Raw genomic sequence first — 72,089 nt, forward strand, 5'->3', positions numbered from 1 at the left:
GGATGTGGAGCACGGGAAGATAAACTAAATCATGGGGAATAGGAAAGCTTCACCTGTCACTAAGATTGCAATTTATTCTTTATTGCTTTGTAGTGGGTTAAAGTTAGATTTGAATAATTGCTATTACTCGTCTGAAATGGCGAGAAATATTATTTCTTTTCATTGTTTGTACAAAAAAGGTTTCAAATTTTTGTTTGATAATGAAATTGGTGCAATAAATGCTTATTTTAAAGGTGTTTTTATTTTAAAGCATTGCCTTCTAATGGTGTATATGAAACTGCGATGGTTGTAGACAACTTAGGAAATAATGTATTATATATTGATTCTTCCACTAATTTGGATAAAGCATCATTAGGGCATTGTCGTCTTGGACATGCCAACAAGAAGCACATAGGCCAACTCCAAAAGGCTGGAGTCTTGGAATCATTTGACTTAAAGTCGGATGATAGTTGTGAATCTTGTTTGCTTGGAAAAATGACTAAATCACCCTTCACTGGTTCTTGTGAGATGGGTGAAGGTTTGTTGGACATCATACACACAAGAAGCACATAGGCCAACTCCAAAAGGCTGGAGTCTTGGAATCATTTGACTTAAAGTCAGATGATAGTTGTGAATCTTGTTTGCTTGAAAAAATGACTAAATCACCCTTCACTGGTTCTTGTGAGATGGGTGAAGGTTTGTTGGACATCATACACACAGATGTGTGTGGAGCCTTTAGAACCGCCACAAGGGATGCTAACCGCTTTTATGTAACTTTTACTGATGATTACAGTCGATATGGCTATGTCTACTTAATCAAGCATAAGTTAGAAACCTTTGAGAAATTCAAGGAGTTTAAGCAGGAAGTGGAGAATCAGCTGGGCAGGAAAATAAAGATGCTTTGATCCGATCGAGGTGGTGAGTATCTTAGTATCGAGTTCCTAGACTATCTTAAGGAATGTGGAATTGTTTCAGAATTGACACCTCCTAGGACACCATAGCTTAATGGTGTGGTTGAGAGGCACAATCAAACCTTGTTGGACATGGTTCATTCCATGATGAGTCAAGCTTCGTTACCTATCTCATTTTGGAGGTATGCCTTACAGACCGCCGCCCATATCCTTAATCTAGTCCCTACCAAGAAGGTTACCAATACACCTCACAAGATATGGACAGGGAAGGTTCCCTCGTTGGTACACATCAAGGTTTGGGGTTGTGAGGCTTTTGTGAGACACGAGACTCATGACAAGCTCGAACCCCGGAGTGAGAGGTGTATTTTCATCAGCTACACACAAAAATCTTTTGGTTGTCTCTTCTTCAGACCGAGTGACAATGTTGTCTTTGTTTCCAAGAGAGGAGTCTTTCGTCAGAGAGAATTCATAAGCCAAGGAAACAGTGGGAGGAAAATTGACCTTGAAGAGCTTCAAGAGTCAAGTGGTGAGGGAACCTCAAACACTAGCGATCAACCTGAGGAGGAAACTCTTGTTGAGCCAATTTACGAGTCTGTACCTCTGAGGAAATCCACAAGAGTTAGGAATACACCTGAGTTTTATGGTTTCCATATTACTACAGAAGGTGATACATTTATCACGGATAGCACACTAGTAAATTTGGATGAACCTAACACTTACAAGGAAGTTATAGTGGGCCCCAAGTCTGCAAAGTGGAAAGAGGCTATGGACAGTGAGATTCAATCCATGTATGATAATCAAGTTTGGAACTTGGTTGACAATGTATCGGGTCGTAAGACAGTCGGGTGCAAATGGATCTTCAAGAAGAAGACCGACATGGATGGGAAAGTACACACTTATAAGGCACGAATGGTTGCGAAGGGCTTTAGTCAAACTCCGGGAGTTGACTATGTTGAGACCTTCTCACCAGTAGCTAAGATTATGTAACACCCAAAGTCAGGAAGGCCAAGAAAGGAAAGGAAACCCTCAGTTTAAGGGACGACTCGGTGAGTTCAAGGGGGAACTCGGCGAGTCCGAGCGGGATCCGGGTCGAGGAGTAAGTGACCGACTCGGCGAGTCGGCCAAGGAGACTCGGCGAGTCTGGTCTGTATGAGGAAAACCCTAAATTCGGGACTTGGAGCCTATTTAAGTGCCTCATTCTCTTCCCTAGGGTTCCTTTACTGCCTCTCTAACCCAGAATACGAAACCTAAGTCTCCATTGTTGTGCATTCAAGCTTGCAAGCCATTTTTGGGTGATTTGAAGGAAGAAGAAAGAGGGGAATCATTGAAGCTTCAAGGATTGACCTTAGATCTGAAGTTTAGGGAACCTTTTTGAGGTATTGAAGGTATTAAGTCGTTTCCCTTCTTTAGATCTACTATAGTTGTGAGTTTTGGGGCTTTTTGGCCATGATTAGTTATCTAATTGAGTTAGAAGCCAGATCTGAAGTTGCTACTTCAGATCTAAGCATATTTTGGCCTTGTGAAGCATAAAGTATCTACCCTTGAGTTGATTTTGGAGCCTCTTTGCCTTAAACCCTAGTTTATGGTATATTTAGCCTAGATCTCCTTCTCCACACGTAAAGTTTGCAACTTTACGTGAGGAATAGGCTTGGGAAGGGTAGATCTACAGTTTGGAGTCCATGCATGACTCAAAAGTCCTCTGCATGTATGTAGATCTGAATGGACTCGGCGAGTCCTTTGAGTGGACTTGGCGAGTATCATGAAGATTAGGAGGAACTCGACAAGTGGGATGAACAACTCGTCGAGTTGAATGAAGATAGGCAGGAACTCAACGAGTTGGAAGAACAACTCGGCGAGTCTGTTGAAGGTTGTCTTGGACTCGGCGAGTCAGGTCGCGAAACCCCAAATCCTTCGAGCTGAGACTCGAATTAGTGAGTCAAGTGGAGACTCGGTGAGTCGGACAGGTCAGAACTCGGAAATCGGTAGACTCAGCGAGTCATGGACTGACTCGGCGAGTCGAGTCGCGAATGAAAGGACTCTGAACTTATGAACTCGGCGAGTAGGGTTGACCTGGGATGTTGACTTCCTCCTCCTCCTCCAATTATTCTCCCTAACCCACAAGATCGAAGAATTGAAAGGTTCAATGTCACTAAAGCCCTATTGGAAATGAAACATGAAGATGGTAAACCCGTGTGTGCCCATGTTCTTGGAATGAAATCACACATCGATAAGTTGATCATCCTGGGTGTGTCATTCCCTGATGAGTTGCCTATAGGCTGGGTTCTACAGTCAATCCCTGAATCATATAATGAGTTCAAAAGAAAGTATTATATGATGGATAATGACGCAAACCTCATTGACCTAACTTACATGCTCATTGCTACTGAATCAGAAATGATTTGGAAAAGCAATGGAGCATATTTGTTGGGAAAGTCAACCAACCATGCTTCCGAGGACGTTCTAGGAGAACCAACCTTCATTTGCTGCCAAGAGAAAGGGCGTTGGATACAAGTCTGCCCTAAGAGCCTGAAGAGTCCAGAAGATGGGAGAGTCAAAGAGTATGGTTGTGCTTCAGGTAAAATCCACTATCTAATTCCATTAAGTTCCTGTTCGTTGATTCTTAATACATGATGTGGTAAGATTGCATTTGAATATTTTGCAAGATCAGTGAAAAGAGAGGAAGCTTGATGAAAGAGCAAGATGAATCTAATCACGAAGAAATGGATCTCGATCGCATGGATTTGAAGATTAGATTTTGAGCTTAGAAAGTTATGATAGAATTGTTAGGAATATTTGACTACATAGTTTTACAGTTGATTTTTGCATTGTAAGGACAAATGTTTTCCGCTGCTTTTATGAATAAAATAAATTTTTTTATATGACTTATTTTTTTATTTATTTTTTTATTTCCTTGCAATGAAATCATTTTGAAAATTAATGTTTGCATATTTCTACAACGAATGGATAAGATTCTTAATAATGTTAATAGTGGAAATGTCAAGAATTTACCAAATAGGGAGAGTTTCTCATCGCCCAAGTTTCAATTGGACAGAAACTTGGAATCATGCAACTTGGTTGCACGATGAATGAGAAATTTCATATTTGGAAATTAGACTAATTCGTTGACAAAGTGTCAAGTGAAAGACTATTAGATCGAGTACACAAAAGTTGTGTGTTGATCAAGTCCACCACAAGGGTAACAAAGATATTCGTCATGATTTACTAAAGGATTAGTAAATATGATTATGCTTATAAGATTAATTGTAATTCTGAATTGATTGAAAAAGGTTTAAATCAATAGCAGAACGAATAAGAAGGATCAAGTAGGCAGAAAGATAAAAATTTCTCTATTCTAAGAAGAAGGGAGAGTACCTTTTATGCTTTATGATATGACTTAATGATTAAGAACCATATCTCAATTGATCCTCTAAATAAATCTTAGTACAAGTGTATGTATAAGAAGAGGAATCAAGAATTGAAGAAATGGTTAAATCAAGAAGTCAATCATACTTCATTCCAAAACAAGTCTTAGAGTTAAGATTGTGACATTAAGTGACACGTCTTAGGAAGGTTTATAACATTCATCGAATGTAGAATTTGACAAAAGGCTTTCCTATTCTCACACATTTGAAATTGGAAAGTTGTGATGTCTTGGATAAGACAAAGACCAACTAGGACCAATTTTATGAAATGTTTTGTCTTGATAAAGGCTACACTAACTCTTGAATATTTGTTTGTCAAGAAATGTTTATTGACAAGAGAATTTTATATGTCAAGGAGTCAGTGGGAGTCTTAATGGTCTTGAAAGGTTTCAAGAAAAAATCAAGAATAAACCTTATCGATCATCACTAGCACACGAGTAGAGGTTTACAACCTATTGTGTTGACATTACCTTGTTTATGTGTCGTTCCAATTGAGTTAATTATACATGTGAGCCCTATGAGTTCTCATTTGAATGCATAAAAGGCAAGGACCTTGATCAATTGAAAGTACATTGATAGGAAAGGGTGAGCTGCTTAACTACTTGGAAGACATGGTGGGCAGCTGTGTTACCATAAGGCAAGAAATCAAGATTAAGAAAGTTCGGTCCATATGAGTATGAATTTGTTGTAAACTTTGGTTTTGACAAATTCACATGGATAGGAACACATACACCATTAAAATCTAAGTGTCATAAGATTCCCTCCTTCATGAAAATGACTGTGAGGAAATGCTTTCACTAAGAAAGATTTTAAGAAGATAGTAATTGTGAAAATTGTATTCTCGAATTCGATTATAGTTATGGTATCCCTTTCCATGATTCGAATTATGAGATTTGGCAATTAGTCTGAATTGTTTAAGACACACATATGAGTTATCTAAGGCAAAGGTGTATAAGTTTAAGAAGCATTGATAAAAGATTATCAAAGCATTGGGTATTAGAAATATGAACTTAAAGAAATTCAATAGGCATTGTTTTTTTGAAAGTTAAATTGTTTCTGAATACATGTCAAAGCTAGTAGAAGCATAAGTGTTATGTTTATAATAATCATCGTGATAGTGGGAGCATAAATGTTATGATTGCATGATTATTAAGGCAAGTATTGCAAGTTAGCAATATTAATTATAGAAAACAAGAGTTATACGTTGCAAAGTCACAATGGTTGTTTTGCTATAATTAAGGGAGAGAATATTATGCTTCATTTCAAATCTGAAGGCTTAGGTTATGGAATGTTAATAAATTTAGTCAATGAAACATAGTGCGTTCTTAAAATTCGATTATGATTATGGCATTCCTCTTCATATTTCGAATTGAGACAACGTAGCACATAAAATATTATGGCAGAAGTTTGATAAAGTATCGAATCTTTATGTAAGACATTATGCATCGTGTCGCATACGCTTCGGGTATAGGATCGATGGCAAATGCTATAATATTTAACCATTCTAAAATTTTCCAAATGTCTAGTGCATTTAGAGGGAAAAGGACAAGAATCGGTTTTGACTAAGATAATTAGACAACTATCAAAGGACAATCCAAAGTTCGCCGAGGATTGGTCGCTTGTGAGTAGTTGGAAGCATGATATTGGATGGACCGTATCGACATTAGTATGAATAGATAAGATTCTATTGAGAATGAGTTGTCATATGGTAAGTATGGAAAGGTTTCCATATTGGGAATTGGATATTGAGAATCAATGTCTAGATTAGAAATTTTATGAAAAATGATGTTCAAAGGAATGTACTTTGAGTGAGAGACACCACATCTATGGAATTGTCTTGTAATAATCTCCGATAGAGGACTTTGTAATTTCATTAGCAATAGTCATTGTGACTTTAGTGCAGTGACATTACAAAAGAATCATTGCATAAAATGTTAGAATCTAACATATTCTATAAGTGGCAAGAATTTAATATTCTTTCACTTATGAAAATGGATTAGGAGTTGTGAAATGAGTATGATTGGAAATGTGTTCATTTGATCTATTTCACAAAGTAAGAACCATAGGTAAACATTCTGTGCATGCTAAGAGCATGGGACAAGTGTTGTAATTCAAGTAAGAAGTTGATTACCCGAAACAACAAATAATGAGTAATTGATATGGTGATAAATAAAAGGTGTTTTATTTATACTCAAAGGTTTGAGGCCATATGGGATTAGTATTATTCTTGTGTTTCACTTTGCATGTTTTGACTTCCTGAATAATTTAATTGGTTGAGAACAGTCAAGTTATTCAAACGGGCCACAGTCGTTCATATGTTGGAAGTAGATATGAATGAAGACTGTCGTGAATTGGTGTGTGGATTGTCTAAAGAGCATTAGACATAAGCAAATGTTTGCTGCAATGTTCATGGGTGCTTATGAATATGATTTGAGCATTGGATTAAACCCACGCTCACTTGGATCACTTCATGGATTGTTATCATAAGTGATTAGTGACACGATAACATCTTATATTCTTGAAACCGAGATGTGTGAGTTGTATCTTGCGAGTCGGTTACACATTGATAATATGTAAACGCACCAGTAACATGGTGTTACAAAACATATTGTTGTGTGTAATTTGGTAAGTGAGTGCAAGTGAGCATTGAGTCAAATTTTATCCATTCCTTTTATACAAAGTAGGAGAAAAGTGATATATGTGGGCCCCTCGATGATTTAGTGATGGCACCTAAGTGCTTGGCCAAGCCGAGACTAATTTGATGTGTTCAAATTGTAGTCTATTGTCAGTCGTCATAAATCTGAATTCGGGAAATAGCACATAGACAGAGAGAATGATTTAGATCCATGTCTCAGTCTATACGATATCTAGAACGGAGGAATATATGATCCCTTATCTTAAGGACACGCGTATCTGATATGATCAGAGTTGACAGCGGCTTTGGAAAGCTACGATTATAGATCAGGATCTGAAGTCATACGCAGAATAGTTATTAGACTTATCCAAGTAGGAGACTGTCGGATTAGTGTCTAAGTCCATAACTATTTTGGTATGTACTTGACTCGATGGTGCATGGTCCTTTTGGGTTTCCTTCACCAAAGCAACTTGATAGGATGAATAATGGAGAGAAAGGATTAAATATGATTTATTAATATATTATGAGAATAATATATTAAAGGAGAAATCATATTGTTTAATTAATATTAGTCAAGAATTAATAAGAATTAAGTTTGTGACTAAAAGACATTAATTGAACTTAAGGGACTAGAACTGTCAATTGTATGATAGTTGAATATTGAGCTAATGGACTCCATATTAAAGGGGTGGACGAATTCTATGGGGAAACCCATTAGAAATCGTCCAAAGGCCTTTAAGGAGGGAGCCCATGGGTTGCTTAAGGCTTAAGCATCCAAATTAGGGTTTCCTTGTTAGATAACCCTAATAGCCTCACTATTTAAAGGACCCTATAGCCCCAAAAACTTGGTGAACAAATTGACTAGGTTTCCCACACGTTTTGGGCAGCCTCCTTCTCTTCTCCTCTTCATCCTCTTGCTCTTGGTGTTTGTGAACCATTAGAGGAGTGACATTTGTGACTCTAAGCTTTCTAAAGTCAATACAAGGAGGATTTGGGATTGTTATTGCTACATAACAATCAAGGTAATAACTTAAACCTATTCTTATATTAATATGATTACTTTTATGCTAGATCTAGGGTTTATAGTCTTGGATGAATTGCATGTACAATAGAGAAACCTAGATCCAAGCATTAGGGTTTGTATGAGCACACAGGATGTTCTTATGGCTAAAACCCTTCAAGAACTCACTAAGATTCGTGCTTACGGTTTTTAGTTTTGGTTTCAGGTATTTCCAGTAGCAGAGGGAAGAGCTCGGGGTGATCGCATGGCACACACCATAGACCAGACAGCCTGGGAATGTTTTACTCTGATAACGGATATGTATTTTGGAAATTAATACTCTGATTATGTTTGGAATTGATGATTTTACTATAAGTGATGTTTTATTAAAAAAAAAAATTAGTCTTGAATTTTGGGACGTTACAAGTTGGTATCAGAGCAACTTGTAACGTCCAAAAATTCAAGACTAAAAATTTCTTTTAATAAAGATTAGGAGGAATAGATCGAGCGGTTATAGGTGGTCGAAGTTTCTTCAAAATTCGCAGGGAGCGACTAGGAGTTGTGTTGGGAATAGCTACTGGTGGGAGCCGGTAATCCAGTTATTGATAGGATGGTAGGGACCAGGGTGGTCTCAGTTCATCCGGAAGACAGATGAGGAATAGCAGAAATTTCAGTCAGTAGCAATGCGGGTATGCAGTGTATGGTGGAATTCAGTTAGTTGATCGTGGGGTGCTCGACACCAAAGTATAGTAGAAAGAATTGCCCAGTGGATACTGGTGATAATGACCTGTTATGGAGGTAGCGGGAGTAATGGATTTGATGAAGATAGGATCTTCAAAGAGACAGAGGAAATAGTTGTTTATGGAACATCGCCTTGGGAAGGCAAGGAAATCGTGCAAGGAAAGAAGGGGTGAACCCCTATAGGTTCAATGCAGTACTCGGTGAGTACCAGAAGGATTGTCGGTTGAGTAAGTTGTGTTTCCAAGATGTTCAGGGTCAGGGTTGACCCGAGATTATTATCCACAAGGGTTAATGTTAGTCGAAATGACCGAGCGAAAGACCAAAGAAGGTAGGCAGCTGGTGTTGGAAAAATTAGTTGGGTATTGAAAGCAGATCATAGGCGGTGGGCCGTAGCAAACTTCGAGGATGAAGTTTAGTTTAAGTGAGGGAGAGTTGTAACACCCAAATTCAGGAAGGCCAAAAAAGGAAAGGAAACCCTAAGTTTAAGGGACGACTCGGCGAGTTCAAGGAGGAACTCGGCGAGTCCGAGCGGGATCCGGGTCGAGGAGTAAGTGACCGACTCGGCGAGTCGGCCAAGGAGACTCGGCGAGTCTGGTCTGTATGAGGAAAACCCTAAATTCGGGAGTTTGAGCCTATTTAAGCGCCTCATTCTCTTCCCTAGGGTTCTTTTACTGCCTCTCTAACCCAGAATACGAACCCTAAGTCTCCATTGTTGTGCATTCAAGCTTCCAAGCCATTTTTGGGTGATTTGAAGGAAGAAGAAAGAGGGGAATCATTGAAGCTTCAAGGATTGACCTTAATCTGAAGTTTGGGGAACCTTTCTGTAACACCTGATTCCTGGTATGTGGAAGTTTGTATAAGTGTTTGCATTTTTATCCTTGTGCTCGGCGAGTTGTAGGCCCGACTCGCCGAGTAGAGTCGGGACCCGGGACACGTTTTAAGTTGGCGACTCGGCGAGTCCGTATTCTGGACTCGGCGAGTCACCGCTGTTGGATGAAACCCTAAGTTTCAGGGGTTTGCACCATATTTAAACCCTCATTCCGCCCCAATCTCGCCCCCATTCACCCTTAGAGCCCTATATCTTGTTCAATCTTTGTTTGCTTGTGAGTTTGAAGCTTTTGGTGTGTCCTCTTGAAGTTTTGGAGTGGGAAGAAGAGTAGATCAAGAAGAAGAAGAGGGGGTCAGGCATCTTTGAGCTATCTCAGTGTGTTTCCTAAGGTATAACTCGTTTCCCCCTTGTTTTCATGGTTATTGTCCCTTATAGCTCCATTAAAATCCTCCTTGAACCATTTCCAAGCTTGTGTATGTTTGAGGGTTCGTAATAAGCTGATTGACCTTTAGATCTAGGCATGATTGAGCTCCAGGAGCTTAGATCTACTGCCTTTTTGGAACCATATTGCATGAAAGCCCTAGATATACCCTTTTGGCGCATTTTGGACCCTAAAACCCTCATGGTTGCCTATTTACACGTAAAGTTGGAAACTTTACGTGTTAATCAAGCCCCAGGATCATGGATCTATGTAAGGCATGAGCTAGATTCAAGCAGAATCGATCATATAGTAATTGCATGGTAACGACTCGGCGAGTCGAGACGCGAGTCCCCGGGTTTTCCCCCTTTTTCGTTATGGCAAGTAGTGTAGTGAGTCCGGGGTGGACTCGGTGAGTTGGAAGCCGAACTCATCCATGAAGGAACTCGGCGAGTCAATGCCCTGACTCGGCGAGTTCAAGACAATCTTCTTAGATCAAGAACAAACTCGACGAGTTGTTCATACAACTCGGCGAGTCACAGCATAAAGTGTTCATCGGATGAAGATGAACTCGGCGAGTTGTTCATACAACTCGGCGAGTAGGATGAAGGACTTAGACATCAGTTTAGAAGGAGAACTCATCGATTCAACACCTAACTCGACGAGTAGAGGCGGGATACAGGTCAATGGATTGGATAGAGACTCGGCGAGTTAGAGAGCCAACTCAGCGAGTCGGGTCAACTGAAAGTTGACTCTGACCTTAGCTTATGACTTGGTCAGGGGTAAAATGTTCATTTTACCCCAAGGGACAATTAGCAGTGATTGATTGAGTATTTTGTGGGAATTATAGCCGGAGGATTTTCGGAGCAACAGCAGCAGACAGTTATTTCCCACACAGATCAGCAGCTACATCGAGGTGAGTTAGTCCCCAATGTCGGCCCACCAGTAGGAGTTGTATGTAGATGATTGTCTCTGTGATATTCATCTAGGGATTTCTACTACATGTGTTGTGTTTATGTGCTAGTGACAGTATGGGGAGATAGTCCCCAAGATATCCAGTCGATAGGGCCGAAGGGGTAGTCATACCCAGCCATGTTAGATAGACTCTGATATTGTGATACATGTTATGTGGTAGTAGTAGAGGGGAGAAATAGCTCCCCAGTATCCGGTCGAGAGGACCGAAGGGGAGGCCAGCACCTAGATATGCTAGGCAGTATCCGGTCGAGAGGACCGAAGGGGAGGCCAGCACCCAGATATGCTAGGCAGTATCCGGTCGAGAGGACCGAAGGGGAGGCCAGCACCCAGATATGCTAGGCAATGTCCGGTCGAGAGGACCGAAGGGGTAGGTCGGGCACCCAGATATGCCTGACAATTTATGTATGTTATGTGATTATATGGTATGTGGTACAGTGGGGGAACTCACTAAGCTTCGTGCTTACAGTTTTCAGTTTTGGTTTCAGGTATCTCTTCAGCTAAGGGAAAGGAGTCGGCGCGGTAGCAGCATGTCACACACACTCTTGTTTTCCGCACCATGGATTTTCTGGGATGTACTCTGAAATATACTATGTTATTACAGATTTTCAAACATGGAGTATTATTATGAATGTTTTGTAATGCTGTTTTTACGTAGTAACCTAATTTAAAAATAAAATTTTTTTGCCGGTATTTTTAGGACGTTACACTTTCTGAGGTATTGAAGGTATTAAGTCGTTTCCCTTCTTTAGATCTACTATAGTTGTGAGTTTTGAGGCTTTTTGGCCATGATTAGTTATCCAATTGAGTTAGAAGCCAGATTTGAAGTTGCTACTTCGGATCTAAGCATATTTTGGCCTTGTGAAGCATAAAGTATCTGCCCTTGAGTTGATTTTGGAGCCTCTTTGCCTTAAACCCTAGTTTATGGTGTATTTAGCCAAGATCTCCTTCTCCACACGTAAAGTTTGCAACTTTACGTGAGGAATAGGCTTGGGAAGGGTAGATCTACAGTTTGGAGTCCATGCATGACTCAAAAGTCCTCTGCATGTATGTAGATCTAAATGGACTTGGCGAGTCCTTTGAGTGGACTCGGCGAGTAGCATGAAGATTAGGAGGAACTCGACGAGTGGGATGAACAACTCGTCGAGTTGAATGAAGATAGGCAGGAACTCGATGAGTTGGAAGAACAACTCGGCGAGTCTGTTGAAGGTTGTCTTGGACTCGGCAAGTCTGTTCTTGGACTCGGCGAGTCAGGTCGCGAAACCCCAAATCCTTCGAGCTAAGACTCGAATCAGTGAGTCGAGTGGAGACTCGGTGAGTCGGACAGGTCAGAACTCGGAAATCGGTAGACTTGGCGAGTCATGGACTGACTCGGCGAGTCGAGTCGCGAATGAAAGGACTCTGAACTTATGAACTCAGCGAGTCAGTAGGTTGACTCGGCAAGTAGGGTTGACGTGGGAGGTTGACTTTGACCGGGACTTTGACTTTGACCAGAGTCGACTTGGTTGTCTTTCGGGGGTCAGCTAGACTAAGTGTTGCATTGATATTGGTAGCTCGGGGAGCTAGTGGAGCAGCAGTTAAGAGAGTGTCGGACAGCAGCTAGTGGGATCATCAGCGAGTTTAGCCAGTGCACGTGAGTTTCCCTTTTGTGTGAATGGGTCTACGGCCACAATGCCGGCCCATGTAGTTATGATTAAGAAGACCCGGGGGTTAGCCCTAGGCAGAGTATGCTAGTATGATATTCCAGGACGAGGTCCAATGATAGCGGGCGGGTGCCCAAGGAATGGTTTATGTGATAGTTTATACTTGTTGTCTGTGTGATACTTGTATGTGCCTGGTAGGGAGGTGAGTGTGGGCGAGGTCCCGTATCTCACCAATAGCGGAGTGTGGATGGTGTTCCACATCTCATTAGCAGCAGATTAGGGGCGAGGCCCAAGTTAGGGAAGGAGTGAGTGTGGGCTGGGCTCGTATCTCACTACCAGTAGGAGCATGGACGGGGTTCCATGACTCATCAGTAGCAGGATAAGGGCGAGGCCCAGGATAGGCGAGGCCTTTGGACAGGATCCGTTAGTATGTGTTTAGCTTATGTGTTGTGATATGTTTATGTGCTATTATATGTTCGCGGGCGTGGCCCTATGACAGGCGAGGCCTAAGTGAAACAGATTTGTATCCGAGCGGGGCTCGAAGCTAGGCGGGGTCGTTGTAGCGGGCGAGGCCCGAGGTAGGGGCGAGGCCAAGAATAGCGGGCGTGGCCTAGTATGTGCAGTATGTGGTTATGCATGGTATTTGGTAGGGTGGGGAACTCACTAAGCTTCGTGCTTACGGTTTTCAGTTTTGGTTTCAGGTACTTCCGGTAGCGGAGGGAAGAGCTCGGGGTGATCGCATGGCACACACCATAGACCAGACAGCCCGGGAATGTTTTACTCTGATAACGGATATGTATTTTGGAAATTAATACTCTGATTATGTTTGGAATTGATGATTTTACTTTAAGTGATGTTTTATTAAAAGAAATTTTTAGTCTTGAATTTTGGGACGTTACAGATTAAGTCTGTTAGGGTCATGCTAGCCATAGTTGCATTTCATGATTATGAAATATGGCAAATGGATGTCAAAACCGCTATCCTTAATGGAACGTTGGTTGAGTGTGTTTACATGAATCAACCAGAGGGTTTTGTCAATGCAGAGTACCCTAATAGAGTGTGTAATCTTGAGAAATCCATTTATGGATTTAAACAAGCATCTCGTAGATGGAATCTTTGTTTCGAAGAGAAAGTCAAAGAGTTTGGCTTTTCGAGAAGCGAGGATGAGTCATGTGTATATGTCAGAGCTAGTGGGAGTATAGTTAGCTTTTTGGTAATGTATATGGATGACATACTGCTCATAGAAAATGACATCCCAACCTTGCAGGAGGTGAAATCCTGGCTTGGGAAGTGTGTCGCTATAAAGGACCTTGGTGAAGCTACCTATATCCTAGGGATAAGGATATTGAGAGACAGGAGCAAGAGACTAATTGGACTTAGTCAAAGTACCTACTTGGACAAGGTGTTGAAGAGTTTCAACATGTAGAATTCCAAGAAAGGTGATTTACTAATCCAGAGCAATGCCAAACTGAGTAAAACTCAGAGTCCGAGTATAGAGGCTGCGATAGATGAGATGAGTCGATTACCATATGCTTCCGCAGTTGGCTCGATCATGTATGCAATGACTTGCACTCACCTTGATGTGGCCTTTGCTTTGAGCATGGTCAGTAGATATCAGGGGAACCCTGGTAAGGCTCACTGGAGTGCGGTAAAAAATATTCTCAAGTACCTGCGGAGGACTAAGGGCTGGTCCTTACCCTCGGTGGGAGTGATGACTTAAGAGTGGTGGGCTATAGTGACGCCAACTTTCAGACCGACAGGGATAATTTCCGCTCTCAGTCGGGCTGGGTATTTACCTTGAATGGAGGAGCAGTTACTTGGAAGAGCTCCAAGCAGGAGACCGTAGCTGATTCAACATGCGAATTAGAGTACATAGCAGCAAGCGAAGTGGTGAAGGAGGCGATATGGCTAAAGAACTTTATTGGAGACCTTGGAGTTGTACCAGCTATAAAGGAGCCTACGGTGATTTTCTGTGATAGCAATAATGCGGTTGCCTTAGCCAAGGAACCAAGGGATCATGGCAGATCCAGGCACATTGACAGAAAATATCACTTTATAAGACACAAGATAGAAGAAGGACTCCTCGTAGAAAAGAGGGTATCGTCATAAGAGAACCCAGTAGATCCCCTCACGAAGGGACTAAATAGGGTTAAGCATTTGCAGCATGTGAGGCGCATTGGGCTGAAGGACGATATTAGTTTTAATGATTAGATAGTTATTTTTGAAACTTGTAATAGATAAAATGTAATTGACATTTGATGATTAAATAAAAGCTGTTTATTTATGAGTAAAGTTACTATCTTGTGTCAATTATTTACTATTGTTTCAATTTTGCATGTTTTGACTTCCAGAATAACAAGATTATTTGAACTGTCCACAGTTGATCATACTTTGGATGTAGGTATTGAATCAAGACTGTCATGAATTTGGCTTGTAGATTGTCTAAAATGGTTAGACATTGTTATGACATTCATGAGTGCTCATTAGTTCTGAGTATTGGATTAAACCCATGCTTACTTGTATCACTTCATGGAATTTATCTTGAGTGACCGTGAGATGATAATATCATGAAAGTCTTCAAACCAAGAGATATGAGTTGTTGACTATGAGTTGGTTGTGCATTGATAGTACGAAAACGCATCAGTAACTTGATGTAATAAAACATGTTGTTGTGTATGAATTGGCGAATGGTTAGACAAGCATATGAGTCAAAGTTTATCTATTCCTTTTAGTCCTTTTAGGATTAAAAGTGATATGTTGGGCCCCTCGATGATTTTGTTTTGACTTATGTGTCGGGCCCGTTCAGAACTCAATTAATGTGTTCGATTAAGTACTATGTCAAACAAATCGGAAATCGGGAAACAAACTGTTGGACAATAAGTATGACGTTGTTCCATGTATTTGTCCGGCTGATATCTTGAGAACAGAGGATTATATGATCACTTGTCTAAAATGGCGCGCTCTAGTTCAACAAGTTTTAAGAGCTATGATTGCTGTTCGGCTCCTGAAGTCGTACTTGCAACTATAGTTATTAGACTTATCCAAGTGGGAGACTGTTGGATAAGGTGTCTAAGTACATAATTATAATTGGTATGTACTTGACCCGATTTAGCATGGTCCATTTGGGTTGCACTTCATCGGAACAATTTGGATTTTTGAGAAGAGGATATGTATGATTTGTTAATATATTATAAGTTATAATATATTAATATGAAATCAGATTATTTAATTAGTATTGATCAAGAATTAATTTGGAATTAATTTTGTGGTCAAAAGAAACTATTTAAATATATAGGGATTAACTGTGTAAATCATTTATTCTTATAATGTGGGCTAATGATCCATGATTCCTTATGTTGGGCTTAGCTCATGTGGTGACCCATGGATACTCCATGGAGGTGAAAACCCATGAATCATGAGGAATGTGGAAAGTCATGCATATTAGGGTTTACATGGTGTAACCCTAATGTAACCTCACTATATAAGAAGCCCTTTGATTCAAGAAATTGGAACCTAGAGTACATACAAGAGTGTGGCCGATTTTTATGAGCTAGAGAGTCCTCTTCCAAGTTTCCAAGTGTTAGTGGTGATTTGTGATTCCACTTGAGGCATTCACATTATTGGTGTTAGACTCTTAAAGTTCCAAGAAACAAACTACAAGAAAAGGTATGTTATCTAACTTGTTTTATTACCCAAGTATCAAAGTTTTGTATGCTAGTTAGGGTAATACTTTGGAAATTGAAAGTTTGCATGTATAATAGAGAAAACATAGATCCAAGGTATTTAGGGTTGCATGTACACCTTAGGAGTGTTAGAATGCTCAAAACCCTTCAAAAACATATTAACTTCTTAAGCCCAAGACCACTCGTCGATTTGTGTGGAAAGGGAGATGCTTAAAAAAACAATTAGATCTTTTTTGGCCTCTTCCTCCCTTTGAAATATGATTTTCCTTCTCTAATTCCAAGTATAAGATAACTTCAGCCACCATGAAATTTTTATGGGTTTCCAAAACATACAAAGTTGTATGTCTAAGTTAGATTAGAACCATACATCCTTCATTCATATTTATGTAAAAAACCTTGTATCATCACCGTTCCCTAATTTTGATTATTTTGTATTCTAAATCCATATCGATATCACATAAATCAGTGTAGGAATCATTTTTTTAACAAGAATAATGGGATATTATTGAAAAAAAGATAGCGAAAAGCTAGGATTACAACACCTTTAGGCATTCTACTTAAGGGCTATTACACCAATTTGTGTGGTCAATGATAAACCCTCCCTTATCTCGACTTTTAATCAAACTAAAAGTAGAAATTTTGATATCGCTAACCAAATCTTTGATGTTCCTTAATTTGCTATTGAAGACACAATTGTTTCTACAATTTCACATAGCACACACAAGCGCAGCAAAACCACCTTTATACCCATTTGATCCTTTTCTAGTAAAACAGAACCAACTCCAACATGGAATATATAATTATCGGATGAGAACAACATGATTCCGAACATCATACCACGACATGTTAAGGATCAATTTCACCTCTTTGGCTGGAGAACATTCAATAAAGAGGTGTGATTCTGTGGCACAAAGGGCAATTTGATGAATCCAAGTTGATCCTGATTTACTCGAGTTTGATACGTGTGGGTAGCCTACCAAGTCTCATTCACCAAATAGTAATATTGACATTCGATGGAGCAATTTGATTTCTAAATAGTGTCAACATAGGTTTTGACCTAGATACAGTAGTGGATACGGGATCAAAGTAAAGGGGTATCCCATTTTTTTAGGGCAGCCTAAATTTTTGTGCGAGGTACAAGGGTTTCCTCGGTTCGGTTTCGGTTTTAAACTCAAACCTTAATCGAATCCTTAGCTAACCTCAAGTCTTGTTATATAAGAGTGAAGTTGAAGTATCCAAGTTGATCCCGATTTGCTCGAGTTTGATGTGCATGGATAGCCTACCAAGTCTCATTTACCAAATAATAATATTAACCTTCCATGGAGCAACTCGATTTCCAAATAGTGTCAACTTGGGTTTTGATCTAGATAAAGTAGCGGATATAAGATCAAAGTAAACGGGTATCCTATTTTTTTAGGGCAACCTATTTTTTTTCGGGGTACTTGGGTTTCCTCGGTTCGGTTTCGGTTTTAAACCCAAACTTTAATCGAATCCTTAGCTAACCTCAAGTCTTGTTATATAAACATGAAGTTGAAGTATATTTTGATATTGAATCGATGTGCGACTGTAACGACCCGTCTCTGGTATGTTGCTTCCATGGCATTTAATTAGAAGTTTTCAAGAGGGACTCGGCGAGTCTATAGCCCGACTCGCCGAGTAGGGACGAGATTTTGTGCACGTGTTAGTCGGCGACTCGGCGAGTCCATATTCGGGACTCGACGAGTCTGCCTGCCAGGAAGAAATCCTAAATCCCCGGTTTGCTCCCTATTTAAGCAATGTTATGTGCCCCAAACTCGCCTCCTTCACCCTCAGAGAGCTGTGAGAAACCCTAATCCATCCTTTGAGTGATTTAAGTGTTTTTGTGTGGATTTTGAAGGCTTGAAGAGGAAGAAGAAGAAAGGAACAAGGAGAAGAGGTGTAGAGCAAAGATCCAAGGGCAAAATCAGAGTTCATTGAGGTATTCTTCGGATTCCTTCTGTTTTATGCTCTAAACCTCCATTAGAACACTTCTAGGGCTAGTTTGATGTATTTTCCAAACCCTATAGTTGTATGGATGCCTTAATAGGTCGAGATATCCTTAGATCTGTTCATTTAGGAGTTGTAGAGCCCGGATCTATTGCCTTTTTGAAGACACTTTGCATGAGAACCCTAGATCTAGCCTTTATTATGCTTTTTGAGCCATTTTATCTTCATGGATGCATATGGGCACGTAAAGATAGAATCTTTACGTGCTAATCGAGTTAAGGGAGCCCAGATCTATAAGTTTTATACACTAGATTCAAGCAGAATCGAGTTTAGAGTTGCTGCATGCAAGCGACTCGGCGAGTCGAGTCGCGAGTCCCCGATTTTCCCTTTTTGAGTGATGCCGAGTGGGGACCAGTGAGTAGTAGAGTGGACTCAGTGAGTTGGAGGTCAGACTCAGTAATGGAGGGACTCGGCGAGTTGTTCATACAACTCGGCGAGTCCAAGGCAATCTTCTTAACTCGAAGAACAACTCGTCGAGTTGTTCATACGACTCGACGAGTCGGATGCAGATTGCCTGAGTTTTAGATTCGAAAGGGAACTCGTCGAGCTGATGCCATACTCGACGAGTAGCAGCGAGTAGGGTTGAGAAGTTAGAATAGGGACTCGGCGAGTTGGCGGCCCAACTCGGCGAGTCAGGTCAACTGTAGGTTGACTTTGACCGGGAGAGTTGACTTTGACCAGGGGTAAAATAGTCATTTTACCCCAATGCAGTGATCAGTGTTTGATTGAGTGTGCTTATGGGATTGTAGCCGGGGAGATACCAGAGCAGCAGCAGTTAGCTTCCAGAGCCATACACACAGCAGCCAGTTCATGAGGTGAGTTTCCTTCCAGTAGGAACAGGTCTAAGGCCACAATGTCGGCCCGTTCAATTAGCAGTAGTTTTTGGGCTTCGGTCCAATGTAGTAGTTAGTATGTTTGACGCCTCCGTGGCTCAGACAGGAGTTATGTGCTTATGCTAATTGATATGTGATGCTATGATCAGTCAGTTCCGGATTTCGGTCCGATGTAGGGGACAAGGTCCCAGTCAGTTAGCTTTGGACTTCGGTCCAATGTAGGGGACAAGGTCCCAGTCAGTTAGCTTCGGACTTCGGTCCGATGTAGGGGACAAGGTCCCAGTCAGTCAGCTTCAGACTTCGGTCCGATGTAGGGGACAAGGTCCCAGTCAGTCAGCTTCGGACTTCGGTCCGATGTAGGGGACAAGGTCCCAGTCAGTCAGCTTCGGACTTCGGTCCGATGTAGGGGACAAGGTCCCAGTCAGTCAGCTTCGTACTTCGGTCCGATGGAGGGGGGGCAAGGCCCCAGTATGTGCTTTATATGTTATTGCATGGTATGTGGTAGTTTGGGGGAGCTCACTAAGCTTCATGCTTACAGTTTCAGTTTTTGTTTCAGGTACTTCCGCAAGCAAAGGGAAGAGCTCGGGATGATGGCATCGCACACACCACAGCTTTAGTTTTGTCCTGGGAGTTGATTCAGTTTTGATATGTTTGGATACAGTTGTGATACATCTTTCTCACAATATTTTATTATGCATTTTGAACACGCAACATATGGTTTTTATTATGTGATACTCAATTACATGGTTTTGTTATAATAAAAATCGAAATCTTTGGGTAGTAGTTTTGGGTCGTTTCAAGTTGGTATCAGAGCCTTGGTTTGAGGGATTCGGATATACTTTCGGGTGTATCTGAACTCAAACTAAGGAAAAGATAAAAAGATTTTCAAAAAGGAAAATGTTTTCAAATGGAATTTTGAAAGGCACTTAGAAAGAAAAGAATTTTTTTAAAAACAAGATAAGGGTGTGGTGCATGTGATCAGCCGAGCTCAAGTAAGTACTCCCAAATTACCCATACAAGTTTTATTATTATGATTAATTGTTCCAGTTCCAGTAGAACAGCATGCTAGGATCTAGGAGGATGCCTTATGTGCCTGCTATATGTGTTTCAGCTTTATGAGAATTGCATGCTAGTATCGAGTAGACAGCAGCAGGATAGCCTGGTAGTGCAAACTTAGCATTGTATGCTAGTTTAGCTTCACGTTCTGAGAGTAGATTTGCTTGAGTAGTTTCTGGTGTCCGAATGCTGCTTGCTTCGTGCTTTGTAGAACTCTTGGTGATGAGAGTTAGCCGTTAGATGAATACGCCACGTCACATGTGATCAAGGTTGAATAATCTCAGAGTATTGGAGTTGGCCCTATTGCGCAGCTCTTGTTTGAGTCTAACCGTTGTAGGGACGAGCCTTTTACTCGAAGGATTATCTGGGCCTCATCACTTGTGATGGTATTCAGGTAATGGCTAATTAGCATTACAAGGAGGTCTTCAGCAGCTGAGGACTGGTTTGAGTGGAGTCAGAGATTTCCCTAGGGCAAGCCTAGGATGAGAGTAGCAGAGATCAGCAATAGTAGAAGTGACTTGGTGGAGTCAAGGCAGTTCTTGAGGAAAGTACGGATAGATGTGGAAGGTAGTATGGGCCCGTACTACTGAAAGCAGAGGATCCGTACTCGAATCAAGGAAGGTCGAGACAAGACCAGGAAGCTAATAGTAGTATCAATGATCCCTTGAGATATTCAGTTTTCTGATGTCGTTATGATGTGTTTCAGAATGGTGGTTTTGCGTTCGAGACCAGCAGCCGGCAGTGGAGGTGCCGGGGAGGGATCAGGATCAGGCTCGGGGGATGAGCGCATGGATGAGCAGACCAGAGAGTTTCTTTCTTCAGAGATTACTCGTATCATTTTAGAGCAGACTCCTGTGATCTTCGATTCGATCAAGGAGGGTATCCTAGAGCTGATGGATGAGAGGTTGGGCACCTTCCGTGCCGAGGTGGCGGCCATGATGGGGTCGCGCACACTTACGTTCAGGGAGTTCAAGGAATGTGGAGCTCCAGACTATCATGGGGCGCGGGACCCCATAGCGAGTACTAGATGGTTGGTGGATGTGGCCAACGCATTCCGCACGAGCAGGTGTCCCGAGGGGGCCAAGGTTAGATTGGCATCCTGTCTTCTAAAGGACAGGGCACGGGATTGGTGGGAGGAGGTCGGACATACCATTGGAGATGATGCAGCATTGGATGCCATGACCTAGGTTGATTTCTCTACCAGGTTCAGGGCGTAGTTTGCACTAGTTATTGAGGTGCAACAGTTATCCAGAGAGTTTCAGGACCTCACCCAGACTACAAAGACAGTGGCGGAGATCACCGCCAAGTTTAGGGAGAGGGCTCTTCTTGTTCCTCAGTATGCGGCCGATGAGGAGATGAAGAAGGCCCGTTATCATGAGATGTTGCGGAGCGATATCCGCCAGTTTGTGAGTCGGTCCAGCTGTAAAACGCTAGATGACATGATTGCTAGAGCTCGAGAGAGGGAAATTGATCTAGAGATGGAGAAGAAGAGGAAACCGGAGGCAGTTTCGGGTTCAGCAGGTTCGGGCAAAAAGCCCAAGGTTTCAGATCACAGATCCAGGATTCAGCCGAGCCACGGTCGATGTGGCAGGTGTGGGAAGATGCACGATGGGGTGTGCAAGGCAGGGAGTTCTGGCTGCTTCAAGTGCGGTCGAACTGGGCATATGAGCAGGGATTGTACGGCTCCTGTTTCTGTCGTTGTAGCATCAGATCTGATTTGCTTTCAGTGCAATCAGAGGGGACATAAAAAGTCCCAGTGTCCGAGTTTAGCTGCAGCAGGGAAGGTGGCTGCGCCTGCCCCTGCTACTTTGAGGATTACAGATGGCCGGCAGGGCCGAGCCGAGGCGCCAGTGGCGAAGAGTAGGGCGTTTCAGATGACAGCAGAGGAGGCGCGAGCGACTCCTGATGTAGTGACGGGTATGTAACTTCCTGTGACATCCCCAATTTCACGGCCAGAAAAGACCGATTTGTTTATGCTTTGTTTTCAAAATCAGAGTGATCGTTTAAAGAAAACGGTTGCGGAATTTGTTCCCAAAATAAAATATGATAACCATTTTATCAAAACATTTCTCGAAAAGAATGTATTTTTATTAAATAATAAAACCTCGGGATGTCATGTTCGTTACAGACCAAAAGCATAAACAACATAATATAGACCTTACAATAGTTATTCAACTACTGATCTATAATCCAAAATCTCTCGTCAAGTCCGCCGACTTATACTCTTGTGTCATTACCTGTAATGAAAAGAAAACTGAGTGGGTCAGGCTTGGGAGCCTGGTGAGCATATAGGGTTTTCAACCCACAATAATACATTTATTATATTCAATTATCAAACAATCAACTCAAATACCCATCCCCATCATCTTCTTAAGGTTTCCCCCTAAGAACCAACTATCCTTCATTCACTTATTCCTAAGGAATCGGCACGAAATCCATTGCTGCCAAAGTTTATCTATCAAGTACTAAATCCATAGTTATAAGACGCTAACTCCATAGTCGTCAGGGTTTACTCAAGCGATGCTAACTCCATAGTCATCAAGGTTCACTTAACAAGCGCTAACTCCATAGTCGCCAAGGTTTACTTAACAAGCGCTAACTCCATAGTCGCCAAGGTTCATCAAATAGGCACGAAGTCACATCGTCGCCAAGGTTTATGCAATAGGCGCTAACTCCATAGTCACCAAGGTTTATACAAAAGGCGCTAACTCCATAGTCACCAAGGTTTATCTAACAGCAGGCGCTAACTCCATAGTCACCAAGGTTTATCTAACAGCAGGCGCTAACTCCATAGTCACCAAGGTTTATCTAACAGCAGGCGCTAACTCCATAGTCACCAACTATCCCATCTACCCTTTGTTCTACCCAACAATTTTGTAGATATAAATACTTACACAGTTTAAATCATTTAACACCTGTATAAAACTCCAATTTCCATGTCCATCTCAAATAGACAAATAACATATAAACACATAGCACGTATTTCATAACAAATACTTCATATTGATGTGTTAGAAGAAAGCAACTACACACCCACACATATAAACAACAATATACTTAATACACTCAAACCATACTTGTATTATTATCGTGTTTATGAAAGGTAGTATACACTCACTTGATCAGAAGATGATCGGACAACACTACGACTTGCAGAAGTAGTATTCCTCAGCAGATCTGGAAGATCTCCTCGAAAATCGAACTTCTCGCGGGCAGAGCTTCGACTCGGGAACCGCACTTTTCGGGATCTTCGGGATCTCGGGACTTGCCTCGAGGCTAGGGTATGATGCCGGGGCGTCGGGGTATTTCTGGCACGCAAAACGATGCAAAACGGGAGAGAGAAGAGAAGAAATTGGCAATTGGGTCGGCTGCCCTCGCATCCTATTTATAGGAGGCTGGAGCCTCGGAGTACGCGGGGCGTACGCCAGTACGCGGGGCGTACTGGTCCGAAAAACGTCACTGCGTGCGTCATCCGAAGCCACTTGCTGCGAATGTCGACACTTCGGAGTACGCGGGGCGTACTCGAGTACGCGGTGCGTACCTCGGATCAGACCGGTGACTCCTTCGGATAATGCTTCCGAATTTCCTTTTAAATTTAAATACAAATTGATTAATAAACTTCGGAAATTCATATCTTCTTCATACGAACTCCGTTTTCGACGTTCTTTATATCCACGCGAAGGTGAGACTACGCTCTATAACTTTCGTTTAGACTCTGTCGGCTAATTTTGACTTTTATTTTTTATTATTTATTTTTTAATAGGCCGCGACAGAAAACTTCGTTATAAATTCATAACTTCTTCGTTTGACGTCCGTTCTCGCCTAACTTTTTATCGCTTCGATACCAACAACGAGATCTTCGATTCTCGTTTAGATTGCTAAGGCTAAATATCGCTCTAACGTAAATTCACTTTTTACGTCGCGCTGTGTCGTGCCGGTTCTGTCGCGAAACTTTGACAGGTCATAACTTCTTCGTTATAACTCGGATTTTGGCGTTCTTTATATGTACGGAAACCTTGTAACATATACTACAACTTAGTTAGGATTATTCATCCTAAATAATCTTCTATCAAACAGTCATTTTTGACTCTTATTGTCTCTAAATTGACTAGCCCTGATCTACGGGCGTTACACTTCCCTTCATCTCTATTTTTACTGATTGATTGTTGCTTATGATTATATGTTTTGTATAGGGTCGTTCTCTGTGAACAGCATTTCTGCCATGGTATTATTCAATTCGGGGGCTACCCGATCATTCGTATCACTTACGCTTAGCAAGAGATTTAGTAGAGCTCCAGGGGAGCTGGATTGCCCACTAGAGGTGGAGATAGCAGATGACAGGACCGTGCGGGTCGCCAGGGTATATAGAGGGTGTTCGCTTCAGTTGTTTGACGAGCAGTTTTCGGTGGACCTAGTTCCTATTCCCCTACGAGGGAATAAGGTTATAGTAGGCATGGATTGGTTGAGCCCCAATGGGGCGGTGATTGATTGTGAGCAGCAGTTAGTGAGGGTTCGCACTCCCAGTGGGGGAGAGTTAGTGATTCAGGGCGAGAGGCCACAGCGCGGACCGACCTTTTGTTCCGCGTCGAGAGCAAGACGTTATTTCCAGCAGGGTTGCACTGGATATATAGCTTATTTTGTAGATGCCCGGGAGAAGGGTAAGGTGGCAGTAGATGATGTTCCGGTAGTGCGAGACTAGCCGGATGTATTTCCCGAGGATTTACCAGGAATACCTCCTTAGAGGCAGGTTGAGTTTAGGATCGACCTGATTCCTGGTGCAGCTCCGATAGCCAAGGCACCATATCGTCTAGCTCCCCCTGAGATGCAGGAGTTGTCTACGCAGCTGCAGGAGCTGCTAGACAAGGGTTTCATTCGGCCGAGTAGTTTGCCTTGGGGAGCGCCGATCCTGTTTGTGAGGAAGAAGGATGGGTCACATCGTATGTGCATAGATTACTGGGAGTTGAATAAGGTAACGGTGAAGAACCGTTACCCACTTCCGAGGATAGATGATTTGTTTGATCAGCTTCAGGGAGCGTCTTGGTTCTCCAAGATCGATCTACACTCCGGGTATCATCAGATGCGGGTTAGGGATGAGGATGTGCAGAAGACTGCTTTCAGGACCAGGTATGGTCATTATGAGTTTGTGGTGATGCCATTTGGGCTCACCAATGCTCCAGCCGCGTTCATGGATCTCATGAATCGCGTGTGCAGGCCGATGCTGGATCGGTCAATGATAGTATTCATAGATGATATCTTGGTGTATTCCAAGATGCAGGAGCAGCACGAGGAGCACCTGAGGGAGGTGCTGGAAGTTTTGAGGAGGGAGAGACTTTTCGCAAAGTTCTCCAAGTGTGAGTTCTGGTTGCACGAGGTGCAGTTCCTTGGTCACCTCGTCAACCAGAAGGGTATTTTGGTAGATCCAGCCAAGATAGAGGCCGTGATGCAGTGGGAGGTCCCGAAGTCTCCATCCGAGATTCGAAGCTTCCTAGGGTTGGCAGGGTATTACCGGAGATTCATTCAGGATTTCTCCAAGATAGCAGTGCCGCTCACCCGACTGACCAAGAAGTCGGTGGTATTTCGTTGGGGGCCTGAGCAGCAGGCAGCGTTCGAGACCCTCAGACAGAGATTGTGCGAGGCTCCGATCCTTACCTTGCCAGAGGGATTAGAGGACTTCGTAGTCTACTGTGATGCCTCGATCACAGGTGTGGGAGCAGTGTTGATGCAGCGAGGCCATGTGATAGCTTACACCTCGAGACAGTTGAAGCCTCACGAGGCTAATTATCCTACCCATGATTTAGAGCTGGGGGCGGTTGTGTTTGCCCTCAAGATTTGGAGACATTATCTTTATGGGGTCTGTTGTACTATCTACACGGATCACAAGAGTTTGAGGTACCTTATGGATCAGCCGAGTTTGAACATGAGGCAGAGGAGATGGTTGGATGTGCTGAAGGATTATGACTATGAGATCCTTTACCATCCAGGGAAGGCCAACGTGGTGGCCGATGCCCTAAGCCGCAAAGTGTCGGCAGCCCCTATCAGAGATTTGTGTTTGAGGATGACAGTGATTACTCCGTTGTTGGAACGGATCAGGGAGGCTCAGGTTGAGGGCCTCAGGAGGAGAGGCAAAAGTGCGAGAGGATAGTGGGCCGAGTAGCTTCGTTTGATTATGATAGTCGGGGATTGCTGACGCTTCACGGGAGGGTGTGGGTACCGTACTGGGGTGGGGTACGGCAGGTGTTGATGGACGAGGCTCATAAGTCTCGATTTTCTATCCACCCAGGGGCGACGAAGATGTATAGAGATCTTCGACCCGATTATTGGTGGCCCTGCATGAAGCGGGATGTCGCTTGGTATGTTGAGAGATGCCTGACCTGCAGGAAGGTCAAGGCGGAGCACCAGAGGCCTCACGGCAAGATGCAGCCATTAGACATTCCCGTGTGGAAATAGGAGGACATCACCATGGATTTTATCACCAAGCTTCCCAGGACCGCACGAGGAGTAGATTCGATATGGGTAGTAGTGGATCGGTTGACGAAGAGTGCTCATTTTATCCCGATTCAGGAGAGTATATCGGCAGAAAAGTTAGCCGATATCTATGTGCGTGAGATCGTGGCACGACATGGAGTGTCGGTATCGGTGGTGTCAGACCGAGATGTCCGTTTTACATCCAGATTCTGGAAGCGGTTCCACGACGAGATGGGTACTCGTCTCCATTTCAGCACCGTTTTCCACCCTCAGACGGACGGGCAGAGTGAGAGGACGATTCAGACTCTCGAGGACATGCTCAGGGCATGTGTTCTGGATTTCGGTGGCAGTTGGGATACGTATCTTCCGTTAGAGGAATTTTCGTATAACAACAGTAATCATGCGAGCATTGATCGACCTCCCTTTGAGATGCTTTATGGGAGGAAGTGTAGGACCCCGATTTGTTGGGGCGAGGTCGGTCAGCGAGTCATTGGGAGCACAGAGGTGGTGCTCAAGACGACCGAGTTGATTCAGCAGGTCCGTAGTAGACTGCAGACTGCACAGAGTCGGCAGAAGAGTTACGCCGACAGGAGGCGTTCAGACTTGGAGTTCCGGGTGGGTGATATGGTCCTTCTGAAGGTCTCACCTTGGAAGGGTGTCATCAGGTTCCGGAAGAGGGGCAAGTTGGGCCCCAGGTTTATTGGTCCTTTCAGGGTTTTGGCCCGGGTGGGTCGGGTTGCTTATCGGTTGGATCTTCCTGTAGAGCTTAGCCAGATCCACAACACTTTCCATGTGTCTCAGTTGAGGAAGTGTTTGGTGGATGATTCAGCAGTTGTTCCCCTAGAGGATATTCAAGTTGATAGCAGCCTGAATTATATTGAGAGGCCGGTCGCGATTCTGGACCGAAAGACAAAGACCTTGAGGAACAAGGAGATTCAGTTAGTGAAGGTACAGTGGCAGCACCGGAAGGGGTCTGAGTGGACGTGGGAGGCTGAGGAGGAAATGAGAGAGCACTACCCGGAGTTATTTGCAGATTCAGCCGTAGCAGACTTCGAGGACGAAGTCTGAGACAAGTGGGGGAGAATTGTAACGACTCGTCTCTGGTATGTTGCTTCCATGGCATTTAATTAGAAGTTTTCAAGAGGGACTCGGCGAGTCTATAGCCCGACTCGCCGAGTAGGGACGGGATTTTGTGCACGTGTTAGTCGGCGACTCGGCGAGTCCATATTCGGGACTCGGCGAGTCTGCCTGCCAGGAAGAAACCCTAAATCCCCGGTTTGCTCCCTATTTAAGCAATGTTATGTGCCCCAAACTCGCCTCCTTCACCCTCAGAGAGTTGTGAGAAACCCTAATCCATCCTTTGAGTGATTTAAGTGTTTTTGTGTGGATTTTGAAGGCTTGAAGAGGAAGAAGAAGAAAGGAACAAGGAGAAGAGGTGCAGAGCAAAGATCCAAGGGCAAAATCAGAGTTCATTGAGGTATTCTTCGGATTCCTTCTGTTTTATGCTCTAAACCTCCATTAGAACACTTCTAGGGCTAGTTTGATGTATTTTCCAAACCCTATAGTTGTATGGATGCCTTAATAGGTCGAGATATCCTTAGATCTGTTCATTTAGGAGTTGTAGAGCCCGGATCTATTGCCTTTTTGAAGACACTTTGCATGAGAACCCTAGATCTAGCCTTTATTATGCTTTTTGAGCCATTTTATCTTCATGGATGCATATGGGCACGTAAAGATAGAATCTTTACGTGCTAATCGAGTTAAGGGAGCCCAGATCTATAAGTTTTATACACTGGATTCAAGCAGAATCGAGTTTAGAGTTGCTGCATGCAAGCGACTCGGCGAGTCGAGTCGCAAGTCCCCGATTTTCCCTTTTTGAGTGATGCCGAGTGGGGACCAGTGAGTAGTAGAGTGGACTCAGCGAGTTGGAGGTCAGACTCAGTAATGGAGGGACTCGGCGAGTTGTTCATACAACTCGGCGAGTCCAAGGCAATCTTCTTAACTCGAAGAACAACTCGTCGAGTTGTTCATACGACTCGGCGAGTCGGATGCAGATTGCCTGAGTTTTAGATTCGAAAGGGAACTCGTCGAGCTGATGCCATACTCGACGAGTAGCAGCGAGTAGGGTTGAGAAGTGAGAATAGGGACTCGGCAAGTCAGGTCAACTATAGGTTGACTTTGACTAGGAGAGTTGACTTTGACCAGGGGCAAAAGAGTCATTTTACCCCAATGCAGTGATTAGTGTTTGATTGAGTGTGCTTATGGAATTGTAGCCGGGGAGATACCGGAGCAGCAGCAGTTAGCTTCCAGAGCCATACACACAGCAACCAGTTCACGAGGTGAGTTTCCTTCCAGTAGGAACGGGTCTAAGGCCATAATGCCGGCCCGTTCAGTTAGCAGTAGTTTTTGGGCTTCGGTCCAATGCAGTAGTTAGTATGTTTGACGCCTCCGTGGCTCAGACAGGAGTTATGTGCTTATGCTAATTGATATGTGATGCTATGATCAGTCAGCTTCGGATTTCGGTCCGATGTAGGGGACAAGGTCCCAGTCAGTTAGCTTCGGACTTCGGTCTGATGTAGGGGACAAGGTCCCAGTCGGTTAGCTTCGGACTTCGGTCCGATGTAGGGGACAAGGTCCCAGTCAGTCAGTTTCGGACTTCGGTCCAATGTAGGGGACAAGGTCCCAGTCAGTCAGCTTCGGACTTCGGTCCGATGTAGGGGACAAGGTCCCAGTCAGTCAGCTTCGGACTTCGGTCCGATGTAGGGGACAAGGTCCCAGTCAGTCAGCTTCGGACTTCGGTCGGATGGAGGGGGGGGCAAGGCCCCAATATGTGCTTTATATGTTATTGCATGGTATGTGGTAGTTTGGGGGAGCTCACTAAGTTTCGTGCTTACAGTTTCAGTTTTGGTTTCAGGTACTTCCGCAAGCAAAGGGAAGAGCTCGGGATGATGGCATCGCACACACCACAGCTTTAGTTTTGTCCTGGGAGTTGACTCAGTTTTGATATGTTTGGATACAGTTGTGATACATCTTTCTCACAGTATTTTATTATGGATTTTGAACACGCAGCATATGGTTTTTATTATGTGATACTCAGTTACATGGTTTTGTTATAATAAAAATCGAAATTTTTGGGTAGTAGTTTTGGGTCGTTTCAGCGACTCAAATTAGATATCAAATAAAATGTTTATATAACAAATGAAAATGGCTAAGTTTACATGTGTTTGGCAATGTGGGATAGAATAGCTGGGAAAATAACAAACAAAGGTAAACAAAGGATATATAAGGAGCAAGAATCGATCCTGAGACATTTCCTTCAATAAGCCGGTACCTTAATCAACAGACCAATTGTTTGTTTGTTTTTATAAGTGAAAGGATGCGTATATATACACTATATAAAACAAAATTTTCTTACACTATCGAAAAAGAATTAAAGGGCGTCCCGAGATCACCTTGGACCCGCCGATATATATATATATATATATATATATATATATATATATATATATATATATATATATATATATCAATTAACTTGGATAATTCTGGGATCGTGATTGCAATCACTTACAAAAATGTGTGATTTCAACCCTTGTGCATGGGGTATCATGAAATCTGATTTGAGATATGCAATTTGGAAATCAGGCCACTTCCAAATTCGAAACATAGAAAAATATACCTTGTTGTTTTGTTTTCTTTAGAGATAAAGAGAACCAGAAGTATGATTTTTTAGAGTAAGTTTTTTTTAACCCGTTTTCTGGAACATGAAATATTTTTTTATACAAAAGAAAAAGTAGTTGGTGGTAGTTAAATGTAATTTTGGCGCCAAAACAAGTGGTTGGATATATGATTATAAGATATAACCGATTCTAACATCACTATGATGTCATCACTTATAATTGGCCGGAAATGCATGGTTAGACCTTATAATTGGTGAGAAATCGTTGTGATGTCACCATCAGGGGCTCTGTCCCTTGGACCCCACTAGGGTTGTAGCCCCTTAGAACCATGCACCCAAGGGCGCTGTCTCCATATACAATTATTACACTGAGTGTATATCCCGCACCTCCAAAGTCTCTAGTAAATGAAATTCAGTCTATCTCATTATTAATAATAAGTACACCAAAATATGTTGATAACACTAAAATCACCAACATATTCGTTTAAGGTACAAAATAATATAAATCAATCATGTGCAAGCGAATAACCATCTAATGTTTAGAAGTGTGGAAAAGCTATTGATATCAACATTGTTTTGGCCGAATGAGTTGTGTAAGTGGCTGATCGATTCCAATATACCGTCCTATATGCAACGTAGGAATCAATAACTCCTCTCCAAAGACAATTATAACCTTTGTCTATTAGGATTTTTGTTTTTTTTTATATATAATATTGTCTATTAGGTTCTAAATGTCGGCTAATATTCGTAAGCATATATTGCCCACATGTTTAAAGAAATTTAAACTCAGAATCTTAGGTATATCGGGATTAAAATTGACTGTTTATCATGTGAGCATAAGCTTGGACCACTAAACAAGACTCATCTTTTATGGAAGAAAGATGATGGTTTTTCCTTACTATGAGAAAATGTTGCATCAATATAGACTTGCTCAGCAACTGCGACACACACACACACATAGTTACACACAGAAACTTGATTTCGATTACTGAAAATACCATACAAGATTTACAGGCACATTATCATCGTGCAAGGTACCCTTGAACTGTAAGCAATTAGTTTCTCAAACCCTAAAAAAATTCAAACTTCAACTGCATCATGTACTCCAACATTCTTGGGGAGACCCGAAACCCAACTTGGACTTACTTTGTCAGCAGAGGTACTTTCACTCACACCCATCACAGAATGAAACAAACAAACCAATAAACACCAAGAACACAACATAATGATCATCCTAACTAATAACGAGCCAACTAGCTAGCTATAGCCTGCCAGGGCTCCGCATGGCCGGTTAGTTATATATCTCTTACTTCAAACACATTCCGATTCTTGACGATTATATCGTACATATGCATGGGCTTGAGCTTTTTGAAATCTTTAGGGAGAGAAATTAGGTGCACAGTTGACCTTTTATGAAACTGAAAGAGATCAGGGTCATCGTAGTACCTCTCCCATCCGAATGACAACAACATTCTTTCCAGCACCTCATACGAACTTACCACTTCGTTCGTGGCTACATGAACCAACACCTTACGTCGACCAGATCCTTGAAAGGAATCACTTCCAGGGTTCTCCAGTCGAACCACACCATTTTTGAAGACCCAAACACCAGACATGTCTTTAACTTTTAGTTTCCTACGTAGGAATTAAAGATTAAGGTTTTGTAGGATACTTAGTGAGCAAGAATATGAATGTTTGAAGATGTGAGTGGAGGTTTATATAAGGGTTTTCTAGCTGCCCTAGGGTGGAGATCGAATATATACGTCTCAATCTTTAAGATAGTGCGGTGGGACCCATGAATGGATGAAGAAGAGACCCTTTGTCTTCAAGGCATCGCATGCCAACGTGTTGATGTGTGGGGAAGGGTAATTTTTAACGGATGGGGAATCCAAAATCTTTTTCCAAGGCCTTATTAGACAACAGTGGTCTCTGGATCGATACAGGCTTCTGAAACACCTGTATGGATCTTATGGTAGGACATATATATATCCTTTGGACCAGACGTTGATTGATATAACTGCCACACTACTTTTATTTTTATAGGACCAAACACTGTTTGTTGAAACGTAATTGTTAAAATTTAACTTTATACAGTTTTTTAATAACAATTACCAACGATCTTTTCCACCACCTCTCCGGTTCATCTCAGGGCAACATCTCTTCTCCTCCCATTTGCCACCTCTTGCTTTCTAAACTCAAGTACTCAAAGAAATTTTAAAACCCTTCCCAAATTCTTGTTAAGGCTTTAAATCTTCCCTTTAATTAATCTAGCTTTTGGTCTATTTCGATCGTGTTTGTGTTTCTAGAGCCCCAAGAGTTTTACTTTTTATTCTTTTTCTGAATCTGTGAAGATTTTTAGTCTTACCATATCCCCCCTGACTTCTCTTGGCATCCCAGAGTTCTCGTGTACTACAAGCGCTCCCTCTTTTAATGTAACCATTGAATAATTTTGTTGTTAATTAACAAGGTAAAAGTAGGGTTGTTCACTATTTGGATAAAACCGAATTGTCCAATTGGACAATTTGGATCGGACTATTTGGTTCGGATATTCGGATTTTTGGATTGGTTTTCAGCAAAACCGAATTATTAATTTGGATTTCGGATTGGTTTTGGTTTATAAACTAAGGACCAAATAGTCCAAAAAAACCGAATAACAACTTATTATCTATTTTTTATATATATCTTTAACTATTTATAAATTATTATTTTTAGTTATTAGAAATTTTTAACGAATATAATACTTTAAAATTACTTCTTATCAAAATGTTTTTTGTCAATGAAATATTAACTATAATATATATTCTTAGTATTTGTTCATAAATTATAATTTATGATAAAAAGTAGTTTCTTTATAGATTTTGCTAATATTCAAGTTATATATTTTTCAACATGCCTTGCCTCTTGAAAACCGAATTGTAAAAACCGATCCAACCGAATTGTAATTTGGTTGGATCGGATTGGATTTAAATTTAGTTTGGACTATTCGGATCAATGTTTTGAAAACCGAAATCTATTCGGATTCACTTAATTGGATCGGATCAAACCGGTCCATCCAAACGAACACCCCTAGGTAAAAGCATCTCTCTTTGTTTGTAAGTTACACTTTTTTCATACCGTATGCTAAGTGTTTGATGATTTGCCCAAAGGAAAACTTAGATGTGTATTGTGTCGCAAAATGCTCTCTTTTATACATACACAAGAAAGTCATTTTACTCTTGCTAATAACATCCCTGATAACGGACACAAATTCCCAAGATCAAATACCAACTATATCAGTCAAGCCATGTTGCAAGATTTCTTCAATCATCTCCAGCAATTTGAAGTTTATATTAAAGAAACTATGTATCCATCACCCGTCCAAAGGTAGTATTGATATTTAAATAAGTTGGATGAATTTAAGGAACAAGTAGTACTCAACAGCATAGTAGAAGAAGAATCTTCGAAAACTTATATTTACATATATATAATTTATGTTACTAATGTGCAGAATGATGTAAAGGTTGATAAATATTGAGAAAAGTAGATCCTTTTTTACATTTTTTTAAAAAAGTTCGTTTTGGTGAGTCTGATTTGTGTGTGTTGAATGTCCATTCTGTTCTCACCATTACCACCTAACACGGGGTTTTGCAGGAATTTAACATCAAGAATTAACTTGATGGAATGATGGTCAACATCCTTGGTGACACATATAAGCTACAATTTTGACTTTCTTTGTATATTCATATTTTAACTTTGTCTGTACCTATATAAGTGCTTATAACTTCATTTCATTCAGTTATACAGTCATTTATTTTTTTATACCCAATTATAGCAATGACAAATTGACAATTGCTTTGTATTTATATGATATTGGTTTAATTTGGCTCAATTGTCAAAATCAATGAAAATACAAGCTTCAGTGAATTTTGGGTGTTTTTTTAAAAATAACTTGCACTTCATGTTTACTAATCGATTTTTCAAAATAACAAGAAGAAACAAAAATAGAATGCTACAATAAACAAGTTAACAAAAGTATATTACTATTTTTTCCCCATTTAATCACTTTCAGGATCCATTGTACACGGTGCAACCCTTAGTTTTAATAAGTTTATTACTTATTAATGATAGTGCATATTGTTAGTATAATAAAAGTTTTTGTGATTTTCTTTCATAATTAAAGAATGGTCTTATTGAAAATCAAATATTCGTGAAAACCAAAAAAAAATTCAAACATATTCCCAATATATTTTCACAAAAAAAAAATACTAATAAATAAAAAAAATAAATCTGACATATAGAAATTGGATTTAGATTAACAGTAAACAGCGTACGGGATTTATTGATACATGATCATCATGCATGCAACCATTGAACTGTACGCAATTAGCTTCTTAAAACATAGAAAAAATAAACTCCAACCACATCGATCATGTACTCCATCATTTGAGGAGACCCAAAGCCAAACTTGGACTTAGTTAGTCAGAGGTACTTTCACTCATACGACCCATCACAGGAAATAAACAAACAAACCAATATTAAACTTCGAGATAAGAAAGTAATTCGCCAAGAACACAACATATATCAAATAAACGAGGTAACTAGCCTGGCATGGCTGCTGGTTAGTTAGCTCGGTGACTATATATGTCTCTCACTTCAAACACATTGCGATTCTTGACGACTATATCATACATGTGCATGGACTTGAGCTTATTGAAATCTTTAGGGAGAGAAATTAGGTGCACAGATGACCTTTTGTGAAACTGAAATAGATCAGGATCATCGTAGTACCTCTCCCATCCGACTGATAACAAGATTCTTTCCAGCACCTCATACGAACTTACCACTTGGTTTGTGGAGACATGAACCAACACCTTACGTTGACCAGAACCCTTAAAGGAATCACTTCCAGGGTTCTCCACCAGTCGAAGAACGCCATTCTTAAACACCCAAACACCAGACATATCTTTAATTCTTGATTACCTACGTAGGGTTTCAAGATTGATATTTATATATATATATATATATATGAAGGCTTATAGAACAAGAACATGAATGTTTCAAGATGGAGTGGAGGTTTATATAAGGCTTATAGCTGCCTAGGGTGGGGAATATAATACACTATAATCCTTAAGAATGCATTTGGGACCCATGAAATGGGTGAAAGAAGAGACCCTATGTCTTCAGAGCATCAGTTGCCCATGTGTTAATGTGTGGGTGAAGGGAAATTTTTGGACCGAGAGAATCCAAAATCTTTTTAGAAGTCGTTATAAACCCCCACAAACACCAAGGGAATCTTAAGATTAGATTGGTCGAGTGATTTGTGGAACAATCAATCTTCTGAAGCAACTGTATGGATTGTATGGTAGGCCATCCTTTGTGACCACATGTACATTGATTGATATTACTGCCACAGCTCTACTTGTGTAAGACCATAGTGTTCAGACTTCAGAGGTCTTTGTTAAAATTAAAGTTTATCGTCCCAAGACAGTATATTTAACAAGTAACGACAATACTAGTACAAAGTTTTATGGCATGCACATTGACGTTTCTTGATTTTTTGAAAGGGAGCTGATTTTTCCGCATTATTTTTTTATTCATCCACTGAAAGTTTAATGCATGGATCTACCCCTCAAAACCTAGCTATTTAGTTATAATTTATGATATAGAAGAAAGAGAAAATAAATTGTTTCCAAACGAGTGAATGAGTTACGGTTGCATCTCCTATTCAATAAACTCAATAATTTCCAGGGATACTTCTTTAGCGGATGCGTCTTCATCTTCGATTCAAACAGTAATTAGTGAAGTAGGCGAAAATGAAGTACTCATAACTCATGTTTGGATACGATATCACTGGATCGGAAATAAAGACCTAGGCAAGCAGAATAATGACTTGAATTTGGTATAAAAACGGAATATCAGCCATGTAAGGATTCAAAGGTGCATTAAAAAATTAGACTCTTGGCTTTCATAATTGTATTATGTATTCTAATGTGTGACACCAGAATGATTGAAATATGATATGAATTCTAGTTTCGTTTTGGCGGAGACCATCACGACACTTTTTGGTTTCTTGTTTCGATTTGGAGACCAGTACCACCAGCGCTTTTACTACTTCTTCTTGAACTCCCCAAAATCCAAAGGCATTGTTATGTGTGGGTGTGTTCAATATGGATTTCCAGGTGTTTATGTGTGTTGAATATCGATTTGCAGGTGTGTGTATGTGTGTGTGTTCATCATTTGTGTTCTTATTAGTCTGGAGAGTAATAATTATTATACACAAAATCAGGCGTATAATTATCTGGGTTCTTCGTCTGGGTGGTTTCCAATGAAAAATCAAATCTGATGCGAACACTGAAAATTACAGATCAAAGTATTTCAAAATCTATAAAAACAATACAAATAGAATATGTGAAAGTTGATTTTAGATGCAAAACAACATAAGCAGAATGAGAAATAATGAACAAGATCCTCATTTAATACACAAATCTGCATTCTATGAAGATGATAGTTAGCTGAGGGGTATAACTGTCCATGCATTAAATTTTCAATGGATTAATGAAAATGTACCGTGGAAAAATAAACTCCCTTTTTGAAATTTTTGTTTGCTCAAGAAATGGAATACTTCCTTTTATGATCGAGATGCATGTATTTTGTTAATATGGAATCTATATAGTTATAACGGTAGTTAAAAAAACTCAGTTAAGTTTCTTGTGGGCATAAATCCAACGTATTCTAAAAGTTTAACTAACATCATACCAACCACATGTCTTCATCCTCGTTAAAATGTTTTTAGAATACTTAAAAAAACATTGACATGCATTTAGTATGTAGGTGAGAAAGTTTGCCACCAAAATTATTTTACTCTAATTTATACTAAAAAGCAATGTTTTAAAACCCACGTCCATATGGCTGGTAAAATCATTTGGATCATAAACCGATGAAAAAATGAGTCAAATAAGAGTCTAACACCAGGTTTTTGTTTTTAATGAATCAAATTTGGTTTTTATCTGAAATTGGTTGAACCGTACACCCATAATTGTTACACAATTCAGTTTAACATTAAAAGTTAATCTGAAAAAATATTAAAAAAAAAAAAAAAAAAAAAAAAAAAAAAAAAACATATCATTTGACCAGTTGATCCGATAATTGAACCGGTTGACTCAGTTGACCCAGAGTCCATTCACCACACGGGATAAACCAAAAAATTGAGTTTTAAAACATTGATGAATAGATAAATAATTCATTTTCATCATTTAAGAAGGATAATAAATTGAAATAATCAATGGAAATATTATTGTCTTACCTTAGTCCTTGTTATGGGCTAAACTGTTCTTTTATTTTTTTTATATAAAAGTAAATTATTGAAATCGTCAATGTGGTTTGGTCAAGATTACGCGTTTGACACTAATATTTTTTATATTTGGACCGTTCTAATTATATAATTTTGTTGCATTTTTCGTACCTCACGAACATAAAAAGACAATATGGTTCTTTTGATTTCTTTTTTATTTTTTATTTGTTAGTTTATTAATTTTATTAACTTCTTTTTTTATCTTTAGATTTCCTTTTTTTGTTTTTATTACTTATTAATTTATATATAAGGTCCCACCACCATCACCACAAAAAAAAAAATAATAAAAAATAAAAAAAATAAAAAACCGCGTTACTGGTTCCTGGAAGAGTTAATATCTCCATTAGCTAAACCTTTTTTTAATCTTACCTTGCCTTTGGACTCGTATTTTGTTCGTACACAATCAACGGAGGCCTCCCCGACATATCTTGCAACGTCTTCAATAACATGCTTTTACTTCGTCTTTCCCTTAATATATCATCAAATTTGGTGCTTTTTGATCCCCAGTTGTTATGGCATCATGAAATAATTAAATTCTAATAATGAAATAGAAGAAGAACGTGATGGGTTTTAGCCATAAGAACTTTCCTATGTGCGCATTCAAAACCCTAAAGCTTGGATCTAGGCTTTCTAATAAACATGCATTGAATCCAAGTCTTCTAATGACTAATTAGGTTAAATAACAACATTGAAACAGATCTAGAATCATACCTTTGAGTTCCTTGTTGATCTTGAGGTCTTGAAGCTTCTAGAGTCACAAATGTCACTCCTCTAATGGCTTACAAACACCAACAGCAAGAAGATGATTTAGGAGAGAGGAGAGGGAAGGAATTTCGACCAGAGGTTCCTTACTTTAGGTTAGGTTACCAATTCCCTATGTCATGGGGTCTATTTATACTTGTAGACTCCTTAAGGGTTACAACCTAAACCCTAACTGGATAACTTAGACTTTAAGTTAATCCATATCCTTTCCTTGATAACCCTTTGGACGATTTTGGCTTATCATAGCCCTAGAAGTCGTCCAATCCTATATCAATAAGGATTTACAGTCTAAAGTTTAACTATCAAACAATTGACAGTTTATACCCCTTTATTTAATTAATCTCTTTAAGTCACCAAATTAATTCTAATTAATTCTATGACTTATATTAATCAAATAACAATATATTATTCATTATATTATTCCCATAATATATTAATAATATTTACTCTCTCTTATTAAATCATCCTATCAAGTTGCTATGGTGAAGGCAACCCAAAAGGACCATGCACAACCGAATCAAATACTTGTCTAATATAGTTACAGCCTTAGACACTATTCCAACAGTCTCCCACTTGGAGAAGTCTAGTAACTATACAAGTACAATTCAGTTTGCAATCATAGCTCTCAAAGACGCTGTCAACTCTTATCTAATCGATCTTGTCCTTTAGATAAGGGAACGTACAGTCCTCTGTTAGATATCATGCTGACAATCCTATGGAATGGTTAGTCAAGCATTTAGGTTTCTCGATCTCTGATTTATTTTGACATAGAACTTAATCGAACACATCAATTCAGTTCTGACCGGGCCCGGCACATAAGTCAAATCAAATCATCGAGCGGCCGAGATATCGCTTTTACCTTCTTAGATAAAAGTTACAGATAAACTTCGACTTATATGCATTTACTTATTCATTAACCAACTATACACAACAATGCGTTTTATAACACCGAGTTACTGATGCGTTTTCGCATTATCAATGTACAACCAATTAACAAATAACAAACCATATATCTAGGTTTTAAGACTATATGATATTATCGTCTTGCGATCACCCTTTTATATCTTATTCCATAAGGTGATTCCAGCAAGCGCGGGTTTATTCCAATGCTCAAAACTAGTTCATAAGCACTCATGAACGTTGCAGCAACCCTTTGCTATGTCTAACACCATTTAGACATTCTACACACCAATTCATGACAATCTTCATTCATATTTACTCCCAACATATGAACAATTGTGGACAATTTGAACAATTCGATTATTCCTAATAAACTCAATTATTCTGGAAGTCAAAACATGCAAAGTGAAACAATAGCTAAAGAATTAACATAAGATAGTAACCTTACTCATAAATAAAACTCCTTTATTTAATCATCAAATGTTAATTACATTTATCTATTACATGTTTCTAATACTATCTAATCTATGCTAATATCATCCTTCAGCCCAATACTCCTAGCATGCTGCAAGTGCTTAACCCTACTCAGTCCCTTCGTAAGCGGATCTGCTGGGTTATCTTCTGATGATATCCTCTTCACTACGAGTTGTCCTTCTTCTACACGATGTCTAATGAAGTGATACTTTCTGTCGATATGTCTTGATCTACCATGATCCCTCGGTTCCTTGGTCAAGGCAACCGCGCCTTCGTTATCACAGAAAATCTCCATTGGCTCATTTATGGCAGGTACAACTCCAAGATCACCGATGAAGTTCTTTAGCCATATTGCCTCCTTCGACGCTTCGCTCGCTGCAATGTACTCTGATTCGCACGTTGAATTAGCTACGGTTTCCTGCTTAGAACTCTTCCATGTCACTGCTCCTCCATTTAGGGTAAAGACCCAGCCTGACTGTGAACGGTAGTTGTCCCTGTCGGTCTGAAAACTGGCTTCACTATACCCTCGCACCTTCAAGTCATCACTCCCTCCGAGGACTAAGAACCATTCCTTCGTCCTCCGAAGGTACTTAAGGATATTCTTCACCGCAATCCAATGTGCTTTGCCAGGATTCCCTTGATATCTGCTAACCATGCTCAAAGCGAAGGCTACATCAGGGCGAGTACAATTCATAGCGTACATGATTGAGCCAACTGCGGAAGCGTATGGTACTCGGCTCATTTCTACTATCTCAGCTTCGGTACTCGGACTTTGAGTCTTACTCAATTTGGCATTACTTTGTATCGGTAGTTCTCCCTTCTTTGAGTTTTCCATACTAAAACGTTTTAGTACCTTCTCTAAGTAAGTGTTCTGACTAAGTCCAATTAGTCTCTTACTTCTTTCTCTTACTATCCTTATTCCCAAAATGTAAGAAGCCTCTCCGAGGTCCTTCATAGCGAAGCACTTCCCGAGCCAGGACTTTACCTCCTGCAGAGTCGGGATGTCGTTTCCTATGAGTAATATGTCATCGACATATAGAACGAGGAAGCTTACTATACTCCCACTAGCTTTGACATATACACAAGACTCGTCTTTGCTTCGTACAAATCCAAACTCTTTGACTTTCTCATCGAAGCAAAGATTCCATCTGCGAGATGCTTGCTTAAGTCCATAAATGGACTTCTCAAGCTTACACACTCTATTCGGATGCTTCGGATCCACAAACCCCTCTGGCTGAGCCATGTAAACATCCTCAGCCAACTTTCAGTTAAGGAAAGCGGTCTTGACATCCATTTGCCAAATCTCATAATCATGAAATGCGGCAATAGCTAGCATCACTCTAATAGATTTAATCTTCGCAACTGGTGAGAAGGTCTCATCATAGTCAACTCCGGGAGTTTGAGTAAAGCCCTTCACGACCAATCGCGCTTTATATGTGTGTACGTTCCCATCCACGTCGGTCTTCTTCTTGAAGATCCATTTGCACCCAACGGTCTTACGTCCGGGCACGTAATCAACCAAATTCCAAACTTGGTTATCATACATGGATTGGATCTCGCTATCCATTGCCTCTTTCCATTTTGCAGACTCCGGGCCTGCCATGGCTTCCTTATAGCTATTAGGTTCATCAAGATTTATTAGTGTACCATCACTAATATACGTGTCCCCTTCGGTAGTAATATGAAAACCATAAAACTGGGGTAGAACTCTAACTCTATCGGAACGTCTAAGAGGTAAGGATTCGTCAATCGGTTCAACCGGAGTTTCCTCCTCGGGTTGAGTGCCAGCGGTAGAGGTTCCTTCATCTATCGACTCTTGAATCTCTTCAAGCTCGATTTGCCTCCCACTGTCTCCTTGGCTTATGAGTTCTCGCTCTAGGAAAACTCCTCTCCTCGCAACGAAGACAACATTGTCCTTCGGTCTATAGAAGAGATATCCAAAGGATGTCTGCGGGTAGCCGATGAAAATACATCGCTCACTTCGAGGTTCAAGCTTGTCGTGAGTATCTCGTCTTACGAAAGCCTCGCAACCCCAAACCTTGATATGTGCCAACGAGGGAGCTTTCCCTGTCCACATCTCGTGAGGTGTTTTGGCAACCTTCTTGGTAGGGACTCGGTTAAGGATATGGGCGGCAGTCTCTAAGGCATACCCCCAAAAAGAGATTGGTAGTGAAGCACGACTCATCATAGAGCAAACCATATCCAATAAGGTTCGATTACGCCTTTCTGCCACACCATTCAACTGTGGTGTCCTAGGAGGCGTCAATTGCGAAACTATTCCACACTCCTTGAGATAATCGTGGAATTCAAGACTTAGGTACTCTCCTCCTCGATCGGATCGAAGCATCTTGATTTTTCTGCCCAATTGATTCTCCACTTCATTCTTGAACTCTTTGAACTTTTCAAATGTTTCTGACTTTTGCTTGATTAAGTAGATATACCCATATCTACTATAGTCATCGGTAAAAGTCACATAGAAGCGGTTCCCATCCTTCGTGGTTGATCTAAATGGTCCACATATATCGGTATGTATTAGGTCCAATAGACCTTCGCCCCTTTCACATGTACTCGTGAAGGGTGACTTAGTCATCTTTCCAAGCAAACAAGACTCGCATGTGTCATCTTCCCTAAGGTCGAATGACTCCAACACTCCATCCTTTTGGAGTTGGGCTATGCGTTTCTTGTTGACATGTCCAAGACGACAATGCCACAAGGATGCTTTATCCATACTAGTGGAAGAATCAATATTCAAAACATCATTTCCTAAGTTATCAACAATCATAACAGTTTCATATATTCCATTACATGGTATAGCTTCAAAGTAAAAGACACCATTTAGATAAGCCAAAATAGAACCATTCTCATTATTAAAAGAAAATCTAAATCCTTGTCTATATAAACCATGAAATGAAATGATGTTTCTTGCCATTTCTGGCGAATAGCAACAATTGTTCAAATCTAAAACCAAACTATTCCTAAGCACTAAAGAATACACTCCAATCTTGGTTACAGGCGACGATCTTTTGTTCCCCATGATTAGATTGATCCTTCCTTGCTCCACATCCCTACTTCTTCTTAGTCCCTGCACATTAGAACAAATGTGATAACCACAACCGGTATCAAGGACCCAAGAAATAGCATGATTAGAATCGTTAGATTTAATTGTGTATATACCTGCGAAAGATGGCTTGATCTTTCCTTCTTTGATTGCTTGCAGGTACTCTGGGCAGCTTCTCTTCCAATGTCCTATCTTGTGGCAGTGGTGGCACTCTGCCTCCTTCGGGTTAGAGCAGGGCTTAGCGGGATCAACTTTGGTCCCACTAGAAGAGGCACCATCTCGGGCTTTCGCCTTGCGATAGTTCTTCGATGAAACTTTCCTCTTCTTTCCCTTCCCTTGACCAATAGCCAAGACAGGAGCAGCGGGCGGATTGGGAGTAGGTGCAACAGACTTGTCCTTGAAGTTGCTCTCAGCGACTCTCAAGAGACCTTGGAGTTTGCTTAGGGTGACCTCTTCTTTGTTCATGTGGTAGGTCATCCTAAATTGGTTGTACATCGGAGGCAAAGAGTGAAGCACCATGTCAATCGCCAAGTCTTCCCCGAAGTCAACATTTAACTTGCGAAGGCGGTCGACATACCTTTACATCTTTTGCAAGTGCACGGTAAGAGATTCTCCATGACCCATCTTCGCGGAAATCATGTTAGTGAAAATCTCATACCGCTCTTGTCTCGCGTTTTGGTGGTACCTCTCCAATAAGTCTTGGTGCATCTCGTACGGGTACATGTCCTCGTAGGACTTTTGGAATTCGGAGTTCATGGTGGCAATCATGATGCAATGTACCTTCGTTGCATCTCGCTCATGAGTTTCAAAGGCGGTGATTTCGGCTGGAGTAGCGATTTCGGTGTTGATTTTCTCGAGCTTCTCATCAAGGACATACTCCTTGTCCTCATAGCGAGCAATCGTGCGAATGTATCTTATCCATTCGCTAAAGTTCGTTCCATCGAAGGTGACCTTTTGGCAAAGGCTCATCAACGTGAAAGAACTAGCAGCAGCGTTGTTTGCGTTTGACATCTACAATTAGAAAAGGACAAAGATAGATTAGAATAAGAATCCCTAATTATCACCCAATAAGAAAAATTAGGGCTAGGATCCAACAATAACATTTACATATTAGAAAAGGGATGCCGTAATCTAATATGCAAATAAATTGAAGGTAAGTGAATGACGATTCACTAATTCTCCATCACAAAAACTTAAACTATTAGCCCTAAGTGTTTTTGAGAATTCCTAGGTTCGGATGAGATTCATTGAAACTATTCAATGGCATGTTTAAATCTCGATATGCCCCTCTTGTTTGTGACTGGGATGCCGAGGATCACAAAGCGGGTGTGAATTACCATGCAAATTCACATGGTGCCTTCATTGTAACGATCACCTATTCGATGTGCCGGTAAACCACACACGCTCCATCGAACTATGATAAACAATGAATCACCCTTTGCCACCTTCGCTTAGAACCAATTAGTGTGCCGGTAAACCACACACGCTCCACTAACATCTTAGCAAGGTGCAAAGTGTAATTTCATGGGATTGCATCAATTCACTTTTCCTAAAGTAACTAGGATTGGGAAATTTTAAAAATATGTGTAGTTACTTTATATTTCTTATTATACTTTTAATGAGAGGATGAGGTTGCCCTATCCTACCCGTTCGGCTAACGACCCTCCACCAATCAAGCAAGCGGTGGGTGTGAGTGTACACCCATTAAGCGCCATTTTATAGGCCGCAACCTTATACCCACCTTATAGATCGGCTTCGTGAATGAGGCCTACTAACGGTAAGACTAGCATTTAGTTATACATATATATATTATTCTAGTAATATCATATTAGTATAGGGTTGTATTTTAAAACTTTTAAAATCTAGGGTTTGAAATTTAAGTTGTCTAAATTAAACTTTTAATCACAAATATAAATTTCAAAACTTGAGGGCAAGTTTTAAACATTTAAAACATGGAGGATCAAATAACAAATAATTCCAATTAACAATTAATATCCTAATTATCTATATTTGATTTATTCAAGATTTCTTTTAAGATAATTACCAAAATAATCAAAATAATTAATTAATTATCATATAAGGAAATTAAATATTTTATTATAAGATAAATATCTTTAATTAGATCAAGATTGCAGTTATATTTATCAGAAAAACGAATTAACATTGATCTAATTAGTTTATGGAAAGTTTAGATAAGATAATTACAAAGAAATCCCAAATCTGGCCATTCCTGACGCCTGGACTCGCCGAGTCAGGCTTACTCGCCGAGTCCACCTTGGGACTTGCCGAGTCAGTGACTCAGAAACCTAAAAATCGATTTTTGCAGGTTTGTTTCAGTTAATCAAGCAACAATTTAAAGAAAACCAAGCTAGGCTCTGATACCACTGATGGGTTTTAGCCATAAGAACTTTCCTATGTGCGCATGCAAAACCCTAAAGCTTGGATCTAGGCTTTCTAATAAACATGCATTGAATCCAAGTCTTCTAATGACTAATTAGGTTAAATAACAACATTGAAACAGATCTAGAATCATACCTTTGAGTTCCTTGTTGATCTTGAGGTCTTGAAGCTTCTAGAGTCACAAATGTCACTCCTCTAATGGCTTACAAACACCAACAGCAAGAAGATGATTTAGGAGAGAGGAGAGGGAAGGAATTTCGACCAGAGGTTCCTTACTTTAGGTTAGGTTACCAATTCCCTATGCCATGGGGTCTATTTATACTTGTAGACTCCTTAAGGGTTACAACCTAAACCCTAATTGGATAACTTAGACTTTAAGTTAATCCATATCCTTTCCTTGATAACCCTTTGGACGATTTTGGCTTATCATAGCCCTAGAAGTCATCCAATCCTATATCAATAAGGATTTACAGTCTAAAGTTTAACTATCAAACAATTGACAGTTTATACCCCTTTATTTAATTAATCTCTTTAAGTCACCAAATTAATTCTAATTAATTGTATGACTTATATTAATCAAATAACAATATATTATTCATTATATTATTCCCATAATATATTAATAATATTTACTCTCTCTTATTAAATCATCCTATCAAGTTGCTATGGTGAAGGCAACCCAAAAGGACCATGCACAACCGGATCAAATACTTGCCTAATATAGTTACAGCCTTAGACACTATTCCAACAGAACGAATAAAGATCAGATTTGCTAAATGAAGGTGTAGAAGTGGTTGTAGTCAAACAATAGTAAGGAGAATTCGCTTAGTCTTCCGGTTCAAAAGTCTATTTAGTTTCACAAAATGCTTATTAATGAGATGAGGAAAAAAAAAACACCTTACCGCCAATAAAAGAATCAATAACTACTGCCAATGAAATTAAAACAAACCAATTTCATGCTCAAACCCTAATGACGACCACAACACCGTTGTCATCGACCACAACCAATAGAAAAAACAATCAAAAGGAGACACAACCTAGATGCAAACGATTCAGAAAAAAGCACAAAAACTAGTTGAAAACTCTTATGAAAACAATTTAATTAGTAAAAACACAAACCATGATTCTAATATGAATTTACACAAAATTAGTTTCTTAAATCCATAAACCCGAAATCAATTTGCTTAAATCTAATAAAAAAAAACACAAACCCTAGACTACTACAAATAGGATAAAATTAGTGTCAAAATCCTTAATAACTTAGCCATTTCTAACCAAAAATTAAGAGATTGTTAATTTTATCCGTCAAAATCACAAGTGATTAAGGTCACCTATGATTTACGAATATTATATGTGAATTCCTCATAATGGGTTATGAAGTTGGCCCGTTTTCCACCCATATCCCCAAAATATATAAACCCTAAAATTTAAAAATAACTCTTATTTTCAAACTTTCAAGTTAAAGAAAACCCTCAGTACTCAATCTAATGGCTCGAGAACAATATTCTCCCAAAAGCTTTATAAGTTATGTAAAAATTTTGTGTTTTATTCATCTTTAAACATGTTTTATACAGTTAGGATAAGTTTATGTATTATTTTTGGTTAAAATATGGAGGTGTTCGACTTTTTTAGAGGAGTTGCATGTAATAAAGGTTATATCATAGGTGTTTCAATCCTAACTGTGAATGTAAAAGTCACTGATGTGTACATCATTCATTAGTAACTTGTACATTCTTAAAAAAAAACAATAATCTAAAATCGCAGGCTTTTAGCCATCTACAGTTCTATAGGGTTTTTTTTTAATAGAAAAATGGGCTTTTCATAATTACTCAATATTGGGTGGGCATGAGGGATTTCATAGCCCACTAAGGGAAAATAAATCCCAACTCACATAGGCCAAATAGCAGGTGACTTTAGCCGCCTGATTTGAATGACTGTTTTTGAAAAACTCATTTTCCTTTCTAAAAATAACTAAGTAACTAAAGGTTCTAGCTATTTTTGTAAATTTTTTCTAAATATTATTATTAAGTTTTTATAATTTTCTCTAAATGTAATTCACCCTTTAATAATATATTCAAATTTAATCACCCACCAACAAATGTGGGGCTTGACCACCGGTGAGTAGCGAGTTTTACAACTGCAAAATCCTTCGACGAGACAACAAAGTCATGGATGCAAAAACTGATTTTCTTCTTAAAAAAATAATATATGTCTTGAATCAATAACATTAACTCACTTATATATTTTCGACAAAATCTTCGGTCAAGATTATGAATCAACCGCTTCACTTCTTAGTTCTTACCGATTCGTTGTTCAGGAAATAAAAGAATTGCGAATGATTTATTTTCCAGTCACTTTTTGTCCCCGAGCGTCTTATAGTTGCTGTATGGAGTTATTATTTCTATCTCTCTCAGGGCTTGCCAATGGGTCCGGGCAAGTTTGACGAGAGCCTCAGGCCCCCAAATGTCAAAGGCTCTTATTTTATAGTAGCTGTATGGAGCTAGCCCATTATGTTTTAGCCTGTTCCACTAATATGAGGCCCAATTATAATGTTATCAGGCGCCAAAAAAAAATTGAGGAAGCGGAGCGACTAGCGAGCGAGGCGTCAAGCATGCGATGTATATTCCGATTATTCGGATTTCTGTTGCATTATTTTGTTGTTAAAATCGATTTTGTTTTAATCTGATGTTCTGACTTCGTTTATTTTGATTTCTGTTGCATTTGGTTTTCTTATCCTAACTGTCTCATTATGAATTTCAAATTTCTGCTGTGTATTTGATTTCTGCTGTATTTCAATTTCTTACACAGCAGATGCCAACAGGTTACAGAACAGGAGGTACTCGCGAAGGGCCCAATTTTTATTTTTTTGCCCCGGCCCCCAAATCGTCTCTAAGATCATATTTCCCACACTAATCTCAAATGATGAGTGTTTTGGACGAGTACGAAGGCGCCGATGAATCATCGGTGGTGTCTTCGATGTTGTGGGTTCGTAACCTTCGCCGGTATATCAGATCAGATGTCGATCTTGAATCTGAAGCCATGCTGGGTACGTATTGTAAAAATTCTTATAAAATTACCCCAATTCTTTTCATCATAGAATGCACAAATCTAATCTGTGAATTTGGTGTTTGTGTGATTCGAATTGAATCCATAATTCAACAATGTTGTAGATATAGATACACGTGTAAATCTTTCATTTTCTTGCAGAGCTTCAAACAAGAAAAATCTTGCTTAATATTTTTAAAGAGAAGCAGCGAAAAAGTGCAAAAGCTGGCATAATCCCAAGTTTCTATAAGAGGGTTTTGATCTTGAATCTTGATTGTTTGCTTTCTTGTAAAAATATTGAAAATTTTGTCCATTCTTGATTGCTATTGCATGCATGAGAAGAGAATCTTTAGCCAGTTTTTGATAAACTTTTGGATTCTTATCTGTTCAGAAACCTGAGGATGGCTCCATTAGCCATACAGTTCAGAGGTTGGCAAAGTATCGTTTTTTAAAGGTATGTATATAATCTTAAACAATAATATAATGTGTTGATATTGATTTTTTTATCATTAGTTTTGTTTTTTTTTTTTTTTTTGTTTACTTTTAATTGCTTTCTGTATGTTGATGCAGAAGCAATCTGATATTTTGTTAAACTCTGATGACCTAGATGCTATGTGGCTTATCTTAAGAGAAAACTGTGTGATTGATGAAACCACTGGTTCTGAAAAGGTATTTTGTTTTAAAAAAATGATCACATTTATTTTGCTTATATTGTGAGATGTAACTATTTATTTCTCAAACTAATCTATATATAGGTGAATTATGAAGACTTTTGCCAAATTGCTTCTCTATGTACTGAACAAATTGGGTCAAAGTGTTATCGTTTCTTCAGCCCTTCAAATTTCATGAAATTTGGAAAAGATGAATCAGGAAGGATTCCCATTCTTCCTTTTTATCTGTACGTAATGCGCACGGTGAGATTTTATAAAATAATTTGTAGGCTGTAACTTTTTACACATAAATTTATATAAATCTCCAGTAATAAAAAAAAAAAAAAGTAATATTATTTACAATGTACAGGTCTCTCTTACACAAGCCAGAATTGATATGAGTGAGCTTGATGAGGATTCTGATGGTTTCCTTCAACCTTATGTGTGTACCCTTTTATTGTTTTTTCATTATTGATTTACTAGAAATTAATCATGTTTCTTAAAATTTTAGTTTTATTTTAAATTTTATGAGCATTGTATATCTTTATGACAGGAAATGGAGGCCTATATTAGAGGTCTTATTCCTAATTTGGCTCAGCTTTGTGACATGCCTACAGAATTTGTTCAAATGTATTGCCACATAGCTGCACATAAGTTCTTCTTCTTTTGCGATCCCAGTAGGCGAGGTTTGTCACTCTTATTTCTCTTTCATTTTTTTTTTTTTAATATCTTTTAGTTTTCATTATGTAAATCTTATATTTTTCTGTATATTTAAATTTGACTTTAGGGCGTTTCAGTGCTCATCTTTGAAGAATTATTTTATTCACAGGGAAGGCTTGCATAAAGAAGATTTTGCTCAGTAACTGTCTTCAAGAACTAATGGAATTGCACCAGGTTTTGATTCAATCTTTTTCACTTTTTAATAAATGAATACGATATTTAGTTTAGACTTTCAAAACAGATAACTTTATCCACTGTTAATTGTAATAGGAAAGTGAAGAAGGTGATGCTGAAAACACCGAGAACTGGTTTTCACTAGCATCTGCACAACGAATATGTGGTGAGTTTATTTAATATCTGATTTCAACACATGTAACTTTTTTATTTAATGTCTTATTTCAAAACTCAAATTTTTTTATATTTGCAGATGCGTTTCTTGACCTTGATAAAGATGGAAACAGCACGTTAAGCAAAGAGGAACTTCAAGGATATGCAGATGGGACGTTGACAGATATTTTTATCGAGAGAGGTAGTGAAAAAAGCGAATAATTTTTCAAAGGGTTAAATGCAAGAAGTAGCAAATGTACTTTGAACAGATTCTTACATCTTTTTATTTATTTTGTAGCATTTGATGAGCATGTCCACCATGGTAAAACTGTTATTGGGAATCCTTGGGAGATGGATTTTGAGAGTTTCCTTGATTTTGTTCTTGCCCTTGATAACAAAGATACTCCCGAGGGCTTAACTTATTTATTCAAGTGTCTGGATCTTCATGGAAGGGGATTCCTCACAGCAGCTGATATTCATATTCTATTTCGGTAACATTATACCCTTTTCATTTGTTTGTGTATGTTTGCTATTTTTTGTATTAAACCCTTTTGGGTGAATTAGGGATGTGCGTGAGAAATGGATTCAGGTGGGAAATTATGAATTATGCACTGAAGATATTCGAGATGAAATATGGGATATGGTGAAACCGGTTGATCCACTAAGAATCACACTTTCTGATTTGATAGCATGCAAACAAGGTGGTTCTATTGCTAGTATGCTTATAGATGTACGAGGGTTCTGGGCTCATGACAATAGGGAAAACCTTCTTCAAGAGGATTTAGAACCATGTGAACCCGATGCTGCTGGTCGCACCTAGTTTTGACCCAAATAAAATATCCAACTTATTAACATTTAAATGTTGCAACTCTTTTATTCTTAGTGTTCTGAATGTTATATATATATATATATATATATATATATATATATATATATATATATATATATATATATATATATATATATATATATATATATATATATATATATATATATATATATATATATATATATATATATATATATGCAACTCATATTTTTGTTTAAATCGGTTACAACATCTATATATTAGCTTGAAAATGGGTAAAATAAGCAAAATGTGCTTAAGAAATAATCATCTTAATAAACAAACTGTAAGTACCTTTTTAATATTATAAAAATAATATGTTTAATAAACAAATAAACAAATCGCAGATTAATGAATATAAAAAGAAATACATTTTTGATAAACAAATAAACAAATCGCAACCACAAGGATGAGCCGAGTAAAAAGTTCTTTATATCGATAGTATCCATAACTTTGACAATGGATATGTTGGATTGCACCCAATATTAGTTTACAAAATCAAGGAAATCAGTTATAAACAACGTTGATGGTATCCTAAAAAATGAAAATAGAATGTTGGATAATTACTTTCAATTTTCACAATTTTCAAAATATATTTTTTTTATTTGTTTCAAATCATAAATTAGAGTTATTGGATACTAAGTATCTTGCTTAGTTTTTATACAAAAATAAAAGAAGCAAGACACATGACAAAAAAAAGCAAAAAGAAAAAGGTCAATTGATGTTTAAATTGTTTTTTGGGTTTTGAAACAAACATACTATTAATGTTTATTTTGGTTTAAAGTTTCTTTTGGTATGATTTAATTTGGTTTGTGTATTTGAATCTTGCATTGCAAAATACTCAACTTTGTAATCCCTTTTGCCATGGTTTAACCAAATAACCCTTTGGATGTTGAGTTTACATGTCTAAAATGTGTACAGGTATGTCTTGTTTATTAATTAGGTTTATGGTGGTTCTTAACTTCCAAGTGTGAATGTTGACATGTTTATTGCTTTGGCATTTCTTTGGATTTTTAATGACATAAATCTAGCCAACACATGGTTAATGGATTTTTAATATTCTATGTTATGTAATTTTACTTGAAGGAGATTGAAGACTGATCCACTCACTTTGGAGATTTAATGTAATTTCCAATGATTTTTGTAGCGATTACAAAGATTATAGAAAAGGAAAAAGCAAGCCAAAATTATTTAAAATCCAATGATCTATTTGAAATATTATATTTTGGGATGCTATGGAATATTTATTCAAATATTTTATCAAACATATATATTTTATTCAACTCAAAACAAAATAAAAGGATAAAATAATCATTTTCAATAGTCAGCAGAGCTAGTTTGATGTGTAATTAAACAACATTATTTTCAGAGGCAAATGCAATCAGACCTTCAGACTCAATCACGTCTGACTCAGTCAGAAATTATCAAACAATCTTTAAATACCTTTTTAATATTATAAAAATAATATATTAATAGACAAATAAACAAATTATAGCTTAATAAATATAAAAAGAAATATATTTTTGATAAACAAACAAATCGCAACCACAAGGATGACCTAGTAAATAGTTCTTTTATATCGAACTTGTTTGACAACATCGGTAATGGAGACATTGATTTTGAACCCAATATTAGGTTAGAAAATCAACCAAACCATTTATAAACGGCGTTAAAAGATGATAACAGAATGTTGGGTAATTACTTTCAATTTTCAAAATATTTTTTATTTTATTTGATACAAACCATAAACTAGAATTATTAGATATTAAGTATCTTTCGTAGTTTTTATACAAAAAATAAACGAAGATCTTTACAGGTAAAACCCTTACCTTTGTGATAGAAAGATCTTTATATATATATATATATATATATATATATATATATATATATATATATATATATATATATATATATATATATATATATATATATATATATATATATATATATATATATATATATATATATATATATAAGGACACTAACTGATATTATGTATCATATCATATGTTGAGGACGATAATTATCACTACATTAATTTGATATGAACGTGCAACCTTGTCTTCAGAGGTATTATTGAATGTTTTTATTTTTGTTATGTAACTCCACATGATGCACATTTATTCGAAGTAAAGCATGTATTCACATAACAAAACTAATGCATTGATTTTTAGTATGGTAATCATATTTTAAAATTTTCTACATTGTCATCTCAATATTGTGATTAGAAAGATCTTTAAAAATAAATTTAAAGATTTTTTTTATAAAAACAACATCATATTTTGGAAATTGATATCATTTATGCAACACATGATATAACTTTTGTGAAAATTAAACAATTGCAAAATATAATGTTATTTCAGAATGGAGTCGTTATAAAATTGCAAGTTCGTAATATGGTTTTTAATAAAAGAAGTGATATTTTATGATAAGTTTTTTTTTAATTTGTCATGATATCCTTCCTTTTTGGTATTTTTGTGAATATTCTTAAATATTGTTTTTTTCGGTATTTTTATAAATATTATTTAAATATTACTTTAAAAAATACTCCTTTCATCTTATATTGTCACTTTTTATTTTTAAAGGCTTAACTTTAATCTTAAATATTTTTATTTGTATTATAAACTATTTTGACGTTTTTTTTTTTTTTTTTTTTTTTTTTTTTTTTTTTTTTTTTTTTTTTTAAATATTCTCTAAATATTAATAGAAGAAATAGTAAATGTTATTAGAGAAAGAAACAAAGTTTTTTCAGGTAAAACACATATGCGAAATTTTCCAAGTATAACAGGAGGGGAGAGAGACAGATTGAAACTTTGATTTGCTCGAACCTCGATTAGCTGAAATCGGTATAATCTCGATCGTGAGAAGGTATCTGATTAGCAATCTAATCTTATGAATTTGCTTCTAAATTTGTTAATCTGTGTATTTTTTTTTTCTCACACTCGTTGGGGATCTCCTACCGACTTCGATTTCTCTTTGATGATGATGTTGATAATTCATTATTTGATCTTTCTCTTCATTTATACACATGGATGAATCGAATTAATCGTTGCAATAGAGGAAAGTGTAATCGACGATTCGAAATCTCCTTTTTCTTTTTGTTGTGTTGCAGAACCTAAATTCGTTTCCTCGTTAATTCCGATTCCTGATAGCGTCTCGTACGAGTTAGAGCTCATTTTTTGTTTTCAGAAATTTTGATGATCTGTTTAGCTGCTTTTATGTATGTCAGTAATCTGATGAGTGTTTATAGCTCACGCGTAATGACTCTTTCTTTTTTGTTTTTGAAGTCTTTGTCAAGACCAATCGAGTGATTATCTTAGTTAGATACAAGAGACACACTAGTACATACATATTGCCAGATGTAAAATTGACTGATTATTTTTGTTGTGCAGCTGCAAAATGGCCTCGGTTGTTGCAAAACCATGTAGTAATAGTAGTAGCAGTAGTTCCAGTCATGTATCAGCTGTTGCAATGGTGCAAGAAAATGGGAGTAGGAATAAGAGAAAGTTTAGAGCTGATCCACCACCTGTAACAGACCCAAGCAAAACAAGTTCTCCTTCGCACAGTGAATGCCTGGGTTATGAGTTCTCTGCTGAAAACTTCAATGGTTGTGACATGTGTAGCTTCAGCCATGAGAACACAGATCCTGTTGAACTCGATCTAGGGCTCTCTTGTTCAGTGTCAGTAGGAGGAACATGTGAGGGCGGGCGTAATCATAACATTAACAGAGCAGAAATAGAAGCAAGCGATGAATTCCATGATGCTGATTGGAGTGATCTGACGGAATCTCAGCTGGAAGAGCTTGTCTTAGCAAACCTGGACACGATTTTCAAGAGTGCCATTAATAAAATAGTTTCTTTCGGTTACACGAAAGAAGTTGCTACTAATGCTGTTTTGAGGTCTGGTCTTTGTTATGGGTGTAAAGATGCTGTGTCAAATATCGTGAACAACACTTTGGTTTTCCTTAGGAATGGGCAAGAAGTTGATTCATCAAGAGAGCATCAGTTTGAAGATCTACAACAGATGGAGAAGTACATATTGGCTGAACTTGTGTGTGTTGTTCGTGAAGTCAGGCCTTTCTTCAGTACAGGGGATGCAATGTGGTGCTTGTTGGTATCTGACATGAATGTCTCTCATGCTTGCACAATGGACAGCGAGTCTTTAAGTAGTAGTAGTAGTAGTAATATGGTTGGTGATGTGTCTGATCCCAATTCCACACAAACACAGCCAAGAAAGGAAGTTAATAGCAGTGAAAGTCAGAACCCAAATCATTCTTCCCTTTGTCCCCATAAATCGGCTTCAGAACCTCAACCACCTGTAATGACCTCTTGTGGACATAATAATTCTAGCTTTAGCAGCCCACCAGTTAAACCAAAGACTCCCTTTGTTTTAAATAGATTTGCATCAGAGAAAGAGAACCATGTGAGTAAATGTAAATCCCAAAACCATGAAGAAAAGTTTGTGAGTGGTAGAAAGATTACTGGAATCAGTAAAAGAGAATCAATACTGAGACAAAAGTCTGTTCATTTGGAGAAAAGCTATCGTACATATGGCTCTAAAGGGTCTTCAAGAACAGGAAAACTCACGAATTTTGGTGGGTTGCTATTGGATAAAAAACTAAAATCCGTATCAGAATCTACAGGTATCAATCTCAAAAACCTGTCTTTGAAAATAAACAAGGGAGTGGCACCTCAACCTCAACGTTCAGATTTCAACACAGAGACTTGTGGTAATAGCAATCCTCCTACGTTACCAAAAACCCATAATAACCCTCCTGCATCTGCATCTGCATCTGCATCTGAAACTGAATTATCTCTTTCAAACCCACCAAAACAAAATGATGTTCATGTTTCTTCTAATCCTAGTTTTTCAGCCATCCCATATGACAAATGGATCTCACATGCTAAAAAAGATGAAACAATTATGAAACTGGTTCCAAGGGTACATGAGCTTCAGAACCAGTTACAGGAGTGGACAGAATGGGCGAATCAGAAGGTTATGCAAGCTGCACGCAGACTTGGTAAAGACAAAGCTGAGCTGAAAACACTTAAATTGGAGAAAGAAGAAGTGGAAAGGTTAAAAAAGGAAAAACAAACATTAGAGGAAAACACAATGAAGAAGCTTTCTGAAATGGAGAATGCTTTGTGTAAGGCGAGTGGGCAGGTGGAACGAGCTAATTCTGCTGTTCGTAGGCTGAAAGTTGAGAATTCCAATTTGAGACATGAGATGGAGGCTGCGAATTTAAGGGCTGCTGAGTCAGCTGCCAGCTGTGAAGAGGTGTCAAAAAGAGAGAAAAAGACGCTTATGCAGTTTCAGTCATGGGAGAAGCTAAAAAGCTTGATTCAGGAGGAGCTTATAGCCGAGAAACGCAAGTTCACACAGTTACAACAGGATCTTCAAGTAGCTAAACAACAGCAAGATCAACTTGAGGTATTTCATTCGTTTTTATCATTTTTCATGTAACTTACTATCAAGTATGAATTTGGTCTTTTTTAATTGCAGAGCCGATGGAAACAGGAAGAGAAAGCAAAAGAAGAGTTGGTGAGAGAAGCGAATTCGTATAGAATAGGTAGGCTAGAGGCGGAATCTTCAGCCAAATTAAGAAACGAGTTAACAAGATTAAAAGCAGATAAAAATCTACAAAGATACAAACAAGATATCGAAAAGCTTCAAAAGGAAATCTCCATGTTGAATCTAAAATCCGATTCTGTAAAAATAGCTGCTTTAAGGGGTGGTGTTGATGGAAGCTACGCAAGTAAATTAACCGAAATCAAAACCTCAAATTCCCAACAAGAATACCAGACACAGACACTTTACACCTCCAAAATAATGAATAATAATAACCCCCATGGTATTGGTAATTGTAATGGTGGTGGAGTAGGGGTAAAACGGGAAAGGGAATGTGTTATGTGTTTGTCTGAGGAAATGTCGGTTGTGTTTCTGCCATGTGCGCATCAAGTTGTGTGTACGACTTGCAATCAACTTCATGAGAAACAAGGAATGAAAGAGTGTCCTTCGTGTAGAGGAGCTATACACAGGCGTATTTGTGTACGCTATGCTCGTTCTTGATGAACACAAACTCGGGTTTTTTTTTTTTTTTTTTTTTTTATATATATACTTTTTTTGCGAAATAATTGAGTGCGGAATGTTTTTTTTTTTTTTTTTTTTCATATTTTGTTTCGCGTGTTGATGAAAGTTTGGACATTTGAGGTTGTTATAATGATTGCTTAAAGTTAAAACCAATTGTCTTGTGTTGGGGTTTGATGTAATAAAGACATGTAGGTTACTAAGGTCAGACTTTTGGGTTTTTTTTGGTGGTGTTATGTTTTTTAGTTGAGTTGTATCTAAAATTTTGGATGTGTGAGATTGATCTTCGGATCCGGATCCGTATACAGGCGAGTCACCCTTCGGGTCCAGTCATCCTCGGGATGGAATACCCTGGATGGAATGCCACATAATAGGTCCAGTCAACAATCGGGTTGGAATACCTCATGCCCAGTCAACTATCGGATTGGAATACCCCAGGCTTAGTCATCCTCGAGATGGAATACTTTCGGGCCCAATCAACCATCGGGTTGGAATGCCCACGGTCTGTTGGCCCACACACATAGCAGTAAAGCCTCAACCACCAACCAAAATACGTGCACATATAACAAATAAACATATAATAGGTCATTAGACAATCAGGCAGGTCTACATATCACTAAGCATAATATCATCCTATATACCTAGATACGATTCTAACATATCACTACAACACGATAACATACAACACGATAATATACCATCACATAATAGAATATCTAATCCAATGGGCCGGCTTTGGCGCTTTAGACCCATAAGTACAGTGAGGAAAACTTACCTCACAGTTTGGACAAAAGCTGATGAGGTCTTGACTCCGAATCTCATCTCTAACCGCCACATATCCAACCAAATGACCAATTCTCAATCACAATCTCAAAATACCTAAAATACCCTGAAGTCAAACTTGGTCAAAGTCAAAGTCAAACCGATCAAAATCCATAAGTCAACCGAGTCAACTCGGCCGAGTCGACACAGTACGTGTACACGGGGCGTACTCCGAAGGTACGCTGGGCCTACTCAAGCCTTGACCACAGTCGGGACATTTGACCTCCTACGCGTTGTGTACCCAGATTACGCAGGGCGTACACCCAAACTTCCTAAACTCCATCAAGAGCTTATTGCCTTAAGGTCTTAAGTCCCATTTCCAGATCCAAGGCTAAATCATCCTCAAGAGTCATTAAGTTTCCAACTTTATGACATTGCATGTCCATTAAGTGCTTAACTCAAGGTCTTAATACATTAAGACCTTCTAGAGAGTGCATAGAGCAAAACCAACCATTAAGACCCCATTTTTATGACTCAAGACCCTTCCTAAGGTCTGAAAGGACAACTTAATGGGTCAAGAACATGCCATGTCCAAGAATATCATTTTGGGACCAAAAGTGACTTAAAAGAGTGGAATTTCTAGACCTATAAGATTTAGTGCCAAAGTTGCAAGCTTTATACCTCCTGTAGATTGCAATCAAGGTAGAAATCCCAGATCCAAAATGCTTCAACTCCAAGATCTTCTCACCACCTTCTTATTTCTTCAAAACCACCTCAAACTCTCTTAAAGGCTCCAAAATTGCTCTATTGCTCTTAGGCGCGCCCTAGTACGCTTAACGTACACACATAGCCCAGTCCCAAAACTCCATTAACAACTTATTTCATTAAGCCCTTACGTCCAAAACTCAGATCCAAGCCCAAAATGATGTCCTAAGTCATAAAGTTTCCAACTTTATGACTTTGCATGGCTATAAACTACTTAATGTCCAAAAACCTAAGTTCTTAACCCAATAAGACACCACAACTCTTGTATAGAATGGAGAGAAGGGCCAAGATCACATTTTTATGGTTCATAATAACTCCATAATGGATAAAGTTTCCAACTTTATCCATTAGAATGGTCCCAACAAACAAGATCTAGTCTTTAGGTCTTAAAGGGACCCAAAAGTGCATCTTTTCAATTTAATCCATTAAGTCCAAGTCTCCAATCCTTCAGATCTGAATCAAAATGATGTTTAGATGGATAAAGTTTCTAATTTTATCAATAGAAAGGTCACAAACTTTCAAGATCTAAATTTATGCACTTAAAGTGACTAAAAGCTCATAACACTCAAAACTGGCCAGATCTAATAATCTCATCATCAAGATTCAAACTTTATACCTCTAAAAGAAAGATCAAGGTGCACAAAGTCTGGATCTACAAGCTCCAATGCAACAAACACTTCTTCAATGAGTTCCTTTTTCTCCAAGACCTCAAACCAAAAAATTAATAACAAAATATATGTTGGTCATATTACTTTTTGTCCTATTCGTTAGTCAAAACCTCAAACCAAACAGAAAATAGATTTCATAGTATCTCAACCAAACGTCTAACAAATTCCAATTCGATTGGATTCTAATTCCTTTGATATATTCTATTCCTCCCAAAAACATTATGTGAACCGAACATCCCAATTTCTTTGACATATTCATTCCTTTCAATTATTGTTTGATTCGCCAATTACAACAAAATATGACTAAACTGAAATTTGAGATTTCATTTGTCAAAAAGAAATTTGGTTTTAAGTATATAATTATAAAATTAATGTTATTATTGTAGATTATATTCATTTTAGGTATCATATAATTGTATATTTGTATATGCCCATATCATGCAAAATGTTCATTAATTTACTCGTTACAAAATTTATGGTTAATATAACATCTTTCGTCCTTCATGCAACATCAACATTCTCCCGGATAGCAAAACCTTGGTAGGCAATTTACAAGCTCGATCTTCTCGTTTTCATCATTACTATTAGTATTATTAACATAACTCCATTTCTTACCTTCAATTTCTGATGAACACTCATCATAGTAATCTACATTACCTGATTCACAAAGAACATGTCATTTACTAAAAACACAATTAATAATTTTCAATTATATATGTGTGTCTCTTTAGAGAAACTTATCACCGTAATCTCCATTACCTGATTAAAAAAGAACATGTAGTTTACTAAAAAACAATTAAGAATTTTCAATTATATATGTGTGTGTCTCATTAGAGAAAAATACGAACACTTATTAATCATAGTGGTTGAAATTAGGATCAAAAGAAGAAAGAGAGTAAGAGATGTATTGTTGAGGCCATCATCGAAACACAAAATGATTTTTTTGCGAATTTGTGAGATGAGACTGGCATTTAAATGTGTATAATTTTTATTGTATTTGTTTAAAATGTTAATTAATTATACGTTTTTTTTTTCTCTTGTTTATTATCGAAAATATTTATAAAATTTTATTAAATTAATAAGATGTAATATATATATATATATATATATATATATATATATATATATATATATATATATATATATATATAATCAGGTAATGGAGATTACGGTGATAAGTTTCTCTAAAGAGACACACACATATATAATTGAAAATTATTAATTGTTTTTTTAGTAAATGACATGTTCTTTGTGAATCAGGTAATGTAGATTACTATGATGAGTGTTCATCAGAAATTGAAGGTAAGAAATGGAGTTATGTTAATAATACTAATAGTAATGATGAAAACGAGAAGATCGAGCTTGTAAATTGCCTACCAAGGTTTTGCTATCCGGGAGAATGTTGATGTTGCATGAAGGACGAAAGATGTTATATTAACCATAAATTTTGTAACGAGTAAATTAATGAACATTTTGCATGATATGGGCATATACAAATATACAATTATATGATACCTAAAATGAATATAATCTACAATAATAACATTAATTTTATAATTATATACTTAAAACCAAATTTCTTTTTGACAAATGAAATCTCAAATTTCAGTTTAGTCATATTTTGTTGTAATTGGCGAATCAAACAATAATTGAAAGGAATGAATATGTCAAAGAAATTGGGATGTTCGGTTCACATAATGTTTTTGGGAGGAATAGAATATATCAAAGGAATTAGAATCCAATCGAATTGGAATTTGTTAGACGTTTGGTTGAGATACTATGAAATCTATTTTCTGTTTGGTTTGAGGTTTTGACTAACGAATAGGACAAAAAGTAATATGACCAACATATATTTTGTTATTAATTTTTTGGTTTGAGGTCTTGGAGAAAAAGGAACTCATTGAAGAAGTGTTTGTTGCATTGGAGCTTGTAGATCCAGACTTTGTGCACCTTGATCTTTCTTTTAGAGGTATAAAGTTTGAATCTTGATGATGAGATTATTAGATCTGGCCAGTTTTGAGTGTTATGAGCTTTTAGTCACTTTAAGTGCATAAATTTAGATCTTGAAAGTTTGTGACCTTTCTATTGATAAAATTAGAAACTTTATCCATCTAAACATCATTTTGATTCAGATCTGAAGGATTGGAGACTTGGACTTAATGGATTAAATTGAAAAGATGCACTTTTGGGTCCCTTTAAGACCTAAAGACTAGATCTTGTTTGTTGGGACCATTCTAATGGATAAAGTTGGAAACTTTATCCATTATGGAGTTATTATGAACCATAAAAATGTGATCTTGGCCCTTCTCTCCATTCTATACAAGAGTTGTGGTGTCTTATTGGGTTAAGAACTTAGGTTTTTGGACATTAAGTAGTTTATAGCCATGCAAAGTCATAAAGTTGGAAACTTTATGACTTAGGACATCATTTTGGGCTTGGATCTGAGTTTTGGACGTAAGGGCTTAATGAAATAAGTTGTTAATGGAGTTTTGGGACTGGGCTATGTGTGTACGTTAAGCGTACTAGGGCGCGCCTAAGAGCAATAGAGCAATTTTGGAGCCTTTAAGAGAGTTTGAGGTGGTTTTGAAGAAATAAGAAGGTGGTGAGAAGATCTTGGAGTTGAAGCATTTTGGATCTGGGATTTCTACCTTGATTGCAATCTACAGGAGGTATAAAGCTTGCAACTTTGGCACTAAATCTTATAGGTCTAGAAATTCCACTCTTTTAAGTCACTTTTGGTCCCAAAATGATATTCTTGGACATGGCATGTTCTTGACCCATTAAGTTGTCCTTTCAGACCTTAGGAAGGGTCTTGAGTCATAAAAATGGGGTCTTAATGGTTGGTTTTGCTCTATGCACTCTCTAGAAGGTCTTAATGTATTAAGACCTTGAGTTAAGCACTTAATGGACATGCAATGTCATAAAGTTGGAAACTTAATGACTCTTGAGGATGATTTAGCCTTGGATCTGGAAATGGGACTTAAGACCTTAAGGCAATAAGCTCTTGATGGAGTTTAGGAAGTTTGGGTGTACGCCCTGCGTAATCTGGGTACACAACGCGTAGGAGGTCAAATGTCCCGACTGTGGTCAAGGCTTGAGTAGGCCCAGCGTACCTTCGGAGTACGCCCCGTGTACACGTACTGTGTCGACTCGGCCGAGTTGACTCGGTTGACTTATGGATTTTGATCGGTTTGACTTTGACTTTGACCAAGTTTGACTTCAGGGTATTTTAGGTATTTTGAGATTGTGATTGAGAATTGGTCATTTGGTTGGATATGTGGCGGTTAGAGATGAGATTCGGAGTCAAGACCTCATCAGCTTTTGTCCAAACTGTGAGGTAAGTTTTCCTCACTGTACTTATGGGTCTAAAGCGCCAAAGCCGGCCCATTGGATTAGATATTCTATTATGTGATGGTATATTATCGTGTTGTATGTTATCGTGTTGTAGTGATATGTTAGAATCGTATCTAGGTATATAGGATGATATTATGCTTAGTGATATGTAGACCTGCCTGATTGTCTAATGACCTATTATATGTTTATTTGTTATATGTGCACGTATTTTGGTTGGTGGTTGAGGCTTTACTGCTATGTGTGTGGGCCAACAGACCGTGGGCATTCCAACCCGATGGTTGATTGGGCCCGAAAGTATTCCATCTCGAGGATGACTAAGCCTGGGGTATTCCAATCCGATAGTTGACTGGGCATGAGGTATTCCAACCCGATTGTTGACTGGACCTATTATGTGGCATTCCATCCAGGGTATTCCATCCCGAGGATGACTGGACCCGAAGGGTGACTCGCCTGTATACGGATCCGGATCCGAAGATCAATCTCACACATCCAAAATTTTAGATACAACTCAACTAAAAAACATAACACCACCAAAAAAAACCCAAAAGTCTGACCTTAGTAACCTACATGTCTTTATTACATCAAACCCCAACACAAGACAATTGGTTTTAACTTTAAGCAATCATTATAACAACCTCAAATGTCCAAACTTTCATCAACACGCGAAACAAAATATGAAAAAAAAAAAAAAAAAAAAACATTCCGCACTCAATTATTTCGCAAAAAAAGTATATATATAAAAAAAAAAAAAAAAAAAAAGCCCGAGTTTGTGTTCATCAAGAACGAGCATAGCGTACACAAATACGCCTGTGTATAGCTCCTCTACACGAAGGACACTCTTTCATTCCTTGTTTCTCATGAAGTTGATTGCAAGTCGTACACACAACTTGATGCGCACATGGCAGAAACACAACCGACATTTCCTCAGACAAACACATAACACATTCCCTTTCCCGTTTTACCCCTACTCCACCACCATTACAATTACCAATACCATGGGGGTTATTATTATTCATTATTTTGGAGGTGTAAAGTGTCTGTGTCTGGTATTCTTGTTGGGAATTTGAGGTTTTGATTTCGGTTAATTTACTTGCGTAGCTTCCATCAACACCACCCCTTAAAGCAGCTATTTTTACAGAATCGGATTTTAGATTCAACATGGAGATTTCCTTTTGAAGCTTTTCGATATCTTGTTTGTATCTTTGTAGATTTTTATCTGCTTTTAATCTTGTTAACTCGTTTCTTAATTTGGCTGAAGATTCCGCCTCTAGCCTACCTATTCTATACGAATTCGCTTCTCTCACCAACTCTTCTTTTGCTTTCTCTTCCTGTTTCCATCGGCTCTGCAATTAAAAAAGACCAAATTCATACTTGATAGTAAGTTACATGAAAAATGATAAAAACGAATGAAATACCTCAAGTTGATCTTGCTGTTGTTTAGCTACTTGAAGATCCTGTTGTAACTGTGTGAACTTGCGTTTCTCGGCTATAAGCTCCTCCTGAATCAAGCTTTTTAGCTTCTCCCATGACTGAAACTGCATAAGCGTCTTTTTCTCTCTTTTTGACACCTCTTCACAGCTGGCAGCTGACTCAGCAGCCCTTAAATTCGCAGCCTCCATCTCATGTCTCAAATTGGAATTCTCAACTTTCAGCCTACGAACAGCAGAATTAGCTCGTTCCACCTGCCCACTCGCCTTACACAAAGCATTCTCCATTTCAGAAAGCTTCTTCATTGTGTTTTCCTCTAATGTTTGTTTTTCCTTTTTTAACCTTTCCACTTCTTCTTTCTCCAATTTAAGTGTTTTCAGCTCAGCTTTGTCTTTACCAAGTCTGCGTGCAGCTTGCATAACCTTCTGATTCGCCCATTCTGTCCACTCCTGTAACTGGTTCTGAAGCTCATGTACCCTTGGAACCAGTTTCATAATTGTTTCATCTTTTTTAGCATGTGAGATCCATTTGTCATATGGGATGGCTGAAAAACTAGGATTAGAAGAAACATGAACATCATTTTGTTTTGGTGGGTTTGAAAGAGATAATTCAGTTTCAGATGCAGATGCAGATGCAGATGCAGGAGGGTTATTATGGGTTTTTGGTAACGTAGGAGGATTGCTATTACCACAAGTCTCTGTGTTGAAATCTGAACGTTGAGGTTGAGGTGCCACTCCCTTGTTTATTTTCAAAGACAGGTTTTTGAGATTGATACCTGTAGATTCTGATACGGATTTTAGTTTTTTATCCAATAGCAACCCACCAAAATTCGTGAGTTTTCCTGTTCTTGAAGACCCTTTAGAGCCATATGTACGATAGCTTTTCTCCAAATGAACAGACTTTTGTCTCAGTATTGATTCTCTTTTACTGATTCCAGTAATCTTTCTACCACTCACAAACTTTTCTTCATGGTTTTGGGATTTACATTTACTCACATGGTTCTCTTTCTCTGATGCAAATCTATTTAAAACAAAGGGAGTCTTTGGTTTAACTGGTGGGCTGCTAAAGCTAGAATTATTATGTCCACAAGAGGTCATTACAGGTGGTTGAGGTTCTGAAGCCGATTTATGGGGACAAAGGGAAGAATGATTTGGGTTCTGACTTTCACTGCTATTAACTTCCTTTCTTGGCTGTGTTTGTGTGGAATTGGGATCAGACACATCACCAACCATATTACTACTACTACTACTACTTAAAGACTCGCTGTCCATTGTGCAAGCATGAGAGACATTCATGTCAGATACCAACAAGCACCACATTGCATCCCCTGTACTGAAGAAAGGCCTGACTTCACGAACAACACACACAAGTTCAGCCAATATGTACTTCTCCATCTGTTGTAGATCTTCAAACTGATGCTCTCTTGATGAATCAACTTCTTGCCCATTCCTAAGGAAAACCAAAGTGTTGTTCACGATATTTGACACAGCATCTTTACACCCATAACAAAGACCAGACCTCAAAACAGCATTAGTAGCAACTTCTTTCGTGTAACCGAAAGAAACTATTTTATTAATGGCACTCTTGAAAATCGTGTCCAGGTTTGCTAAGACAAGCTCTTCCAGCTGAGATTCCGTCAGATCACTCCAATCAGCATCATGGAATTCATCGCTTGCTTCTATTTCTGCTCTGTTAATGTTATGATTACGCCCGCCCTCACATGTTCCTCCTACTGACACTGAACAAGAGAGCCCTAGATCGAGTTCAACAGGATCTGTGTTCTCATGGCTGAAGCTACACATGTCACAACCATTGAAGTTTTCAGCAGAGAACTCATAACCCAGGCATTCACTGTGCGAAGGAGAACTTGTTTTGCTTGGGTCTGTTACAGGTGGTGGATCAGCTCTAAACTTTCTCTTATTCCTACTCCCATTTTCTTGCACCATTGCAACAGCTGATACATGACTGGAACTACTGCTACTACTATTACTACATGGTTTTGCAACAACCGAGGCCATTTTGCAGCTGCACAACAAAAATAATCAGTCAATTTTACATCTGGCAATATGTATGTACTAGTGTGTCTCTTGTATCTAACTAAGATAATCACTCGATTGGTCTTGACAAAGACTTCAAAAACAAAAAAGAAAGAGTCATTACGCGTGAGCTATAAACACTCATCAGATTACTGACATACATAAAAGCAGCTAAACAGATCATCAAAATTTCTGAAAACAAAAAATGAGCTCTAACTCGTACGAGACGCTATCAGGAATCGGAATTAACGAGGAAACGAATTTAGGTTCTGCAACACAACAAAAAGAAAAAGGAGATTTCGAATCGTCGATTACACTTTCCTCTATTGCAACGATTAATTCGATTCATCCATGTGTATAAATGAAGAGAAAGATCAAATAATGAATTATCAACATCATCATCAAAGAGAAATCGAAGTCGGTAGGAGATCCCCAACGAGTGTGAGAAAAAAAAAATACACAGATTAACAAATTTAGAAGCAAATTCATAAGATTAGATTGCTAATCAGATACCTTCTCACGATCGAGATTATACCGATTTCAGCTAATCGAGGTTCGAGCAAATCAAAGTTTCAATCTGTCTCTCTCCCCTCCTGTTATACTTGGAAAATTTCGCATATGTGTTCTACCTGAAAAACTTTGTTTCTTTCTCCAATAACATTTACTATTTCTTCAAGTAATATTTAGAGAATATTCACAAAAATATCAAAAAAAGGAAGTATATTAAGTTTGATCAAAGTAATTTATAACACAAAACTTTTTTTTTAAGATTAAAGTTGAAGCTTAAAAGTTAAAAACGGCAGTATTTCTTAAAGTAATATTTAAAGAATATTCACAAAAATACCAAAAAGGAAGGATATCATGACAATTAAAAAAAAAAAAAAAGAACTTATAATAAAATATCACTTCTTTTATTAAAAACCATATTACGAACTTGCAGTTTTATAAGGGCTCCACTCCGAAATAACATTATATTTTGTAATTGTTTAATTTTCACAAAAGTTACATCATGTGGTGCAAAAATGATATCAATTCGCAAAATATAATGTTATTTTTATAAAAGAAAAATCGTCAAATTTATTTTTAAAGACCTTTCCAATCACAATATTAAGTTGACAATGTAGAAAATATTTAAATATAATTACCATATTAAAATTCAATGCATTAATTTTGTTATGTGAATACATACTTTACTTCGAATAGATGTGCATCATGTGGAGTTACGTAACGAAAATAAAAACATTCAATAATACCTCTGAAGACAAGGAAGACAAGGTCGCACGCTCGTATCGGACTAATATTGTGATAATTATCGTCCTCAACATATGATATGAATACATAATATCCGTTGGTGTCCTTATATAGTTTTTTTTATAAAGATATTTCTATCGCAAAATTGAGGAAGACAATTACGAAAAGTTTGAAATAGAATCACCTATGGTAAAATCTAAAACCAGAGTTCATATGTTTTCACATAATTTCGTTGCCCGTGTTCTTGCAAATGGTTTACTTTATGTTCTTGAAGTGTTTTAGTTGTATGCTACTTAGGCTAAACATTAGTCGCGTAAATAGTAAACCAAAAGAATATGTTACTTGGGCCTTGGGTTAAATGTTCTTAGCTTTTTCTGGAAGGTCTAATGGACCACATTACTTATGTCGTCCAACTGGCTTAAAGCCCAAAGAAATGCCTAAGCAAAAAAACATGTTAACGTTCATTACTGGAAGTTTGGAAGTTAGAACCACCATAAAACCTAATTGATAAACAAGACATACACATACATAATTTAGACATGTAAACTCAACAGATACAGGTGGGCAAGGAGCGATGGTGATTGGTGTTGTTGTAGCAGTGGGTGATGGTAGAGTAAAATCTTGAAAGAAATCATCGGAAATAAGAACTGAAGTTGGCATAGTGAAGGTTACCTCAGGGTTCTTAGTTGTAGGAGTAGGTTGTGAGACGATAGGTTGTGAAGTCGTTGTAGTATCATCATGTTTGTGCTCGACTCGCTCTGGACTGCGAATGTATGAGACTGTGTTGGATATTGAATCCTCCTCATCGCTTGGAGTAGGAGTCTTAGGTTTGCAAGCAGCTTGCTTCACCTTTTTCTTGGGAGTTTGGGCAGGTTCGGAGGGTCCTACTTTTGGTTTTCTTTTACCTCCCTTATTTGGCTTATCAGCTTCCTCAAGAACCTTTCGCACTTCAGAGGTCATTGGACGTGGACCAGAAGCCGGTAGACTGCGATAGGCTCGAATAATTTCACTCGCAGTTGTGACGTTACGAAGTATCGTCTCTGGGATAGATCTGATGAAGGTAAATCGTGAAGTATCTGACAAAATAATGTTTGTGGTGTGGAAAACCTGAATGTTAGCCATACTTGAATCCTATATCACCGGAATTCGGAGGCGGTCAATAGCCCTCTGAACAGCGATTGTCCAAAAACATGGACAAGAGATCTCATTATGCAGTGTTAAAGAAAGTGTACTCTGGACAAGTTGAGCCCAAAGCACTGTCCTGTTGTCAAGATTAACTCCGGAGTAAACACCATACATGATTTTCATGAACATCTTACTGGCACAGTCAGATCCAGTTACCCTTTCAAAAAGGCTTTTGAAAATAAGTGTAAACAACCCATTCCACACTGGCGGTAGGTTAGGCTTCTTGAATTTGGAGATAGCGGCAAGGTATTCACGATATCCCATATTGTAGAACATCTCCAGAATTGTAGAGTTGGAGATGGATTCTGGATCAACTAAGTTACGACCTTGAGGAAGCCCTAGCAGGCTACAGAACCTGGACTTAGTAGTGTGGGTTTTCTAGTTATCGATTTCAAAGGTAATCTTCTCTTCCCCTGAATGGTAGCTTGCTGTCGAATATGCCTTGGACAGATGAACCAAGGGTACGTTCTCAGTCTTTTTCAAAGTGATAACCAATGAAGAATAGCGCAGGCATTCAATGAGTGGTTGAAGAAAGGCGTCGTACTTGGATGGCTCAAGGTCCAGGATGAGATTCTGGTTAGCCTTGATGTTAAGCAATGTTGATTGTGCCATTTGTTTAGTGATTGATGGGGTTTCAGATGAGGCTGACATTGTTGCTTGGTGAAGAAGAAGATGAATAAGAGAGAGAGAAATCGCTGGGAGAATTTCGAGTGCTTTAGAAAGTGGTAAAGAATAATGAAGCGTCGAAATCTTTTTATACCATTTGATAAGTGAGAGAAATCTGGCAGTAGGTTATAACAAATCACTAAAAAGTCGCCTAAAAAGACGTGAGTGACAATTGTGACATCAGGTGGCGTGACATCAGGTGTCAATTTCAAACTTCACGTGCCTAAATTCAAATCTCATCCTTTTAATAACATCGTTTCAGTTGCTAAATTTCACAGTTGCTTACTTTCGCAATTGATCACCAATTACTGTGCTCCGAGCCTGAAAGTAACCATTAGGACAACGAACCAGATTTTTGAAAATCACAAGGATCTTCATGCAATAGTGTTCCAAAGATAAAGAAATAAAACAAGTTTTCTAAGGGATTTTAGTGATGTCATTAAAGACACAAGGCAAATGGATCTCGGGCAACGATCTCTTCCTTCGCGGTCAAGAGAGACTTTGAAGTGCTTGTGTGGTGTCTCATTGAATTATGATTATCTGTTTGTGGATAAATAGTGAAAGGCTTCTTTTTAATAAGGCAAAAGGGGTAGCTTCCTCTTCAACTAAGCCCGAAACTCAATATAAGTCTGAACGTTCGTATGAAGTACTTGCTAACCAGTGTAGCCATAGGAACAATTATGCTTTGGAAAAATTGAAACATTCGAGAAACACGGTCCAAAATTTCGTTTTTAATTATTAATAAAACCATAGTTATCAAACATCACATAAAAATCATAAGTCATTTTTTCTCAGAACATCATAAACATTTGTCAAACATATTAGAGTAAAAACATCTTAGGCTAAAATCATGGTGTGTGTATTGCAGTTATCCCGAGCTCTTCCCCTTACTACCGGAAGTACTTGAAACCAAAACTGAAAATTGTAAGCACGAAGTGTAGTGAGTCTCCACAAACTACCACATACCATACACATAATCACATAATCACATAATAACATAACATGGGCCTCACCTGCTACATCAGGCCCCGACCGGCATCGGGCCCCCGCTTGGCATCGGACCAAAACCCGGTATACATATAAACATATCAACAAATACATATAAACATAAACATATAAACATTCCTCGGGCCCCGCCCGACATCGGACCGAAATCCGGAAACATATAAGCATTCCTTGGGCTTACCCCGGCATTGGACCGAAGTCCGGAACATATAAAACAAGCACATGGAAGAATCACGAAGACATCAAGCATACAAACATTCCTCGGGCTTTCCCCGACATTGGACCGAAGTCCAGAAACATATAAACCTACATCGGGCACTGCCCGACATCGGACCTTAGCCCAGAATATACTAGCATACATAAACGGGTCGACATTGGTGCCTTCAACCCGTTCCTACAGGAGGAAACTCTCCTCACAAAGCTGAATGTCGAAACTCACGGTAACAAATCTCTAACGACTGCCCCAACGATTCTCCGACCTGTCATTACCAATATAATACTTAGTCATAATCCAATAATCCTTTAGATATCATTCCATACCCAAAACCCCTTCACGGGTCAACCTTGGTCAAGGTCCAGGTCAAAGTCAATGTCCAGTCAAAGTCAAAGTTAACACTCCGAGTTGACTCAACTCGTCGAGTTTACCCTTCACCTCGTCGAGTTCTCATGAATCACAGAATCGTGAACTCGTGATCTAACTCGTCGAGTTTTCCTCTAACTTGCCAAGTTCCTCCTTCTCAACCGAAACGAGACTTCCTAGTACAAATCGTCAAGTTTACCGTCAACTCCTTGAGTTACATGCATAATCGGGAATGTTCGACCAAACTCATCGAGTTCCTCTATGAACTCACCGAGTCCCTTTCATTTCTAGTTTATTCAGCCCTTTCCTCATATCTAAGGTTCCAGAATACAGATCCATATTGTTTCCATAACCTATTTCTGTAAAGTTGACAACTTGATGGCTTTGCATGCCTCAAATGGACCCAAACTCGAGATATAGCAACCTACTTCCATAAACATGGTCTTTTCTTGGACAAGAACGGTTTTAAGACCCTCTTTATGATTCTAAGGGCCATCATTGGAAGATGGGAATCCTTAGAATATGATCTAAGAAGGGTATCATGTTTCCCATAAGGGGGTCAAAATACCCATAAAGAAAAACTAAAAGAGATTTAAACTAGAAATCACCAAGTTAAGGAACTTTTACCTCAGAAAGCTGCCAAAGATGGACGAAATCCTAAATCTAATGCTTCTCCTCAAGCTTGATGACTTCTAGTTCTTCCAACTCCTTTACCAAGCACAAAAACACACACAGATCCACTCAAAACTTCCAGTTTCTCACCAAAGAGCTCACAATAAGATTTAGGGTTTCAGGGAGGTTGTTGAGAGGCCGAGGGAAAGGATCAAGTCCTTAAATAGGGTGCAAAACCATGGAAATTAGGGTTTCATCCCGGCCGATCTACTCTTCGAGTTGAGGCCTCTCAACTTGTCGAGTAGGTCACTTAAATCCCGTGGTTCTGACAATCTCTACTCGACGAGTTTGGGGCTTCCAACTAGTCGAGTTGCTCTGTGAAAATGAATAATTTAAAATTATAAATGCGTAGGCGTTATAAAAATATTGAGTGGTTGGATAATTTAGAAATCTCAAGAAAAATAAAAACATTGGATCGTATGGGAAGAAACGTCCTATGTCTAGAACATTTCATTAAGATCTCGCAAAAATAAAAAGAGATTTCAAGGTACGAACCACAAAAGTGGAGTTTCGTCAATTCCATGGTGATTAATCTAGAACATTGAAATTGTTCACCGTCAATTCGTAAATATATGTTGGATTTTGGGTTTCACTCAATTCGTGGTGATAACGAATTTAAGATCATAAACACATAAATTGTGCAACCGTAAACCTCAGTGGTAATTTATGAGAGTCTCAAGGGTTACAAGTATGGAAACAAATGTGATGGAGAAATATTGGAGATGGTTCCAAAGAGAAATGTACCTCTGCTATACGAAAGTAACCAAGCAGTCAACTCTTACTCAATGTGAGAAGAGTTGAAACATCCCAAAAACACAGTCTGAAA

General features: G+C 38.5%; 5 protein-coding genes across 6 annotated transcripts; 2 read left to right on the top strand and 3 right to left on the bottom strand.

Moving 5' to 3' along the window:
* Positions 1 to 31,252: 31,252 nt before the first annotated feature.
* LOC111905223 (flowering-promoting factor 1-like protein 3) lies at positions 31,253 to 31,983 on the bottom strand. Its single transcript, XM_023900915.3, has one exon. It carries the CDS (start codon positions 31,905 to 31,907, stop codon positions 31,587 to 31,589), a length of 321 nt encoding a protein of 106 aa, XP_023756683.1. The 5' UTR covers positions 31,908 to 31,983; the 3' UTR covers positions 31,253 to 31,586.
* Positions 31,984 to 34,563: 2,580 nt separating this feature from the next.
* On the bottom strand, positions 34,564 to 35,332 carry LOC111905224 (flowering-promoting factor 1-like protein 3). Its single transcript, XM_023900916.3, has one exon. It carries the CDS (start codon positions 35,229 to 35,231, stop codon positions 34,890 to 34,892), a length of 342 nt encoding a protein of 113 aa, XP_023756684.1. The 5' UTR covers positions 35,232 to 35,332; the 3' UTR covers positions 34,564 to 34,889.
* A 12,459-nt stretch (positions 35,333 to 47,791) lies between these two features.
* LOC111905190 (probable serine/threonine-protein phosphatase 2A regulatory subunit B'' subunit TON2) lies at positions 47,792 to 50,858 on the top strand. Of its 2 annotated transcripts, XM_023900864.3 has the most exons (12): positions 47,792 to 48,261; positions 48,423 to 48,514; positions 48,652 to 48,714; positions 48,831 to 48,929; positions 49,016 to 49,174; positions 49,281 to 49,352; positions 49,464 to 49,596; positions 49,740 to 49,804; positions 49,901 to 49,970; positions 50,058 to 50,159; positions 50,256 to 50,448; positions 50,522 to 50,858. In XM_023900864.3, the coding sequence occupies exons 1-12, from the start codon at positions 48,135 to 48,137 to the stop codon at positions 50,775 to 50,777; spliced, it is 1,431 nt and encodes a 476-aa protein (XP_023756632.1). In that variant the 5' UTR covers positions 47,792 to 48,134; the 3' UTR covers positions 50,778 to 50,858. The 2 variants fall into 2 exon arrangements, with proteins under 2 accessions (XP_023756632.1, XP_023756634.1); XM_023900866.3 differs by lacking the exon at positions 48,423 to 48,514 and having other exon boundaries at positions 47,793 to 48,261.
* A 2,677-nt stretch (positions 50,859 to 53,535) lies between these two features.
* LOC111905236 (putative E3 ubiquitin-protein ligase RF298) lies at positions 53,536 to 57,194 on the top strand. The gene is made up of 3 exons (XM_023900926.2): positions 53,536 to 53,672; positions 54,197 to 56,234; positions 56,307 to 57,194. Exons 2-3 carry the CDS (start codon positions 54,204 to 54,206, stop codon positions 56,871 to 56,873), a joined length of 2,598 nt encoding a protein of 865 aa, XP_023756694.2. The 5' UTR covers positions 53,536 to 53,672; positions 54,197 to 54,203; the 3' UTR covers positions 56,874 to 57,194.
* Positions 57,195 to 62,990: 5,796 nt separating this feature from the next.
* LOC111905237 (putative E3 ubiquitin-protein ligase RF298) lies at positions 62,991 to 66,577 on the bottom strand. Its single transcript, XM_023900927.3, has 3 exons — positions 66,418 to 66,577; positions 63,856 to 65,893; positions 62,991 to 63,783 (listed from the first exon to the last, which is right to left on the bottom strand). The coding sequence occupies exons 2-3, from the start codon at positions 65,884 to 65,886 to the stop codon at positions 63,217 to 63,219; spliced, it is 2,598 nt and encodes an 865-aa protein (XP_023756695.2). The 5' UTR covers positions 65,887 to 65,893; positions 66,418 to 66,577; the 3' UTR covers positions 62,991 to 63,216.
* Positions 66,578 to 72,089: the final 5,512 nt, after the last annotated feature.

Source organism: Lactuca sativa, chromosome 3 (genome assembly GCF_002870075.4).
Source record: "Lactuca sativa cultivar Salinas chromosome 3, Lsat_Salinas_v11, whole genome shotgun sequence".
NCBI lineage: Eukaryota > Viridiplantae > Streptophyta > Magnoliopsida > Asterales > Asteraceae > Lactuca > Lactuca sativa.

Excerpts from the sequence above, each read along its gene's own strand:
- LOC111905237 (XM_023900927.3), bottom strand. The coding sequence starts at position 65,886 with ATGGCCTCGGTTGTTGCAAAACCATGTAGTAATAGTAGTAGCAGTAGT. Across the intron at positions 63,784-63,855 it reads AACAGCAAGATCAACTTGAG|AGCCGATGGAAACAGGAAGA; the intron begins GTATTTCATTCG and ends TTTTAATTGCAG.
- LOC111905223 (XM_023900915.3), bottom strand. The coding sequence starts at position 31,907 with ATGTCTGGTGTTTGGGTCTTCAAAAATGGTGTGGTTCGACTGGAGAAC.
- LOC111905190 (XM_023900864.3), top strand. The coding sequence starts at position 48,135 with ATGATGAGTGTTTTGGACGAGTACGAAGGCGCCGATGAATCATCGGTG. Across the intron at positions 49,597-49,739 it reads TTGCGATCCCAGTAGGCGAG|GGAAGGCTTGCATAAAGAAG; the intron begins GTTTGTCACTCT and ends TTTTATTCACAG. Across the intron at positions 50,160-50,255 it reads AGATATTTTTATCGAGAGAG|CATTTGATGAGCATGTCCAC; the intron begins GTAGTGAAAAAA and ends TTTATTTTGTAG.
- LOC111905224 (XM_023900916.3), bottom strand. The coding sequence starts at position 35,231 with ATGTCTGGTGTTTGGGTGTTTAAGAATGGCGTTCTTCGACTGGTGGAG.
- LOC111905236 (XM_023900926.2), top strand. The coding sequence starts at position 54,204 with ATGGCCTCGGTTGTTGCAAAACCATGTAGTAATAGTAGTAGCAGTAGT. Across the intron at positions 56,235-56,306 it reads AACAGCAAGATCAACTTGAG|AGCCGATGGAAACAGGAAGA; the intron begins GTATTTCATTCG and ends TTTTAATTGCAG.